The sequence below is a fragment of the Squalius cephalus genome, assembly GCF_949319135.1.
Source record: "Squalius cephalus genome assembly, chromosome: 4".
Lineage (NCBI taxonomy): Eukaryota > Metazoa > Chordata > Actinopteri > Cypriniformes > Leuciscidae > Squalius > Squalius cephalus.
Window position 1 is genome coordinate 32,022,376 of NC_137125.1, and position 72,089 is coordinate 32,094,464.

Here is a 72,089-nt window from a genome sequence, read left to right on the forward strand (position 1 = left end):
ATGTGTTGCGTGATATCTGCGCCCAAGTAGCAGTGCTTCGCCTAAGTAGCTGTGCTTCGCCTGTGCTTCCCCCTAATATAGTCCCACGTCAATATCTGCCTAGGAAATCGCATAGTGTTAATCTGCATTGCTATTTGTACTCGTTGTGAATACGCAGGCCACAAGAAGTAATTACATGGGTTTTTTGGGTTTTTTTTTTATCACTTTTACTCAGGCCATGCTAGCTGACAACAAAGGATTCCATTCATTGTGCTAAGCTAACCTAGCGCCGACCCTGTCAAACTAAAACAATGCATGCACTGAGACAAAAATGCATTTACCCACCTATCTAAATGTATGAAAGAATGTGAATAAGCCCTATTTCAAAAACGGTGGAGTGTTCCTTTAAATAAGGTGATGATGAGTTACAGGTGCGCATATGGAAGGTCAAACAAACCTTTTGACCGTGCCGTGTTGAGCGTCGTTTTTGTACAAGACTGTGCTCATGCCCAACAGTTTGTTTGAATCAAATATTTTGTTTGTTAGTAATAAGTCAAAGTAAAGCGTTGCCGTTGAGTATTTATTTTTGTTTGTTTTATTTGTTGTTTGCAATGCCAAATGGACAATAAATGGATTTGGCATATCGAAATTTATTGAGAAGCTATGGACAATTAATTAATTTTATTTTTCAAGGCAAAGCATGCGTCAGAAACAGACTAATAAAAAACATCTGTGTCCCTACACTACTTTTTGAATATCTAATTAAACATTTCATCTCTAAGCTTGTTAAACAGGACGTATGCTTTTAATTATGGCTATTTGGAAACTAAAAACAAAGCCAACAAATATTAACTTGACTGTGGAGGAATAGGCTTAAATGCATCGCAACAACACCGTGTTTAGTCACAAGCATACCTTTGATATTTGGTGACCTGGTACCAGAGGATGATTTGCACTGGCGCTTGTTACTCTTGTTGTTGAACATCATAAACATTGTGTTCTCTTACTCAATCACTGAGGGGATGACAGTGTATTTAAAGCACCTTATTGTTGAACATCATAAACTCTTCAAAGAACTGTACCCATTAAAAAACTTGCTTCCAAAACATAATTTCATGGTCCACTACCCTAGGTGCATTAGAAAGATTGGACCACTCATTCAAATCTGGACCATGAGATTTGAAGAGAAGCACAATTTTTTTGAAGATTCTGTGAAGAATTTCAAGAATTTGACTGTATCGCTTGCAAATAAACACCAGTTTGCAGTATCTTATCATTGGGAATGCTTTCCCAGCAGTTGAGTCTGGTCCAGTCAAAATTTGTTCACTTGAGAAACTTCATTTTCAGAAGATTTAACTGCATATCTCCATGTTGATTCACAAGCCACTGTCAATCTCACAAAGTGGGTAAAATGTTATGGTGTTGAGTATCGTGTTGGACTCTTTGTTTGCACAGGTTCTGATGAAAACCTGCAACTTTTCAGCAAAATAACCTCAATCATTTTACACAATGGTAAAGTGTTTTTGATTTTTTTATTTTTTTTTAATTGAGCATGAAACGTGTTTCCATGATCACTTCCATGCTTTTCAAGTGAGTGAAACCATACCAAGGAAGATATGGGTTATAGAAACGGAAAGATTAAGGCATTTCAAATCTTTTGATGCCCAAATCATACGGGTTTGATTCACAATTTTATGTTGTATCAGAGAGTTGTATTATCTAATTTCTTATTTAAATGAGTTCACTGTGAAGTTGTTCCTTGTTACTTCATCTGATGTATAAGTCTCTACCTCAGGTTACACAATCCTACTGCACTAAGGTTTTTTTTTTTATAATCCTGCAGGCTTGATTTTATATAATGCAGTGTTGTGTTCACAATGTTTTATACAATTTAAAAAAAATTAGTTGCCACTCTGTTAGCTGCATAAATGTAAATGTTTTGCTGTTAGATTTTACAGTATTTTATGACAGCAATTATTTTAAAGTGTGTCCATACATGGAATTTCTAAACCTAATGTATGAATTTTCTCAAATAAAAGCAATGAGTTGAGACTATGGTGTTCAGTGTATTATTCACATAAATCATTTTGTGTTAAATAAATGTTAACTCTAAGAAGTGTTAAATTCAATATATTTTTTAAGGAGTTCATATTATAAATAACTCAATTTTATAGTTACAATTACTCGCCGTAGGATCAGTATTTTAACTCCAGAAAGAGTTCAATTTGAACTCTGAAAAGGTGTTAATTCAACTCCAAGAGTTATTTTATCTCTGTGCTGGAGTCTATTTGATGGTCACACATATACACTCAGATTGAGTTGATTTTAAGTCTCAGGAAGTTTATTCCAAAGAACAGAATTTGCTGTGTATCACCCCTTTAAAATATAGCAATCCTGCCAAAACTTTTCAGGAAAATAAATTGCTCACTAATTATGTCAGACACTTTTTGAGCCTCCAGTTGTGGCTTTCTTTGAAGGCATTGGACCTTTTGTCTGTGTAGCAGTGTGTTGCCAATGTTGCTCTTCCAAAGACAGCCACCAGGAGGTCTTTTGTTGCTTTTTTGGATCTGTCCATTTCATGTAGACAAACTGTTCGGCACCGATAGCCGTGTTTGGGGCAATTCTAAAGTGATCAAACAATGATGACACAATAACAGAGTTAAAAGGTGAATTTAATAATATTTTGTTTGTTATGATAAAACCTATGAGAATCATAATCATACAATGAGATGAGATGAGATTCAGAATCATATAAGAGAAAAAGTTACTGATGCCATTGTAAAAAGCACAATGTCACGGTTCATGAAGTCACTGACTCTTTCTCGCCTTGTGTTGTTGTGTGAGCATGTGGGCGTGGTCTCTGATCAATACCGCTGATTTACGGCGCCACCTGCATCTGATCAGCGGTGCCAGCTGCATCTGATCAGCGGCTCCTATTTATGCTCACAGTTTTCGTCTTGTGTTGTCAGATCGTTGTGGATGTTTCCCGGTGTGTTCTTGTCTCCTGCCTGTCATCGAGTTTCCCGTGTTTGCACCTGTTTCCGGTAATCCAGTTCTCTTCACTCTGCCTTCTTCCACGGAGGATCTCATCTTCTGGTCCCCGAGTCTTTGCGGCGATCGCATTGGACAACCTTCATCCCTTCACCATCTCGAGAGTCCGGGTTGTTCATCAGCGTCCCTGTCCTACCAAGAGCGATTGTTCCTGGACACATGCACTATCTGACTACTCACTACTTTTCTGCTGACTTCATCTTCAATAAACTGCTTTTACTTGCTATTGAATCCACTGTTTTACTGACCATTACAGAACGATCTGACCATTCATGGATTCAGCAAGTACACCTGAGCTAGGTGAGTTCCTGTCCCGAAGCATTGCTCGAATGGATCAGCAGGAGGATAATCTGGCCATCACGGGACGAGCAGTGCAAGCCTTGATAGTGCAGGTGTCCGAGCTCACCCAACCGCTTCAACAACTAGCAAGTCCTACTGTGCCCACCCCACCGCCTGTTTCCCCCACTCTTCCAGCATCCAGCCATCAGTCGGAGCCACGCTCACACTCCTGAGCCTTATTCTGGTGAGCCGAACTTTTGCAGAGCGTTTTTAACCAAATGCTCAATGTTTTTTTCTCTCCAGCCACAAACCTTCAGTACTGAGCAGTCGAAGGTGGCCTTCGTGCTTACATTGTTGTTGGGGTGTGCGGCTCTGTGGGGAACGGCGGTGTGGGAGAATCAACATTTGTGCTGTTCCTCGTTCCAGGCACTATTGTAGGAAATGAAGAGAGCATTCGATCGGGCAGTCACAGGACGAGAGGCGGCTCGGCAACTCACGGATCTCCGCCTAAGTAACCGATCCATCTCTGATTACTCTATCGAGTTTCGCACCCTTGCGGCCGAGTGCCACTGGAACGAGGAAGCACAGTGAGAGATGTTCCTGCATGGGTTGGCTGACAGTATCCAGAGGGAGATATTCACCTTGGATCTTCCAAAAAGCCTAGTTAGACTGATTGAGCTGGCGCTACGGGTAGATTCTCGTCTACATCGCCTGGAGCAACGGACGAGCACGACCTTGGTCCCCAGAGTTTCGAAAGCCCTCAGCCAGTGGCAGTGATACGGTCAGCCCCGTCTTAGATCACGAACCCATGCAGGTGGGTAGAGCTCGGCTTTCCCAGGAAGAGAGAGAGAGACGGAGATCAAAAGGACTATGCCTCTACTGCGGCGGAGCTGGACATTACCTGAACACCTGTCCCGTAAAAGACCGGGCCTGGCAGTAAGTATGAGGCTACTGTCGGGCGGGATCTCCATGGATAAGACCTCATCTTCAACTCTCCTCCTGGCAAGATTGCTATGGGCAACCCTGTCCTACCACTGCCAAGCACTACTGGACTCGGGGGCTGAAGGTAATTCTATGGACTTAGCCTTGGCTCATAAACTCCAGATACCCATCACATCACTCAAAAACAAGATTTCTGTAAATGCACTTAACGGTCAAGATCTCCTGACATAACTCTCACCACTGACCTCCTTACACTTATCACATCAGGCAATCACACTGAGCAGCTCTCATTCCTTCTTCTGGACTTTCCTCTGATTCCCATTGTCCTCGGTCATCCCTGGCTGGTACAGCACAGTCCGATTGTTGACTGGTGCCACAAGTCCATGTCATCTTGGAGCACTCAATGTTATGCGTCTTGTCAAGTGTCTGGTTGTTCGTCTGTGTCTAGTTCTGTTTTGCAGAAGGAGTCGCTGAATTTGTCAAATGTGCCCGCCGAGTACTTCGACCTGAAGGAAGTGTTCAGTAAGTCCCGTGCTGCTTCTCTTCCTCCGCATCGTCCCTGTGACTGTGCTATAGATTTACTCCCAGGTAAGTCTCTGCCTAAGGGCAAGCTTTACTCACTTTCTGTTCCAGAAAGGGAGGCCATGGAGAAATATTGATATATTGAATATCTGATTCTCTAGCCTCCGGGTTCATCCGTCCTTCTTCTTCTCCAGCAGGGGGCGGGGTTCTTTTTTGTGGGGAAGAAGGATGGCTCTCTGCGACCGTGTATTGATTACCGAGGGTTGAACAACATCACGTTAAAGAATACTTATCCTACTTTAATTGAAAATATAATGTCTCTCCCAAAATCGCATAGCCATATCTCCTCAATTTATGGCTTGTTACGATCCTCGCAATTCCCTCCTCTCTTTGCACTTAAGGGAGCCTGGGAGAGAGAGCTAGGTCTGGAGCTTGACGTGGAGCTGTGGAATAATGCTCTAGCTAAAATTAACTCTGTCTGCATTTGTGCTCGCTTGAATTCACTTCACCAAAGCTAAATTGAAGAAACTTTCTCTAATAGAAGATGATAGGTGCAATAGATGTTCGTTCTCCCCAGCAGATCACACTCATACATTTTATACTTGTCCTAAATTGTATTCATACTGGTCTTCTTTTTTTGATACACTGTCAAAGGCTCTCAATGTCTCTGTGAAACCCTGCCCAATAATTGCAATTTTTGGAATAACACCGGTTGATGGCTTGTACAACAAACGTCATGCTGATATTATTGCTTTTGCTTCATTGGTAGCCAGAAGACGAATACTGTTGCATTGGAAATTTTCATGCCCCCCCCTCTAATTTTTCTTGGCTGAAAGACTTAATGTCCTACTACTACTACTACTATACTATACTACTAATAAAAAAAAAAAGAAAAAAAGAAGAATACTTATCCTTTGCCGTTGATGTCGTCAGCCTTCGAGCAGTTGCAGTGAGCCTCTGTCTTCACAAAACTGGACTTACGTAATGCCTATCATTTGGTTCGCATCAGAAAGGAGGATGAATGGAAAACCGCGTTTAACATCCCCAGGGGCCATTTTGAATATTTGGTTATGCCGTTCGGGCTGTCCAACTCCCCAGCAGTTTTCCAGGCACTCATCAATGACGTGCTGAGAGATATGGTAGACCAGTACATATATGTCTACCTGGGTGACATATTGATTTTTTTTCTTCTTCTCTCCGGGAACACGTTCAACAGGTCAGACGAATGCTTCAGAGGTTGCTAGAGAATGGGCTTTTTGTCAAGGCGGAGAAATGCACTTTTCATGCACAGTCTGTTCCTTTCCTAGGTTACATTATCTCCTCTGAGGGAGTGTGTATGGATCCTGACAAGGTTAAGGTCGTGATAGATTGGCCAAGTCCAGATTCCCGTAAGGCCCTACAGAGGTTTCTGGGGTTCGCCAATTTCTATCGGCGATTCATTCGCAACTTCAGCCAACTAGCCGCTCCTCTGACTGCCTTGAGCCAAGTTAGTGTTGGAAGAGTGGCGTCATTGGTTAGAAGGGTCGGGGGTACCTTTTATCGTTTGGACCGCTCACAAGAACCTGAAATATATTAGATCTGCCAAAAGACTCAACTCCAGACAAGCTCGGTGGGCACTTCTTTACGGCCGTTTTGATTTTTCCCTCTCTTACCGCCCGGGTTCCATAAACCTCAAACCCGATTCACTATCTCGTATTTTTGATCGATCCGAACACCCGTCTACTGCCGACTGCATTTTACCCGAGACATTAGTTATCTCCACACTTACATGGGAGGTCAAATCGAACGTCAAGACGGCCTTAGAAGGGGTAACACCTCCGCCCGGTTGTCCACCGAGTCAATTGTTTGTGCTGGAGGAGTTACGGTCCGACGTTATTCGATGGGGTCATTGTTCCAACGTGGCTTGTCATCCAGGAGTAAACCACACCATTAATAGCTTGTGACATACGCAGTTTTATCTTGGCTTGTTCGGTTTTTTGCCACTGGTAAGACGTCTAATCGACCCCCAGATGGGTTACTCCAACCGCTGTCTGTCCCTTCGAGATCCTGGTATCACATAGTGCTAGATTTTATCACCACCCTCCCGCCCTCTCAAGGCAAGACGATCGTTTTGACCGTAGTGGACCGGTTCTCGAAGGCGGCTCATTTTATTCTCTTGCCCAAATTACCCTCTGCCAAGGAGACAGCGGTGTCTGTCATAGATCACATCTTTTGCTTACATGGCCTCCCGATGGACGTGGTTTCCGACAGGGGGCCCCAATTTGTGTCCAGATTCTGGCAGGAGTTTTGTAGATTACTGGGAGCGACAGTCAGTCTGTCTTCGGGTTATCATCCCCAAAGCAATGGCCAAACCGAGAGAACCAACCAAGATTTGGAGAGAGTGTTACGATGTTTGGTGTCTAAGAATCCTTCCTCCTGGAGCCAGCAACTTTCAATGGTTGAGTACGCACATAACTCGTTACCAGTGTCACCCACGGGCCTCTGTGTAGCTTAGAGTGTAGCTTAGGTTACCAGTCACCAATTTTTCCTTGTCTGGAATCCAAAGTCGCGGTCCCCTCCGCTCACGCTTTCGTCCAGAGGTGTCACCGCACATGGAACAGAGCCTGTGAGACTCTATTCCAGGTGGGGGCGCGCACTAAGGCTAAGGTCAAGGCCTCCCGTACACGTCATTGGTCAAAAAGTGTGGTTTTCAACCAAGAACATTCCGCTTCGCTCCGTTTCTAACAAGATAGTTCCCAAATTCATCCGCCCGTTCCTTCGGCGTACAGGAGAATTCATCCCGTGAATTCATAGCGCTCCTAGGGGGAGGGGTACTGTCACGGTTCATGAATTCACTGACTCTTTCTCACCTTGTGTTGTTGTGTGTGCATGTGGGCGTGGTCTCTGATCACTACCGCTGATTTATGGTGCCACCTGCATCTGATCAGCGGTGCCAGCTGCATGTGATCAGCGGCTCCTAGTTATGCTCACAGTTTTCGTGTTGTGTTGTCAGATCGTTGTGGATGTTTCCCGGTGTGTTCTTGTCTCCTGCCTGTCATCGAGTTTCCTGTATTTGCACCTGTTTCCGGTTTTCCAGTTCTCTTCACTCTGCTTTCTTCCACGGAGCTGATCTTCTGGTCCCCGAGTCTTTGCAGCGATCGCATTGGAGTTCCTTCATCCCTTCACCATCTCGAGAGGCTGGGTTGTTCATCAGTGTCCCTGTGCTACCAAGAGCGATTGTTCCTGGACACTATCTGAATAGAGAATAAGGGAATAAGGGAAATGACCCAGAACCAGATATGATAAATGCAGACCCGGAGTCAGAATTATAATAAATTAAAGATTTTTTTTTTACTGAAGATAGTTTGCAGTTTCATCAGCAGAAGTCAGCTTTAAGACTCGCACAGGAGTTCATAGAACGCCCCGCTTACAGTTTCAAAGATCACAGCAATTATACCCTTCATCAAGGTCTAAGCTACGTCCTTGCTTCAAGTTGCAGTTTCTGATCGGCTAAGAAATCGATAAACATAGTAATTTTCCACACATATACAGATAGACTGAAGCATATCTCCATCGATTATGCAGCTGACACTCGGACCCTGAAGTTAGGCATGTCGTGACCTTCCTGGTCGCAGATTTGGGTTTGCAGGGCGCCAACATGTCCCGAACAACAACTCGGTCAATCTCCAATAATGCCAGTGGTTCCTTAAACTGCAACCAAAAAGACTAACATACACACTGACACACAGCTTTTCCAAGTTTAGATTTGGCCAGGCTCTAACTATAAACAGGAGAGTCCTCTCAAAACATCAAGATAATGCATTCTTTCTTTCAAGGAGAGGACACTTTAATATAACGCATTATAGTAAAGCTTTAACAAAGAAATAGTCCCTTAAACTATAGACTTCAATGACCCCTGTGACCATTGCTGTCAGAGTGCCCTAGAAAAACAGATGAATGTATTGACACATGTTGAAGACATTTCTCAAACACAAAACAAGTCTATATTTTATTTCTGGAAACCGGGCTAAATGAGCAAGCACTGTTACTTCATTCAGATATCAAATACAGACATTAGAGAATACATGAAAAGAACATTTCAGTAATCAAACTGGTAACTTCTATAACAAAGTGAAATCTCACAAGCCTAGAGAAGTAATTCAACTCGTGATATTTAGAAGGAAAAATATTGATTAATACCTTAATTATAATCACTTATAACATATACATTGAAGCAGCAGTTTATTCCAAAATCCACACACTTCATCAGCAAGACAGAATTGTATCTAATATTTTGATACCAAGGTATTAAGCTGAATCAAATACATGAGAGATGCATCCAAACAACTGAATTTAGAGTCAGTCTTCCACAATCACTCAATAGTGGAAGCTATAGCATAGGAGATGGTCAGGCATTCATATGTAAACGACTATTTTTTTAAAAGCCTCAGAAAATCATATTTTCCGCACATTTATCTGTGGCGTGACCGTAGCTTTGATCTCACACAGATACGCATTTTCTGGTGACATTTTAAATTGCCGAGCCATTTAAAACTCTTTCCACACAAGGAACACAAGTAGGGTCTCACATCTGCATGACTTTTGAGGTGTATCTGTAAGTGTGATGGCAAAAGAAACCTTTTATTACACTGTTCACAACTAAATGACCTTCCTTCAGAGTGAATACACAGGTGATTTTTGAAATTGCTCCTTTTTCTAAACCACTTGCCACACTCAGAACACATCAGTTTCTTTCCTGAATGAATTAGTGAATGACGTTTCAGGTCTTTTTGATATGTGAAACTCTTCTTGCACTGAAGACATCTAAAAGGCTTCTCTCCAGTGTGAACTCTCATGTGAACTTCAAGGTTTCCTTTAAATGTGAAACTCTTTCCACACTGAGGGCAGATGAAAGGCTTCTCTCCAGTGTGAATTCTCATGTGACTCTTAAGGTTGCCTTTAAATCTGCAACTCTTTCCACAATGCTGGCAAGTGAAAGGCTGTTCTCCTGTGTGAATTATTGCATGCCTCTTAAGGTTTTTTCTGTCTGGGAAACTCTTTCCACACTGATGACATTTAAAACAGTTCTCTTTTGAATGAATCTTTAGGTGGTAATCAAGGGATTCTTTGCGTGTGAAAGATTTTCCACACTGAACGCATTTGAATGGTTTCTCTCCAGTGTGAACTCTCATGTGAGTCTTAAGATTTCCTTTTAGTGAGAAGCTCTTCCCACACAGTTTGCAGGTGTATGGGTTCTCTCCAGTGTGACTTCTCATATGGGCTTTAAATGTTGCTTTATATTTGAAACTCTTTCCACACTGAGAGCAATTGTAAGGCTTCTCTCCAGTGTGAATTCTCATGTGAGTCTTAAAACTTTCTTTAAATCTGAAAGTCTTTTCACAGTATTGACATGTGTAAGGCGTCTCTCCAGTGTGAATTCTCATGTGAACCTTAAGGCCTACTTTTAATCTAAATCTCTTTTCACAATGTTGGCATTCGAAAGTCTTCTCTTCAGAGTGAATTATTACATGCTTGTTAAGATGTGTTATGTCTGAGAAACTCCTTCCACACTCATGACATATAAAACAGTCCTCTCTTGAGTGAACTCTCATGTGGGAACTAAGGTTTTTCTTGCGTCTGAAACTTTTTCCACACTGATCACATGTGAATGGCTTTACTCCAGTGTGACTGTTTATATGATAGGTAAGGCTTACGCTCCACTTAAAGCTCTTTCCACACAGTTTGCAGATGTAAGGCTTTTCTTCAGTATGAATTCTCATGTGCCTGGTAAGGGTTGATTTTTGTGCAAAACTTTTTCCACACTGTTGGCAGGTAAAAGGCTTCTCTCCGGTATGAACTCTCATGTGGCTTTTAAGGGGTGCGTTTTTAGGGAAATCTTTTCCACAATATTTGCAGGTATAAGGCTTCTCTCCTTTGTGAATTCTGATGTGGACTTTAAGGTCTTCCTGTTGATTGAAACTCTTATCACACCTAAAGCATGTGAAACAACTGTTAAGGTCAGTCTTTGGCTCTCTTTTTTGTGTAGAAGTATTTTCAGTCTGCTTGGAATTTCTGGCAGTCATGAAATCATGTTTCTCATGCTGATCTTTCTCTTTCATTTCATTCAGTACTTCACTCTCCTCTTTCAGTGGAATCAGGCCTAAGGTGAAAAGAGACAAAAACCTCAGTTTAATGGCACAAAGCAACAGATATTAAAACCTTTCAAATCTGCCATTTATGCCTAAAATATTAGAAGTGTCCTCTCAATTTGTCAAGAATTTCAGTCAGAATGTAAGCCTCATCACAGCACATACAATTTGGGTTAAAAAATGCAATTTAAAAATGGACAAATTGCATTTTGGACAAAATCAAAAATGGACAAAAATGCAATTTAAAAATGGACAAATTGCATTGGTTACATTAAAAATGTAAACCAACGGCTGGGTTTGTCCATTTTTAAATTGAATTTTAAAGCCCAAACGATATGCTCGGGTTCTCTTTATAGATTTTTCCTCCGCCTTCAACACCATCAGGCCCCACATTATGATGGAGAGGCTGGGGCAGTTAGGGGTAAATCCTAACATAATCAGGTGGGTTGAGTCCTTTCTGACGGAGAGAACACAGTGTGTTAGGGTAAATGAGGCTGTGTCCTCCCCGATTATGACCAATACAGGATCCCCACAGGGCAGTGTCATCTCACCAGTATTGTTCACTCTTTACACTAATGAGTGTAGAAGTAATACACCTGAGCATCTTACAATAAAATTTGCAGATGACACAGCAATAGTGGGGTTAATACAGAATAGTGATGAGACCAGCTACAGGGCCTGGGTGGATCAATTCACAGACTGGTGTATGTCCAGCTGTCTTCTAAATATAAAGAAAACAAAGGAAATAATAATAGATTACAGAATTGGGAGCCAGCCCCATCAGTGTTTGGTTATAAATGAAGAGGATGTTGCGATTGTAACAGTACAAGTACAAGTACTTAGGCACAATAATAGATAATAAGTTGCAATGGAACAGTAATACCGACACCATCTATAAAAAGGGGCTGCAGAGGTTGCATTTTATGCGGAGACTAAAGCCCTATTCGCACGGGATTAGTATTACCCCTGTACCTCTGTAATTAAGAAATTACCCCCTGACGTCTGTGTTTTTGGTGGCTCATTCACACGGGCAAATAAATGTTCGTAATTCCCTCGAGTTTACACACTTTACAAGCTGAACGTGCTGAAACGAAGATCGCGCTGCAGTATTGCAATAAAAAAACATAACTTATTTAAAACAAATTTATTAGAGAAATATATTATATATATTATATAGAATATCATATTATTGTATAAATATATAATATATCTTCTTTTTCTTTTATTCTTTGTCCATATTTAAAACAACCCTGCCTGAAGAAGGTATTATAAATACTGAAACGTCGCGATAGGCTTGTTTTTCTATTCATTTTATTTGGTTTATTTCATTTTATATCATTTGTACTCTTTCACACTTCGATTTCTTGAGATACTTACAGGATGGACGTCTTTAGAGGCCGTGTGAGACAAAGAAATGCTCCACGATACAGACTACTAAATTATACCACAAAAAGCGTCCAAACTTTCCAAAAGAGCTTCCATGTTGCGCCAAAATGCTTAACTTGACGTTTCCATGACAACGGTCCGAGTTGAGCTTCCAGATCACGTCTTTACTGTAGTTTGTTTTCTATTTTGCAGCACTTCATAGTTTTTATTGGAGAAAAACTATAATCGGATTGGAGTAGGGCATATCGAGAGATTTTATTGTTAATATAGTTGTAATACAAACGTAAAAACTGTTAAACGGCCCATAATGGTTACTACGTTCTTTAGGAAACGATAGGCTCACAAAAAAACAGCCCAAATCACAGACATGGGGATTCGCACGGGACTGGTATTATCAGAGGACCTCTGTGTTGGCCGAAATACGGTAGGTAATTTTCGGGGGAATTTTTACAGACATTTTTACAGACATGGCAGATTCGCACGGGATAAAAATCACAGACGACCTCTGCGATTATTACAAATTACCGGAGGTCCCTAGGTAATACTAATCGCGTGCGAATAGGGCTTAAGACAATTTAGAGTGGATAGTGATATGATGTTACTTTTTTATCACTCATTTGTGGAGAGCATTCTACTTTTTTGTTGTGTTGCCTGGTATTTCGCTTTGTCAGTGACCAATAAAAACAGACTGAGCAAGATAGTTAACTTGGCTAGCAAGGTTGTGGGGCAAAAACTAGACAGTATGGCTATTACCTGTGAAAGAAGGGTGTTGAAGAAAGGTCAAGCAAATTAATAAAGATAGGTCACATCCCCTACACCAGGCATATGAGGTGTTGCCATCAGGGAGGAGGTTTAGGCTACCCTCTTTCAAAACTAATCGAGCCAGTAAGTCATTCATTCCAACTAGCATTACATTTATGAATAAGAAGTTACCTGCGGGACAGCACTTTAAATAGCACCATGCACTTTCTTTCCAGCTTGACTGTTACAGTATGCACAACTTTATTATCCTAGTTATGTGTAGTGGGGTTTGAGTCTTTTGTCCTGATGTTGTGTATGTGTGGGGGTGTGGTAGGGTGGGGGTGTTTGGGGAGAGGGACATTTTTTTGTATTTTTTTTTTTTGTATTCTGTCTTGTCAAACTGTCTTATTGTCTTATGTATAAATGTATCAGATGTACTGTATGGTGCAGAACAATTTTCCGAAAGGATAAATCTCTATCTATCTATCTATCTATCTATCTAACTAAGGTGACTGAAATGACTAACTATGTGACTGAATGAAAACAAAACAAAATGAGCATGACTGTGACAGTAGTTCCCCTTCCGGCAAGGCGCTACCTCACATCGTAATGGAATAACTGAGGGAGGGCTGGAGGGGGCTCTAGAGGTGGACGAGGTGATGGTGAAAGGAAGGTGAGAGGCAGAAGAGGAAGGATGATGGCAGGATGAGGCAAAGGGATGATGATGGGAGGATGACGACAAGACCCCGGCCGCAATGATGAGAGCTTGCCAGTGGCGTCAGCCTACGGTGGAGACAAAGGAGGGAGGAGTCATGATGGTATGGAGGCTGACGACAACCGACGAAGACGAGCTAATGGAATCTAGCAATATTGTTGGCACTGGAGACCCAGGCGATGCCGTGGCAATGAACATCGAAGGCGGAGCCAGACTGTCCGAGGACTGAGGTGATGCCGGTGTGATGGAGGACTGAGGCGTACCCGAAGGGAAGGATGAGGCCGCTGCAGCCATAGGGGTGGAGGAACAGAGCGTTGCGGAAGATTCGCAAAGGTGGGACGAAGGCGGTGTGACGACTGACCAAGGGGGAGCTGGTGGGACGAGGGAACCTGGGAGAGTCGAAAGGCAGAGTGTGTCTGGTGAAGCCGACAGGTCGACGGGCCGAGACGGAGCGAGGTGATCAGAGGCTGGAGGCGGAGCAACAAGATCAACTCACTCAGGCGCTGATGGTGGTTGCATGACCTGCGGCTCGATTTCACAGCATGGCATTCCCGGAGATGGTATGCATGGCATTCCCACACAAGGTTAATAAAGAGTACTAAGAGGACTAATCATATCAGTAACCATGACAACTAATAAGTGGTGGGAAACTAGACAAAGGAAACACATGTAACTGTATGAAAACAAAACAAACTGAACATGACTGTGACAGTCTTATTTTTACATGTATATGCGAACTAAAAACAAAGCATTTTGTTTTGAGTAAAAACATAAAAAATGTTCCAGCATCATATGTATGACCCTTGTGTGTGTCTTGTCATAATAACAGAACCACATTATTTCTTGTACATGAATTGTGATGAGCTGTTCTTTCTATCTTAATTGTATTATTATTATTTTACAGGATTTACAGTTCTTACCTGGCTCTCAATAAACTAAATCAGGTGAGTCTTCCGGGCCTCTGCTTCCCTCACTATGCTGACTAAATAACCAAAAACGTAAACTAATAAACAAATCCACTACCAGTTACTGATTAATGAAAAGAAAATGAACACTAAATATATAAATATAAATATTTGGGATGAACTTACTTTTTTTATTATTAAATAGTGGTTTACTGAACAAATTGTGTCTCTGTCTTTAAATTAATTCAGTTATAATTAAAAGTTTCTTAAGGATAAAAAAACGTATCTCTGCTAATGCTGTTCACTATATAGGGATTGTATGCAAACATGTAAACGGCACATAAGGCAGTTTTTGCATTAACTTCTAAATTTAATTATATGTTTTTACTCTAATTCGTTGTTGAAATATAATCATTTACACACTGGCTGTCATGCCAGATATTACACACAATATCATGCCAGATATTTTAAACATACATTAAATAATAAAGACGTCCACTAACAGGTTAAGTAAAATATAATGAATACAGGGGGGGTTATTTGATCACCTGCTGATTTTGTAAGTTTGCCCACTTACAAAGAAATGAAAGGCCTGTAATTTTTATGGTAGGTTTATTTTAATGGATAGAGACAGAAAAATCCAGAAAAATCATTATATAAAGGTTATAAATTGATTTGCATTTCAGTAAGTGAAATAAGTATTTGATCCCCAAGCAAAACATGCCGTAGTACTTGGTGGAGAAACCCTTGTTGGCAAGCACAGAGGTAAGACATTTCTTGTAGTTGGTCACCAGGTTTGCACACATCTCAAGAGGGATTTTGGTCCACTCCTCTTTACAGATACTCTCAAAATCCTTAAGGTTTCTTGGCTGTCGCTTTGCAACTCGAAGTTTCAGCTCCCTCCACAGATTTTCTATAGGATTATGGTCTGGAGACTGGCTAGGCCAATTCAAGACCTCAATGTGCTTCTTCTTGAGCCACTCCTTTGTTGCCTTGGCGGTATGTTTTGGGTCATTGTCATGCTGGAAGACCCATCCACGACCCATCTTCAGTGTTCTGGCTGAGGTTCTCATCCAAGATTTTACGGTACATGGCCCCGTCCATCACTCCCTCATTGCGGTGAAGTCGTCCTGTACCCTTACCAGAGATACAGCCCAAAAGCATGATGTTTACACCTCCGTGCTTGACCGCAGGGATGGTGTTCATGGGGTCATAGTCAGCATTTCTCTCTCTCTAAACTCCCCTGACATTTGACAGCTCTTTGGTATTGCCCGTGGTGGTGGAGAGGTTGGAATGGAAGATACAGATTCTGTGGACAGGTGTCCACTGACATTAGGACATTAGGAGTACTTTCTTAAAGTGACAGGGCTAATCTGTGTTCCACATGGACACATAACCCATCTGTGGGAGGCAGAATTCTTGCTGGTTGATAGGGGATCAAATACTTATTTCACTCAAATGCTAATCAATTACAACCTTTATATAATATGTTTTTCTGGCTTTTTTGGTTGATATTCTGTCTATGTCCATTAAAATAAAACTACCATAAAAATTATAGACCCTTCATTTCTTTGTAAGTTGGCAAACTTACAAAATCAGCAGGGGATCAAATAATTATTTTCCCAACTGTATATAGGCTAATATAGTGCATATATTTAACAACAATGGGCTATGGCTGGGCAAGTTCGGTACGCCATGAGACTATTGCGATACGAGCAGTTGGTGGTGTATCTCGTTTTTTTCGGTTCGGTTTGAATACCGTTACACCCCTAAAAATATATAAAACATGTTTCCAAATCTCGGCCATTTCCACAATTACTTGTATAAAACATACTATTAAAAACTATTAACAAACTATTAATAAAATCTCACTGCACTTATTTTTTTCATTGGATTAAAAGTTACAAAATCATGTGATTTATTATAATTCACCTTTTTTTAAGCACTTCAAAGCCCCTTGAAAATACTACTCAAATAAATGACTGTAAATATTTTTATTTGATGTGCTAAAGGATTCTGTCATTATTAAGTTGTTTTTGTGTGTCCCTTTAAATGCAAATGAGCTGCTGCTCCCAGTCCCCTTTCTTCAAGAGCTCTATGGCAACAAAACAGGACAATCTCACACACTGAAAATGTCAGAAACTGTCAGCAGTGTTCAATTCGAACTGGAGTCGGATAATGATGCCTACAGAGCCAGAGAATATATGCTGGAGATAGAACAGGTATAGTTTAGTTAAATTACGGTTATAACTTGTTGTCATCTTGGTTTTATCCACTATTTGTACAAGCCTGTTGTAACGGACCCTGTCCAAATGGGGGGTTAGGGGGTGCTTGGTAAACTGGTAAACTTTATGTTCGTAAAACAACTCCTATGAACTCCTATTGAGTAACAACCTCAACCACGGTGTCCTCAGTGGCTCAGATGCCGGGAGTCTATGGAGACTCTTATGTTTGTTGGTACATCCAACAACAGAATGTATTGTTTTTTTGACACAGACTTTGTAAACCTCCAGCTGCTACAGCAAATAAACACAAATGGCGACAGCTGAGGCTCACTCAGGGCGGGATCTATCCTAATAGGGCAGATCGTCACCAGTCATGGGTGGGGCTTACGTAAGAGTAGAGGAAAATGTGAAACCACTCGTTTGGAGAGATTGTTAATTATTTATGGGGATTATAAAAAAGGTACTGGGTGGATTTTTATAATTACAGGCTGGTTGTTTACACACACTGTAGACACATCTGTTCGAACACCTTTTAAAAATAATTTTTGCATAATGCATTTGATTTTCCCTTTAAGATTTGAAAATCATATAGTGTGTCTATTGTGTTGATATTGTGTTTAATGAGAAACTTAAAGGATTAATGTATAATTAGTATAATTAATCTTGTTTTCTGAATGACATGTCATAATAATTATGACCAACTTGGAAGTTTGATTTTCTCAGGTGCACTTGAAGGCAGCATAAGTATTTGTCTGATCATCTCACATGTCTTTCCACATAAGGCGACTCGCTCCATGTCAAATACAACCACTTTAATTAGGACACTGATGACACTCTTCAAAAATATGATTCATTTCTGTAGAGTTTTGAGAATGAAACCAACCTGTTTGTTCCTCATTATCTTCTTGTTTCACTGTGAATGTTTCTTCAATCTTGAAGTCTTCACTCTCCTCTTTAATAAATGCCATCTTTATAACAGTATGTAACGTGGATCTCAGTTGCTTCACCAGGAGTTTTCGGTGTTTGGATTCTGTAACAAAAAAAGAACAAAAAGTACAATAATTCCAAGTTAAATCTCATTCAGCTCCCTAGTTAGTGAGATGTGAGTAAGAGAGCTGATTAGCCAAGCCCTCCTTAAAAACTCTTCAATAGATCCTCTTTCATAAGAACACTTGCAATTGGTTTGTAAAAGTTGTCATTACATGTTTGTGTTCTTGTTGCATGTTCACAGTTTTGACCAATAGGTAATCATACGATTCAATTGAATCATTCTGCGAAGTGGTTGGTTTACTGTTCCTAAAAGTTCAGTTTCTCCCATCACTAATTGCCAGTGACTGAATTAGTGTTTATGATTTACGATATAGGGGACGAACTGAGACATGATGAGACGCAAATACAGTTCATTAATTTTAGATAAAGCATGAAAGTTTGCTTTTCTGAAAAATATGTATTTTTTATTTTAATAGACAAATATTACCACCAAACGTAGCCTTTATTGTTAATCTTTGTTTGATTATGGAGAAATACTATATACATAAACAAAAATGGGATAAAGGAAAACCCAACTTTTTGTTATTTCAGATAGATATGAAAAATTATATTGAGTTACTACTTGGGTTGAAAAATAGTAAAGCAAAACGCACTAGGTCTCTATGTGAAGCTTTTATGCTATTTAAATGATGATCTCATACCTGTTCTTTTTTTCCTGTTTAAATTATTTTCTTTAATTTTTCTTGTATTATTATTTTATATATTACACTGTATATTTACATTTCCTATTTGTTGTAGTCTATATATGTTCAATATTTTATACTATACGTTGGATTTTTGTCATGTTTATTATTTGTAATGTGACTGACATTTAATAAAATAAAGCATGGCTATAGGCATTAATGTAAAATGCAATTCATGCATAGTTACAAATTCTTCCCCGTGTATATAAAAAAACTGTAAAAAAATTCTAAAGATTTGCATTGACTTAAACACTCCGTATACTTTAAAACACAAACCTTTCTTCTGCCGAATCAAGACGAATGAGCGGCGCAGCCTTATGACGTCATATCTCCAAAACCAAAATAAAAGCTCAGTTTTTACATGCTAAAACGATTAGCCTAATGTGCAAATAAAGTCACAGATACAGTACCAGTCAAAAGTTTGTAAACGTTACTATTTTTAATGTTTTTGAAAGAAGTCTCTTATGCTCATCAAGCCTGCAGTAAAAAAAAAAACAAAACAAAAAAAACAGTAATATTATGAAATATTATTACAATTTAAAATAATGGTTCTCTTTTTAAATATACTTTAAAATGTAATTTATTTTTGTTATGCAAAGCTGAATTTTCATCAGCAAGTACTCCAGTCTTTGGTGTCTTATGATCCTTCAGAAATCATTCTAATATGCTGATTTATGATCAATGTTGGAAACAGTTGTGCTGCTTAATATTTTTTTATAACCTGAGATACTTTTTTCAGGATTATTTGATGAATAAAAAGTTAAAAAGAACTGTATTTATTTAGAATATAAATCTTTTGTAACAAGATACACTACCGTTCAAAAGTTCATGTGATCTTTGGGCATATGATAAAATGTGTGCATCTTATTGGTTGCGATTGAAGTGATTGAAATGATAGTAGAACACTGACATGTATTTTTTTTTATTTTTGTTTTAGAATTTATTATTGTTTGTTAAAGTTTTATGCACTGGTTGTAGCGCATGAACAGGACTCTGATTTTGGTCTGGCGACATGACGTCATAATACTGCGCCGCGCCCCTGCGTCAGTGATTCGGCTGAAGAAAGGTTTGTGTTTTTAAGCATTTAGAGTGTTTAAACCGATGCATACTTTTTAGAAAAAAATACAATTTTACAAGAGCTTTTTAATTATTTATTATTAATTGTAATTGTGTAGTGCTTTATCTAACATGAATGAACATGATGTTTGTGAGCAAAATGCGTGCATCCACACAAGTAACTGAAAAACGAGGCAGAATCCAGTAATTCGTTTGTTACTTAAGCTCCGTTTAAATGACTCAACGCTTTCCTAAGCCATTGTTTATGGCGCTGCTCGCAATAAACGCTGTTAGAAATAACTGGCATTGAAGCATTTCTCCGCTAGGGTGTCCGCCTTAAGTGTGCAAAATAAGGGGCACATTTGTTAAAATATGAAAAGAAAAGAAAAAAAAAAAAACTCAGACAGTTTTGTTAAATAGTAGGTCTTCTTAGGTAAATGGAAAACCTTCCTTAAAAAGGTTGTTCCACATTATTAAGCAAGTTACGTTCTCACGCAATATGGGGATGAAAGATCTTTCTGAATATGAAATGGTGCAAGGGTTTTATAATCACAGAGGTCCCAAATTTGAGGTAGTTATGGGCGTTCATGCTCCCCCGATAAATTGTATATTCTTCTGATCTACAAATATGTGCATTTTAATGTTTGAAGGCAAAACAAAGCTTTAAAACCATGTCAGTAGGTAGTAGATTATTTGTCAATACCTGCTCTCTCATCATTTCCATCACTCTTTCTTTTTCTCTCAGTTTTCATATCTTGCCCTGTCTCTTCCCCTCCTTTGACTTAATATTTTTGTCATTTCATTTTCATCTGTGTCAGTGAAGAAAGGAAACATATAGGTCAGCCTAGGCCTATTTGTTTTATTCATCATTTTCTTAGACAAGTTAACTTACTGATGGCTATGAACGCTAAATAAGTTTATTCAATTAATTCACAATATGAACACATTATGAACCAAGTTATGGTTCATAAAGAAAATTAATTGTACAGTAAAAAGTGCTGAATATTTGGATTTCATTAGAACTATAAATATATAGAGCTCTACTATAATGTCCTTATGTCCGCTTTAACGCATTCTCGGACAGTCGAGAAATCCCACCTGATGGCGCAATAGGTGGCTTGGTATACATTGTCCCATATAATTGGTCAATTAAACAATATTGGTACAGTAAAATGTGCTAAAAAAAATTATTTGACAAGATCAATACACCCTTTATTAAATCACTTTGATGGATTTAATGCATCCTAACAGGTGGTGGAGAAATGTTGAATTTATTCTTTCTGTTCTTATTGCGAGCAGAGACATAGACACATCCCTTGCCAGTGCTCTGACTACTGAACTAGGGAGCTGATTGAAATGTACTCAGAGATTTAGTTTGTATTTATTTTTCTCTCTGTTAATTATTCTCATCTTAAACATGACAGAGTGAAGTCAACTCCTGGTGAAGCAACTGAGATCCACGTGACTATTATAAAGATGGCGTTTATCAAAGAGGAGAGTGAAGATATCAAGATTGAAGAAGTATTCAGCTTGAAACAAGAAGATATTGAGGAACAAATTGGTGGGTTTTATTCTCAAAACTGAACTGTCATTTGATCCTTATTATGCCTGCCTAGAGAAATGAATAATTTTGAAGGATTTCATATGAGTGTCTTAATTAAAGTGGCTTTATAGCCTACATAAGCAGAGAGTATAGGCTAGTCGGTTTCTTTTCTTTTCATTTTGAATTGTTTTGTTTAAAAGTAGACAATTCAAGCTTTCTATATGGAATATTGTTAAATTGTTTTCATTCGTCGTGAATCCCAATTCTCCCCCAATATTTCCATGGCTGCGATGTAACAGTTAATTGCTAACCTGTTATTTCTTTTGTAAACAAAGTACTTTGTGCTTCACTCGTGTCATAATATTAATGTAAAACAGCATTCACATACAAAAAATTTGTTTTGGCGGACCATCGGTGGTGCGGTTGTCAAGTTTACCGGCACAGGCCTAATTATATTATTGTTACCTTATAGACTCAAAAATCCATTCCAGACACGGAAGACGCTCTGATTTGAATTTACAACATATTTATTAATTTTTTTTTCCAAATGTCGTTTCTTCTTTTTCTCCCAAAGACGAACCCCGGCTGGCCATCCATCGGTCCTTTTCTCTGTGTCAGACTTAACTTTGTTTGTTGTCGTTTACGCTAACTCACTGCAGCTGCATCTTCTAAATAATGCCGCGAGTGGGGCTTGAGGAAGTGACGTTGCCTGCGTCTGTACATTGCGACCTGATGCAGCCCCTGAAGTGAGACACGGGAAGCAGAAATACTGCAAAATAATAATAATAACGCGACTAAACGAGACGAAATAATGTTATAACATTTCGTCTCGTCTCGTTTTGGTCATCGAAAATGAAGAGACATTTTAGCATAGCTTTTATTTTGTAAACCACATTTAGTCTCGTTTTTATTCATCAATAATATTGCATTATACATTTAATTATAGTCATCGTCACATGACCAGCATTTACGTTGCATCTCGTCACGTTTTCGTCGCGTGATTAAGGTTCGTTGACGACGTTATTTAGTCATAATTTTCGTTGACGAAAGCAACACTAGCTGCGCCTGGAAAAAATGAGGATGCGTGTCGCGACCGTGTCGCTTCCTACATTTGAAATAACGAACTTGAGCATGCAAAAGACACGATATGTGAACTAAGACTACTTTAAAGGCCCCCTGAAATCAAAATGTAATTTTTTTAGCTCTTAGGATGAATATGTTAGCCTTAATGTTATAAATAAGCTGGTGTGTTCCAAAACAATGACAAAATTCGCATTTAGGAGATATAAGCATTCAAAACTTACAGTCTCTCACTTCCGCTAAAATGGATCACGGATTTTTATGACGTCACCGCGGACTTCAGCTTCTCATCACATCTTCTGTCCAATCCAATGCTCTCTAGAATCTGAAGCGTCCCGCCCCATAGGCTATAAACACCACCTGGCCTAAGCGACCGTGGCTGTACCTGACTGTATGTTCGGCAGTAAACGCATGCTCAGTGTCAGCTGCTCGTGCTCATCAGTTCCATTAGTTAACTGTCGGCGTTACTGGAGTAACACATACTCCGGGATATTGTTTATTTCGAGTCGGAGTGACTGTCAGGCATGTCCGAAAGTGTGTTTCCATTGTGCTGTCAAGTACGACTCGCAGTCTGTGAGGGAAACTAAACGCTATTGGCTATTTGAAAAGGCGGAGGAGCCATTCAATATGTCCCGCCTTAGCTTCCTGTTTCAGTGGAAATTACATCAACACATTATACACAGTTGCGCGTATCAAGGCACTTCAGTGGGCCTTTAAAATACATCAGCAGTACGACAGCTATGCACATCCACCTACGATTGAAACATTCAACAACAAAGGCAAATGTTCTTCACACCGCGAAGCAAACAAGCATTGGTGAATTCTGTAAATGCCCGATTACAGAGAGGAGAAGACGGGTAATAACAGATTTACTTGTGGATTTTACAGTGAAGAATATAAGACCCCTCTCTGCAGTTTCAGGAGAATGATTCAGGGGAATTATCAACTTCTTTGAACCCAGTTACACCGTTCCATCGAATCCTACACTCTGGAAAATAATTGGCCACAAATACGACTCTCTAAAAGTGGACATTGCGTCTGAAATAAAAGGCAAGAACGGCTATTTATTTGTCTTTACTCTGGTACATGAAAATTAAAATATGTAATGTCATAATTATAATATTTTGAGTATAATTACTTATGTAATTGTTGCATTAGGCGATGAATTAATAAACATTTATTGATAAGAACTATTTCATGTCTTTTCATTTACAGTAGCATGAACCACGAGTAGTCGAGTAACTCGAGTATTGTTTTGCTAAGAAATTGACAGGTAGCGGAAATCAGTAGTCATGCAACCCCTAATGGCAGTGAAATTAAATACAGTATGTGTTGCACAATAATATTTAGCCATTACTTGCAAATACTCTGGGTTTTTTCGGATGTACTTTTAGTACGATTGTTTTAAATGAGTAAAACTGTGCAGCATTAACCCACCAAATCATTTGACAAATAGTCACATATTAGAAACAGGTTAATATAGCATTACATTTCACGTTCCTGGCAGCTAATTCAACATAGTGTGATCAAACGTACAGGTAATACAAAAAATAATTTATCAGCTGATATATAATTTATATGATTCGTGAATTCTATACATCTCTGGATGGTGAAAACGACATCTCCCATCGTTCCACTCTCCTTTAATAGCGTCATCAAGCTTCGTCTTTGTTATTGTTTTGAAAATGCGACCTCTGGCGTTGAAAAAACTACAGATTGTACCTTTAACATTGTTCTGATGTTAGTGAATTTGGAGTATTCTGAATGAGCAGCCACGTGCACAAGGTTAGTCGTGCATAAAACACACCCAAACCATTTCCATAAGAGCTTTCCACTAGGGCTGCAACTAACGATTATTTTGATAATCGATTAATCGGTCGATTATTTTTACGATTAATCGATTAATCTGTTTATGTACTTATATTTTAGTTTTGCCCATTTTTTCCCAAGTAAATTATTAATAAAGGGTCTTTATCATTCAACATAGACTTTTTAGAGATTTTAACCATTTTGCATTGTCATATCCTCATCAAAAACATACCTGAGTTTTATTATGTGTTACTAATCCTTTGTCAAACTCTTCTGCAATCAAAACACTGACCCATACGTACTCTAGCAAATTTCACAAGGAGATTTCAAATAATATTTTCACCGATGGCTGTCCTTAGGGCTACTAAAGTAGTTTAACATCCCGAACAAAGCTTATTAAGGAATCTTTCAGAACATATTTTCACTAAGGCCGTGTGTCCACCAAAGCGTTATTAGCCAGCTGAAAACGCTAGGCGCTCTGCTAAAAACGCTCAGCTGTGGGCGCTTTCGAGCGTTTTGGCAGCGCAGCGTTTTTTCAGTTGAGACGGTTGAGACCGAGACACTTTGCTTGTTATGATACGGAATATCCGCGAAAGTCAGTATCTCATTTCACACATATTTTGTTTCTGTGTTGATTCTATATTAAAATGTCAATACAATGTAATGTATTTTATCTGGCTCTTGATTTTGTTCCGTTATTATGCTTGTTGTTGTCATCTGTTGACGTTGTACAAGCAGAATCATGTGGCGGACGCGGTTGGTCGGTGTGGTATTAGTCCCGCCCCTCTTCCACTGTGATTGGACGGTTGGGTAAAAAGTGACAGTGATGAGCGCTGCGTTTTACCAAAAGTTGAACATTCTTCAACTCTCGGCGACCAGTAAAAAACGCCGAACGCTCAGCGCTTCAGCGTGAAAAAGACGCTCAGCGCCTCGTTACGCTCATGGCGTTTTAAAAACGCGGCGCTCCCATTGAAAACAATTGAAAAAACACGCCAGCCGCGAGTAAAAACGCTTTGGTGGACACACGGCCTAAGAATAAGAATAAAACAGAATAAAATTGCAGTAAATTGCATTTTATTTTTATTTCCTGTAAACACACAGCTTATACCTGTGAAACAGCTTTATAGCTTATGCTGTGAAATTGTAAACAATCCTTCGAATAAAGTGCCAATGGCATGAAACCTGAATGGAATTCACATTTTAAAATAAAATTTAAAGTAAAATCCATCAGAAGGTTGTCCAGAAAAAAATTGGACACACAAAAAACCTGCTGTATGAAAAAGAGCAGTGCATACTTAGAAAAAAAGTGCATTTCAAATACATTTAAACATTTACCTCTCTCATTCAGTCATAATTAGGCTGCAAGACTGAATTATGAACTGGTAAACGACAAACTGATCACAGAACATGTTTGTAAAGCTTTAAACAGCAATGTTATCAGCTTTTACGACTAAACATTTGCAAACAACATTGTACTGCAGAATCTGCGTATCAAATGATTTTGATTAATATGCGCGAGGGAGAGAGAGAGCAAGACAGCGCTCGGGTGAGTGCGCGCGCGCGCGCGGCCGGGGCTCGCTCGCTCGCTCGCTCTCTCTGCTCGTTCATATGCAAATGATACACTTTCACTCTATGATAGTTAGTTAGACTGTGCAATTAATTATTTTTTCTGAGAGCCAGCTCCCATTGAAAATGAATGACTTCCGGTAACTTTGGAAGCTCAAGTCGGCGGCGGTGTGAACGTACAGTTACTCCACTGCCGCTTGCCTCCGCCATCTCGCTGAATGCTGCAGAGACGCTGTGCGGGACGCACGTGACATAAAACGAGGCCAGCTATTGGCTATTCGCTACTTCTCCTGCTGTACTGGCTGAGTAAAACCTCCGATAGCTCATTACTGCCACACTTTGTTCACCGCAGATTTAAAATATGCACGAAATGAGCCGCTTACGGCAAATAAAAGTTATTTAGCAACTAATCGATGACTAAATTCGTTGACAACTATTTTAATAATCGATTTTAATCGATTAAATCGATTAGTTGTTTCAGCTCTACTTTCCACACAAGCTTTCCTTACAGCCTTTCGTCACTCTTGTCAAACTTGCTGCTGTTTGCAGACGTGCTCTTGCCCTACTTATAACTAATATAAATATAATTAAATAGATAAGAATTAATTGCAAACTTCCTGTTGCTGTGCAGGCTCTTTTATTGTACGACAGTGTAGACAGCTCAATAACCCTTTTATTTTTATAATTAATTCTTATCTATTCAACAATATTTGATTGTTCTTTACTGTTACGGTCAAGTTTCTGTCTGGTGCCCTGCAATTAAAGAAGGAAAGAGTCATCTGACACTCTCACACTCACCTTAGGTGACGTGACCAAACTCACAATATTTAGTGCCACCTATTAGACCCACTAAATTCTGATAAATGTTGTGGGAAATTGCTAAATTATTGGTGCCTGTGTAGACCACAAAACATTTCAGCATGTTTCCCAGAAAGCAAAATAAGTACCGTTTACCCTGATCATTCTGTTCACAAAGTTCACACCCCCTGACTTAAAGCATAATGTTGTATATGGAGATGATGTTGTAGCTGCTCATGACAAACAAGGTACTCATGAACAAATATCTCAAAACATAAAAAGAGTCATTGATCTTTCAGGTAATGACACATTTTTATAAATTCAGTTATTTTGTTTTTAGGACTATATGTAAACATCTTTTATGTGAAATGGCTGGTTCATGGCACTACTTAATAAAAAAAATGCAATGCAATTATGATCTCTCCTATTTTGTTAAAATTAAGTTTTTGCATATTCTACAAGGTGTCAACTGCAACTGTACACTACCAGTCAAAAGTTTTGGATCGGTAGGATTTTTAAAAGAAGTCTCTTCTTCTCACCAAGGCTGCATTTATTTGATTAAAAATACAAAAAAAATAAATAATTATTACAATTTAAACAGCTGTTTTCTATGTGAATATAAGTGTAATGTATTCCTGTGATCAAAGCTGTATTTTCAGCATCATTACTTCTTCAGAAATCACTCTAATATGATGATTTGATGCTAAAGAAAGTTCAAAAGAACATCTGAAATGGAAAGCTTTGTTAACATTAAACACTACCGTTCAAAAGTTTGGGGTCAGTAAGAATTATTTTATTTTTTGTGATAAATAAATAAAAGAAATCAATACTGTTATTCATCAAGGATGAATTAAATTGTTATTATATCAAAAGTTATTATATTAAGACATTTATAAATTTACTAAATATTCAATTTCAAATTAATGCAGTTTTTTTTACTTTCTATTCATTAATGAATACTATAAAAATTGTACATAACTGTTTTCAACATTGTTAATAAGTATTTATTTATTTAAACATCAAATCTGCATATTAGAATGATTTCTGAAGGATCATGTGACACTGAAGACTGGAGTAATGATGATGAAATTCAGCTTTGATCACAGGAAAAAATTACATTTTAGAAATATATATATATCAATTTATTGTTTTTTGGCAGTATTATCAATTAGTTGATGCTGCTCTAATATAAACACACTGATCTGACTTGTCTTGTGCTTTTATCCTGGGTCAAGCTGTTTTTTTTTTTCTGATAAAGGGTTTAACATCTGCCAGCTTGAAAGTTTTGGGACGTGTCCTAAAGAAAACAAAGAGTTAACAATATTGATAAGAGATTGTGATATTACAGAAAACGTCTCTTTTACATATGTAACCCTCGTTCCCTGAAGCAGGGAACAGAGATGTTACGTCAACATCACTGATGTATTGGGATCTCGCCCTAGAGCTCAATCACCTTTGAGTGTAAACTAAATGAGCTAATGGAGATTGGCGTGCTCTGCCCCGCAGCATGGGTATAAATATAGAAGTGGATGCAATGCACATTTGCTTTTCGCTGAGGAGCTGAGCCAGTGACCTGGTCAGCCAGCAGGGTACAGCAATTGTGGCGACGGGACATAACGTCTCCGTTCCCTACTTCAGGGAATGAGGGTTACATACGTAACCAAGTCATTCCCTTTCAATCGGTCACGTTCGACATTATGCCGACGTCACCAAAATTGGGACTTTTGTCCAGTGCTCACTTCCTGCATTAGCTCTGGGTCAGCACTACCCTCGTGCAACTCCTTAAGTGCCTTGGCCTGGTAGACCGGCAGGAGAGCCATGGCATGCAGGGCTTAGGCAGCCTGTCCAGCGGCTTTGTAAGAACCTTTAAGCCCCTGGATTGATGATGCGGAATACCTCTCTAGGAAGCGCTTTTAGGACACAACTGCATCGCTACAGCACACTCCACTGGCGGAATACCCACGTACCCTTTGGCCGCTCTGCCATCAAGGGTAGTGAGGGTGGAGGAGGTACCAGACCGGTTTTGGGCAGAGAATGGTCTCGTCCACGATCTGGTAACCTCACCATGCACCTCCAGGGAGAACGGCACCGGGGCAGGGTGCTGAGAACAAGCATGGGCTGCCCCAAGAAACCAGTTTTCCAACCTTAAGGGTTCGGGACACGGTGGAGACCTCCACTCGAGCCCGACACTCTCGGCGGCCCGGTAAAGCATAGTCGTCAGCTCTGGGTCAGGCTCGGGAAACACTTCCCTCCCCGGAGGACATAAGCTCACCCTCCGATGCAGCAATCGGCATCCGGTCGTTGGGGGGAGCCTAGAATGAAACGGCCGGCCACCCAGTTAGAAGGACCAGCGCTCTCATCTGGAAGCTCCACAGGTTGCAGTGTGTCAGAGGAGTGAGGAGCACACAGATTTTCTCGGCGGGAAAGCCCTCACTGTGATCCTCAAGTCACCCTGGCTATTCGCCGAAGTAGCCCTATTATGAGCTGGCCCAGAAAAGGAATTAGAAAGGCTATATAGGTGAGGGGACCCCACCTCTCTTGAGGTATTGGAGTCTCAACCGTAATACCAAGATGTTCATGTTCACAGGCAAATGTGCATTGCATCTGATTCCGTATTAATACCTGTGGGGCTGAGATACAAATCTCGCATGCCAATCTCCATTGGCTCGGTTAGTTTACACTCGAAGGTGATTGGGCTTTCAGGCGAGATCCCAATACGTCAGTGACGTCGACATAATGTTGAACGTGACCGACTGAAAGGGAACACCTCTTGTCAGTAGCTGTCTGTATAGGATGTAGCATGTTGTTGGTTTTGATGCTTTACATGTCTAAATGTTTTAATGTCTGTTGCTGTGGGTCATTACACTGAGGATAACTTGTCTTTGTCTCTTTTTGCCTTAGACTTGATGCCGCTAAAAGAGGAGAGTGAAGTACTGAATGAAATTGAAGATAAAGTTCAAATTGAGAAGAAACGTATTTTCATAAGTGGAGAAAACTCTTCTAGTTGCTCAAAGACTGTAAAGAATTCCTCACAAAACAGAGCTCAGAAGAAAGCAACTAAAAGTTATTTCTCCTGCTTTGAGTGTGGGAAGAGTTTCAGTCAACACGGTGACCTTAAAGTCCACATGGGAGTTCACAATGGAGAGAGCCCTTTCACCTGCCAACAATGTGGAAAAGGTTTCACTGAAAAAGGAAGTCTGAAAAGGCACATGAGAATACACACTGGAGAGAAGCCTTACACCTGCCAGTTGTGTGGAAGTAGTTTCAATCAAAAAGGAACTCTTAACAGGCACATGATAATTCACTCTAAAAAGAAGCCTTACACCTGCAAACTGTGTGGAAATAGCTTTAAAGCAGAACTAAACCTTAGGCATCACATGGAAATTCATACTGGAGAGAAGCCTTACACATGTGATCAGTGTGGAAAGAGTTTCAGATGTAAAATAACCCTTAATTGCCACATGAGAGTACACTCAAGAGAGGACTGTTTTATATGTCAGCAGTGTAGAATGAGTTTCCCAGATAAGCAATGCCTTAACAGGCACATGAAAATAATTCATGCCGGAGAGAAGCCTTTCAAATGCAATCAGTGTGAAAGAAGTTTCCAATTGAGTAAATACCTTAAGACTCACATGAGAATTCACACTGGAGAGAAGCCTTACTTGTGCTATCAATGTGGAAAGAGTTACACATATAAAGCAACCCTTGATTCCCATATGAGAATTCACACTGGAGATAGCCCTCACACTTGCAAACTGTGTGAAAAGAGCTTTTCACACAAAGGTAATCTAAAGGCTCACTTGAGAATTCACGCTGGAGAGAAGCCGTTCATATGTGGTCAGTGTGGAAAATGTTTCACACGTAAAGAATCCCTTGATTACCACACGAGCATTCACTCAAGAGATAACTGTTTCATTTGTAATCAGTGTGGAAGGAGTTACCCAAACATGAACAACCTTAGGAGCCACGTAATAACTCATGTTGGAGAAAACCCTTTGATGTGTCATCACTGTGGAAAGAATTTCACACATAAAGGAAACCTCAAGACTCACATGAGAGTTCACACTGGAGAGAAGCCATTTACTTGCCAGCAGTGTGGAAAGAGTTTCAGACATAATGTAAGCCTCCAAACTCATATGAGACTTCACACTGGAGAAAGGCCTTTCATGTGCAATCATTGTGGAAAGAGTTTCAGACATCATGTGAGCCTCAAAACTCACATGAGACTTCACACTGGAGAGATTTTCCCATATCAAAGAGACCTGAAACGTAATTTGCAAACTCATTCTGTAAAGAAATTACAGTGTTCTGAGTGTGACAAAATGTTTAGATTAAGGAGCCATTTTAAAAATCACTTGTGCGTTCACTCTGGAGGAAGGCCATTTAATTGTGAACAGTGTAATAAAACATTTATTTTGGCATCACACTTACAGATACACTTGAAAACACATGCGGATTTTAGACCCCATTTGTGTTCCATGTGTGGAAAGAGTTTTAAATGGCTCAAAAATTTAAAATGGCACCAGAAAACACGTATTTGTGTCAAATTAAGGCTACGTTCACACCGCAGCTGAATGTGGGCCAAATCTGATTTTTGGCTCAAATATTGACTTGGTGGGACGAGCAAGACACACACAGTGGGTGTGGCACTAAAATAATAAAAGTGAAAACTGACCAAATAAACAGGAAATCTTGTGCCCTTATTGTGCTGGGGAATTGTAAAGGAGGATCAGTGTTCAGTCAGGATTGGCCCAGCATCCTAGCCCGTCAGCGGCAACACTCATGCTTCCAATCCAGATGCGGGTCTGACGACTCAAGCACTCACAACATTGTCTTTCCCTGCTGGTGTCCTCATGGGTATAGGAGGGTAGTGCAGAGGATTCCTGTGCCTCTGAGTGTTTAAGTCGCCGGATGGGAAGCACACATTTTTCCGCCGACAGGCTAGGATGCCAGACTGCCATTCCCCCTCACACGCTGCAGCCCAAGGGATAAATAAATGCCCCTCTGAGATCTGTGCCACACTGTGTCTATCTTGTTCATCCCCACACAGACCTTAATGTGACTCGTATTCAGTGTTGGGGAAAGTTACTTTGAAAAGTAATGCATTACAATATTGCGTTACTCCCTTAAAAAGTAACTAATTGTGTTACTTAGTTTCTTTTTTTAGAAAAGTAATGTGTTACGTTACTTTTGCGTTACTTTTTTCCACCTGGGCTGGGCTTGTTTTTTTTATAACGTTATATTTTTGGGCAAATGTAAAGACCCATTCAGAAGAAAAGTGAAATAATAAGCCTCAGGCTGAAGGAAATGCAGATTCATTCCTGTACAGTAGAGTGCAGTAGAGGGTGCTGCTCAAACAAACCTTTCAGCTGCTGTTATTCTGGATAACAGAAGAAGAGGATGCAGGAGAGAAAAGTTTAAAGTTTAACACATAGATATCATATAAAGGCTAGATGGCTCCGAGCGGAGTCACTTCCGGCATCACCGGCGGCCATCTTAGGACAGGGCTCTGTGAATTAAGGTGAGTGAGCAGCACGCACACAAATCCTCTTATCTCGCTGAAATCTGGACGGATTTACAAACGGTTTGGTTTCTTACAAACGTTATTAACGTGGCTATAATTCTGAATGCTTAAACATTTTGAACATAATTATTCATATGTATGCAGTATAATAGCTACATCTCTGACGTTTATAACAAACCAAACCGTTTGAAAATCGGTAGAAAATTGAGCAAGTTATGGTTATTTAAAAGTACATGCACCATGTTATGAGTGAGCGAGCACCCTGTCGTAAGATGGCCGCCGTGTGCGGATGTCGAGCTCCATTGGCCAGCAGCGCGGACGAGCCATCTAGCCTTTATATGATATCTATGGTTTAACACTTTACCAACAAATAGAAAAAAAATCTATAGTAATTTCTGCTTATGGTTTAACTGAATCATCAAAGGTCAGAAGATAAAATTTAAAACAATTTATGTTTTATTTAACATATTTAGTTATTGGAGGTTTGCATAGTATTCTGATTCTGCATTTCACTGATTTTATTCATTTTGAGGAATATTGAATATTTTATTTGTGCAAGTGAGATGAGTAAATGCATGCTCTCATTTAGTCTTGAACTACAATAGCCATCATGTTTACACACACACAGCGCCTCTGCACTTCCATTTGTCTCAACATGGCGACGAGAGCTGTCAGTCAATAAATGGGAAAAAAGTAACTTGCGTTACTTATTTGAAAAAGTAACTCAGATATTTTGTTTAAAAGTAATGCGTTACTTTACTAGTTACTTGAATAAGTAATCTGATTACGTAACTCAAGTTACCCCCAACATTGCTCGTATTAGAGCTCGTATTCGTATTAGTCTGAAAAGGTGACACTTCTACAACACTTTTTTCCATGTCTTTTATTTGCATCCTTCACTTTTTACTTTGCCTTGAGGCTGTTTATTTACTTTTGTCATGTACATATGACCTCATATGGCCACACCTGATAATTTCCTTTGCTATACTTTTAAATACTAAGTACTTATGGTAGATGCCCTCTAATTGTGATTATATAGAGGCATCCTTTAAATATTTTATTCAGTTTCAAATATTCTAGATTTAAAAAAAAAAAAAAAACTTCTGTCTTGTGGTGAAATTCCACTGTGTAAATTAAAGATTATCAATAAAATAAACTGAATGAGACAATGAACATTGCTATGCATTATTCAATTCATCTTCAATTAGAGAAAATGTCTACTTTTGGGTTTCATTTGATGACATCTGGAAGCTGGTTCCAGCTGTGGGGGTGTAGCAGCTCCAGTTCCTATGTGTTTGTAGCTTATTCAATTAGTTGTAACGAAATCAGCTCAAATGAGGGGAATGTATAATTAATAATCAATAATTAATCATTAATAATTAATCATACTGGTTATGAGCCATATTACCTACACATTTTAAATCGCCCAAAAGGGAATACATAGCCTGTATATTTGTATCTATATATATATATAGATAATTAACCACAACGAATTACAATCAATTATGAATATACAGATGGGCTATAGATCAAATTTGTGAATGCCTACGAAATTAATGTCACATTGAATAATTCGTTTGTCCGCCAAACGAATCATGCGATTATCTTCTCGACTCTCAAGGAGGATTCTTCTTATAAACTCTCAAGAAATGCTATTCCTTTGGCCATGAGGAATAACTTTCTTGTTTTATAAGATTATTAACTTGTAGGCTGATCACACTTTATAAAGCTTGTAGCTAAGATCGCATATCTAAGAGGCTTTGTTACTATGAGCAGCAAACAGAGACAATCAAGCGTATAATGGGTTTTTAATAAATGAAACTATAAACATACAACTACATCTAACAAAGAATACATATATGAGTAGTATAATGAAAGTAAATAAATAAAGAAAGAGCAGATCACAACATGGCAAACATATCACAACCCATGAACCTTTGAGAACCAGCAAAGAATCAAAAATCACCTTAAGCAGGGGCAGATAACCTTACCGCATTTAAACCTTGAAAAAGATAATATTGCATTGATCTTTTGTTGCTGAGCAGGAATGCGTGTGTGTGAGTGTCTGTTCTCGGTGTGTCCGTTAGTTGGACGCGTTCTTTCGGTTCTTCCGGAGCTCGTGTAGTTCCTGGGAAGTTCAAATGGTTTACTTGTAAGATTTGCCAGAAACTTAGTTTAAAATCCGTTTCTCTGGTAGGAAGAGATGAGTGAACACCAGACTAAAACAAGGCAAGGAGCCGGAGATACGACTAATACAAAAGCTAAGAAGCAAAAGTAAAACACAAAACAAAACGGAGAGCGGATAAACTTAAAGAAAAGGAGACAAGACAAGACCAAAACAAGAAGAAGTAAAAGATAGCAAGAGCACGATGGCGTGTGCGTCCTTCTTTAAGGAGTTCGAAGTCCGCACCTCTTTTGGGTTGTTAGACCAATCGAATCAAGAAATTATGAGCAGGAAAGAGTTTATTTGTCTCAGCTTGACAGCTTAATTTGCATGGTTCATGACGGTGTTAGGATTTTGTCATTTCTACTCCAAATGATGGTAAACACAGTATAATACATTTTATCATAACCTACTACATAGCTTAGGCATACCGAGAGGTTTAATTATATACCTAAGATTGATATATCTGAAAGATACAAACATAGAGATACATTCTTATTCTTTAAAATAGGCACTTAAGAGTACAACTAACACAACTAGGAAGTCGCATTATGCTAATAACAGGGGCTAATCATACATGCATACAGGAATACATCATATACACTTTTGAATCACTTATATTCTGAATTAAATGCAAAGAATGTTGGTGTGTGTGTATTTGGCATCTCAGAGGCTTTTTCTGGCTACCTGGATTTCTTGCTTGCAGAGAGAGAGGGGTTTGAATTGATTCCGATCTCTTTGAAGCCACCTCCTTGAGTTTGGAGGTGGTTCTGTTAAACTTCCACTCGGCCACAAACATGTCAAAAAGGGCAATTTGATTCAGACTCATCGGCGCTAAGCTGTGATTTACATTTATGTGGTTAAAAGCATTTCTGAATCTTAAAATGACAAGTCACTGTGAGTTGTCCATACTAGAGATGCGCGGATGGGCTATTATTTCATCCGCAACCGCATCACAAAACTCATCATCCGTCCGCCATCCATCCGCACCAACGTTTTTGACCAATTTTCAAAACCGCACCCGCCCGCCATCCGCTGATTGTATGTATACATATATTTTTCATTTGATTAGTTCAACTGCCCGCCACCCGCCCGGATTTAATTAAAATATTATTTTTCGTCACGTCATCCGCCCGATCCGTGGTTTATCCGCGGAGTCCGCGGCTGTAACCGCCAACCGCGCATCTCTAGTCCATACGCTACATAGTCCAGTTGATTTCTTTTACACAGTCAAGTGAAGTCAAGTCACCTTTTTATATATAGCTTTTTATACAATACAAATTGTTTCAAAGCAGCTTTACAGGGATAGACATGAAAATAATGATTCAATGATGCAAACATAGTTTGATTCTGCTGTAAAACAGCTCTAAAAAGACAGTAGTGTCATTGTCCAGCTGAGGTCAGTTCAGTTTTGATTCATTGAATGGTGCACACTGTTTCAAAACAACTTTACAGAAAAATAATGGGTAACACTTTATTTCGATATTCCATTTTAGACATTCTACTAACTATAAGTAACTTTGCAACTACATGTCAACTAACTCACATTAGAGTATTGGTAGACTGTATTCTTAATATCTGCTAACACTTTAGTTTGATGCTCCCCAACAGACATTCTACTGACTATACGTAACTTGGCAACTACAAGTCAACTTATTCTACTAACCCGAGCCCTAACACCTAACCATAACCCGACAGTCTACTAATACTCTAATAACAGTTAGTTGACATGTAGTTGCAAAGTTACTTATAGTTATTAGAATGTCTAAAGTGGATTATCAAAATAAAGTGGAACCAAATAATGTTTTGAAATTAAGGTGTAAATATTGAGTAGTCTTTAAATCTTCATGGATCTATATCAGGGATGGGTAACTTCGGTCCTGGAGGGCCACTCACCTGGCTGTAGCTTTCTAGTAATCCTGAAGACATTGATTAGCTTGGTCAGGCGTTTGATTCAGTGGTGTAAGGTATTTGAGTAAATGTAATAAGTTGCTGTACTTAAGTAGCTTTTTGGCTACTTTGTACTATGAGTATCAAAGATATTAGCAACTTTAGGCTTTAATTATAGTTTCACAAATTTCTTTGCCCATATAATTTTTAAACTAATAAGGTTAAGCGTATTTGACTTGCTGTCAACAGTGGAGGGGCTCGAGGAACCAGCTTCAACTTGAGCTTAGATATACCCCCCAGTGGGACTACTAATGCTTGGATGATGAGTATGGTAGCAAGATGCCCAAATTATGTTGGTGGAGTTGGGGATGTGGAGGCATGCCAAAACAGCTGATGCCAGATTAAGGTGAACGGCTGCTTATATGCTCCGGCAGTTAATTGAAAGATTAGATGGGTTCACTCCTCCTGAAATTACATTGTGAACTTCACTAATAGGGCTGTGACAATACACTTAGCTCACAAGACGATACACAATATTTTGTACACGAGACGAAACAATATTTTAAAAGAACATCAAAGCAAACGCACACAATAAATCCTCTACAATAAGAAGATTTCTTTATATCAGCAAGATGCTTATTAAAATCATCTGATCTACTACAAATTCTTTTGAACAGACACATTTGGCTGTAAGGAAGACTGTTCTTTAAGGGTAACGGATGGTAAGAGTCAGCTCTCAGAAGCGTATTGCAAGCGGTAGGTTTCTAAAAAAAAGGCTACATAAATCCGTATATTGATCATTTTCATCCTGAATTATCCACAAATTTAGGAAAGTCATTTTGTAAAAAAGTAAAAGTAAAAAAGTCAGAGAAATTATTTAAATATTGGTAAAAACAGCTAAGTTGTAAAACATCACCCTTAAAAATACCAAAACAATCTTCCAGATATCTCTTCCAAATCAAATCAGATGTTAATGAGCCAATGCCAGCTTCTGTTGGACGACCTGGGGGAGATTCAAGACGCTTATGAATTTTTGTTAAGGTATAAAATGTAGGTGTAATGGGATTTTTTTCAAGTTCCCTTTAAATAAATTGCTAGTCTGAAACGTTAGATCAAGAACAGCATAATTATATTTCTATTTTAAACCTCTGGGTTGGATCCCCTCAGGGCCAGAGTGGGACTCATTTTCAGCCCTGGGCCCGTATCCCTAAAGATTCTGAGAATCCTCTCAGAGAGCTCCTAACTTAACCTAAAAATTCCTTGCCAGGAGTTTTAGCTTAGAAGTGATTCCAGAACATTTTCAGTGAACTCTGAGCAAGGAATGGATGGAAAATCCTATCTTAGTGAGGAGGTGTGGTTGACCCCGTTGCTAGGTATGAGTCATCATTTCAAAAGCCGTGATTGGTTGATCCTACAAGTTTGATGAAAATGAACTTTTGGTGATAATGAGCAAAGGATGTACCCTCAAATCAATAAACATAATTATACACTCTAATCTTATGCAGACTGTAATTGTAAATAAGATTTCACATTCAAGAAAATATCTGGAAAATGAATAGTAAGCTGTAGGGGTTATAGCCTAACATTAGAATCTAAAATATGTGAAAACTTAAGCTCATTACACCCTGTTCAAATAATGATTCGTGTCTTATTTGCTCATATTAATATCCTAGCTGGCATATTTTGTACTTTCACTCCCATATGGACCCCATTGAAAACAAGATGGCCTATCTCAAGGGGCTGTCCTTAATGAAGTAGAAATTGCAACGTTACAACTCAGTGTGGTCTTAACGAGGGTAACACGGCTCAGCTTTTATCAATGTCTGTGATTGCTGGCTGGTCTATTTATGAAGGCTTGTTAACAAATATCCTACAAACACATTTTGTGCAGCTGCTTAGGGGAACTCCTAAGCCACTAAAAGTCCTCTTCCCTGCTCTTAGCAGATCTCGCCTTAGGAGCCCTTTTAAGCGCTAGGAATCTTGAGGAATAGCTTTTATATTAACTGGGATTTTCGTGTCACTTTTAGGGGAAATTCTAAGAAAACGTCATGACTCTGAGAATTTTCTTAGAATTTGGCCGCTAGGAGCCACTTTTTGCACAAAAATTCTTTAGGGATACGGGCCCTGGAAACTTTCTAAGGCATGAAAGTTTCATGCTTAAGACCGGCCCACTTTAGTTCACGGCTGACTATATTAAAATAATGTAATTAAGTCTGCAATAGTGCACTGTTCTCTACAGCCTTGAAATCCATTGTATTTTTTAAATAATATCATCATTTCCGATTCAGTGCAAATATAGTAGCCTAAGTGTTGCTTCACAGTGAAGATTTATTAGAACAGTTAATAACAGTATTCTTTACAACACGTTTAACGTTTAATGTTTAACAGTATCAGAATCTATTTTCTGTAAGAATTAGTGTTTATAAATATCCAAACCTTAAAATGAAAAAAACTAAATAAAATAATAAAATAAAATGTATCATCTCTTTTTCCTTTGCATAAGTCAAGGAAACAGCTGCTTTACAACTTTTCAGAAATATGAGAACATTAGTTAAAGGGTAAATCTCCAACACTATTCTTTAAAATATCACAATGTCATTTTCTGCAATATCTGAAAGAATATATATTCTGTGCAAAATTGTTCACAGATTTCCTGTCCTTAAACACAAATAAAGAATAAAACAAGTATTGCACTGTTATCTGCAAGACTTTTTTTTTTCACAGTATAACTTTCTAATGACGGCTTCATCTCTTTTTCCTCTGCATAAATGTAGCTTCAAGGAAACATGGCCATCCCTAAAACATTAATGAGCGCCTGAGCAGTGCACTGGTCTCTGCGACTTTGTTTATCACAGTGTCATTGTCCAAAGACATGAGAATTTCTTTCTCAGTGCACATGAGCATGAATGCCTCAAGGTTCTGGGTTAAAGTGCTCCTGAGCCTGTTTTTCATGAATTTCACTGTTGAGAAGATCAAGCGTAGCATCAGTTCTGGCAGGTCACGTTAGTCAAGCTCGCATCAGCTGACTCTCAGCTGATCCACGTCTACCTATAGGAATACGACGCCTATCACTGTATACATATATAAGCTCCTTCAGTATTATCAGCATCTATCACGTTTCTCAGGAGCTAAATACCCTCCTCCATCCCCAGCTCCTCCTCTCACCCAGTCAGGATTTGGCATTCTGATTCCCCTTGAATCAGAATAAATTCTCAAATTATGTTGTACTTTAAAATCTTGAATTAATGATATCTGCAATACATTCATGTTGGTTCTGTTCTGCTTACCCTAAGGGGGGTTATTGCTGCTATCCCTGCTCTTATCCATGCTAGTTCTCGCCCAGAACAGAACCATACCGCCAATGCAAACTGTATGCTAATTGTCAATCGTATTTGACGATAATGGTCCTGACAGAACTTCTCTCACAGGCTACTTGCATGAAGGACAGTGTTAATAGTAACTTGTAGGCGAGTCCAATCACATGGTAGGCATCAGTTAAAAGATTGTACTGAGAGAGGATGAGATGAACACAAATTACAGTTTTTACAGGAGGAACAAGTTTTGCTTTCTAGTCCTCGTGGCTTCACTAGCTGTCCTGACAATGTAACCCTCCATAGGGGACATCTTTAGTCTGTCCCACTGAGGTGCATGGCTGTACAGTTCACCGCATAATGTGCCAATTGTAGCCCTGTTGTCAAACTTAAGCAGACATTTGCTTATTTCTTCCAGAGCTGAGCTGGAGAGTCCATTTTCCCTCACATGAGCAAAGTTTCTAGGGTCTAAACAGGCATAATCTGAGAAAAGTTTTGCATTAGCAGAAAACCTCCTATGGATACTGCCTGTTACTGTGTCTACAATTACATTGTGTACTTTTACCTTGAAGTCACTATAAACTAATGCCAGCTGCTCATCTTCTGCAAGCTCTCCTGGCATCCTTTTCTTTTTTCTGATCCTTCTCTCAGAAAGGGCAGCCTGCACTACAAGCTCACACTCTTCCTACTCTTGCAACTTTCCAATAGCCCACTTCTCAAACTCATCAGCTGCACACTTAACTCCTTCAAAGTCCCTAGCACACTTCCTGAGACCCTGCTCTGTCCCCTCAACCAGACGTGTAGCTGTGATGATATCCATTCCCCTTGTCTGTAAGTATTTTGAAAGGGGCGATGTAAGCTCAAAATTGCGAAGGAAGAGTTGAGCAGTAAGCACTGTCTCAAACTTCAAAAGGCCTTCTATGAATCCCTTGCCTTGGCCCTCACAGTTGGCTTTTGTGTACTGTCATCTACAATGGTGTCTAAAGTCATAAGCACTTCAAAAAACAAGCCTCCCTGAGGATTCCCGAAGCACCCAAACACGTTACTTAGTGTCTGATCCTTAGCCCACTACCTAGTTGGCCCTATTGGGCACAGTCGTCTGTGATACTTGTCCTGACTCTTCTCTTCCCACCTCTGCATGCGCTTGTATGACTCTCTTAAAAAAACTATCATTAAGCAGTGAAAACAGAGATGCACTTTCCACAACACTGCCTGTTGTGTCTGCCAGTACAAGATTCAAAAGATTTGCATAACACCAAATATGAACCTGATTGGGCGAATGCTCAGAGAGGATGTAAAAAACAAATCTTGTGTCAATTTGGACTGAAAACATGCCAGCTTGTTTAACTTCTTCTGCTATAGTCACCTTTATAAGTTGGCTGATGACATCCACAACTTTTTTAAATGTTTCTTTTGACAGCAGAGTAACTAGAGCGCCTCTGCCTTTTGCACCAGTTTCATGCTGCTTTTTGCGGCAAGTATTTTGCGGCAAGCAGTGTTTTCAATGTCATATCTACTCAAGAGTAGAATCAACTTCAGGGTGTTACCATGATTAACAGCAATGTTTTATAACATTTTACATTTAGTCATTTAGCAGACGCTTTTATCCAAAGCGACTTACAAAGTAGGACTAGATTAAGCGAGACATCATGAAGAGGCAAAAAACAAGAAGCAGCGCAAGAAGTGCTCAAGATACAACGTTCAGGCATTATTCAGAGTAGCATAAGCCCGATAAGTGAGGGTTAGAGGGAAAGGGGAGGTGGTTTTTTTTTTTTTTTTTTTTTTTTTTTTATGAGGTTAAGTGCTCCCGGAAGAGATGGGTTTTCAGATGTTTTTTGAAGGTTGTCAGGGATTCTGCATTCCGGATGAGGGTGGGGAGAGCGTTCCACCAGCATGGAACTGTGAATGAGAATGTTCTGGAAAGTGATTTTGTGGCTTTCTGGGATGGAACCACGAGACGTCGCTCGTTGGCCGATCGTAGGCTTCTGGCAGGGATGTAGACTCGTAGGAGTGAGTGAAAGTAGGAGGGAGCTGAGCCTGTGATAGATCTGTAAGCAAGCGTCAATGCCTTGAACTTGATGCGAGCAGCGAGAGGTAGCCAGTGCAGTGAGCTGAACAGAGGAGTGACGTGGGCCCTCTTTGGCTCGTTGAAGACAAGACGGGCTGCAGCATTTTGGATCATCTGTAGAGGTTTAGTTGCACATGCTGGAAGTCCGGCCAGAAGAGCATTACAGTAGTCAAGCCTAGAAATGACCAGGGCCTGGACGAGAAGTTGTGTTGCATGCTCAGTTAGGAAAGGCCTGATCTTCCTGATGTTGTGCAGTGCAAACCTGCATGATCGAGCTGTCTTTGAAATGTGATCTGTGAAGGTCAGCTGGTCATCAAACGTTACTCCAAGATTTCTCACCGACTTTGATGGGGTGATTGATGATGACTCTAGCTGGATAGTGAAGTTGTGCTGTAGAGACGGATTGGCAGGGAGGACGAGAAGCTCAGTCTTTGCCAAGTTGAGCTGCAGGTGATGTTCCTTCATCCACGTCGAGTATAAGCTTTTTTCCTATTCCCTTTCAATCGTGGGCTTTGTATAATTACTATATTTTGATCAAAAACATAATGGGTCACTAGTAACACTTGGGCATTGAAAGTTGTTATATGGTACAACAGCTTATCTGTGTCTTCCACAGTGAGAGCATCAGTCTCTTGCATGATACAACTGGGTCCTGACTCTGCTTCTGACACTAAATGAAATTTTAAAAATGGTCATATTTCTCACCTCAAATCTCCCCTTTTAACAAAGCTTTTTGATCTTTTTGACCTTTATTTATATAGCGCTTTTTACAATACAGATTGTTTCAAAGCAGCTTTACAGTGATAATAGGACAATAATGCAACAAAGAGTGTTTCTAGAATAAAATAGCATCATAGTCCAGTTTAAGTAAGTTCAGTGTTGGTTAATTTTTGTTGTACAAAAGTTATTATTTCAGTTCATTTATATATATAGCCGCTCCAGAGAAAACAGTGAATGTCATAGTCAAGCTCAGTTCAGTTTTCATATAATGGTGTCAATGCAGGCAGGTCAATAATATTGTTGAATATTAAATGTCCCCAACTAAGCAAGCCAAAAGCCAAAGGCAACAGTGGCAAGGAACCAAAACTCCATCAGGTGACGGACTGGTTTCTCCCAAGGTTTTTTTCTCCATTCTCAGTCGGGGGGGGGGGGGGGGGGGGGGGGGGGGGGGGGGGGGGCTTCCGTTCTGATGCTTCCAGACTCTTCAGCCAGCTTCAGCACTTCCGGTTCACGTTAACGTTTGCTGTAGCTATGTCGTTTTTTATGCGATCGCTGCAGGACCTGCTGATTATAATGGCAAACAATGTGCATTGGATCATCCAGGCCACATCGAAGACACCAATGTCAAAAAAAGACAAAGGATTTAAATTGTATGTGTCCAGCTATATATACAACTACGAAGGTAAGTTAACAAGCCTCTGTTTTGAGTTTAACAAACGATGATACATGCTAGCTCCTTGGCTCTTTACTAGCCAAAGTTAGCACAGTGAGGAAGCAACATTAATAGCGTTAGCAGAGAGATAGATTAATGTCATGCATATTTTGTGTTTCTGAAATGCAATACCCTAACCTCTATGTTAATCACAGTTTCAAACAAGGAGTCAAGAGAGGTCACAGTTAGGTCTGAGTGCTTCAGATCTATGAGGAAAAGCCAGAAGCCTCACTGTCTGAGTGTAAGGGAAAGTCATCCTGCAGGTTCAGTGCAGGTTTAGTTCAGGTTCAAAAGAAACAGTTGTTTGTCAAAATGAAGTTTCTGTGAGTCATATCATTGCTGTGAATTAGATACAGATAAACACCATCATTGCACTATATGAATCATATGGTACCTGAGATATCATGTGAAATATGAATACAGGGTGTGCCAGAAAGAATGTAAAATTAATGGCTCCCACAGAAGCAAGATTTTGTTAAGAGTTCTTATAATTTCCTCATTACTTATTCTGCACTGCTATTTTAAAATGAGTAAAGTTAGATTAATCATGATCTATTGCATTTGATATGGTCAACTATAGGCTAAATAAATTGTAACACTCCCTGTATCACTTTACAAAATAAAGTGTTGAATTGAATTTACACATTTTAAAGATAGTTTGTGAAAATTTTGTGTGTGAAAGGCTGTCTCTCTTTAATTGCAGTTGTAGCCGATACATTTTCTCTAACAAACATTTGGTGTTGTAACAGATTGTGCTAAGGGATTCAAAGCCGGTGGTGTTACAGAGATGCCAGTGTACCTGTGTGGCAGGTACAGCCTTGTGCAGTCTTGTGGCAGCTCTACTGTACCAGACGGCACACTACTCCCAGCTGAGGCTTACATCAGTTCCCCCAGTGTTCAGCTGCACAGAAACTGAACAAAAGTGGCACAAACCAAGGACCATGGTAGCAAGCCTTTTAATGACTCTTTCATTTTATGTATGGATATCTCTTGAATGTCTCTCAAACATGTTTTTATTTTCTTTTTTATTTCGGTCTATAGTGTACGGTAACCGGGAGGGGACATGTTCGGTTCACTTAGTTTTGTCGTAGCCACAACATATAAACTCATGGGAATGTCATAATATCTCGTGCCTATGTTGAGCGAACGACATCCGTTTCTCACGGCCGCGACTTAATATATTGAGGGAACGACATTCGTTTCTCGTGGCTACCAGTTTTATAACGTGGGAACCAAATCTTCTCACACGATACGGGCTCCTCCTTTTACCCCAGTTACTTTGTTATTTGTTAATTTAAGTTTCTCATAATTTGTTTTTGTTTATTGCCTTTTAAGGAACTTTATTCGTGACCCGAGTATTTCATTCAAGCCAGCAAATTTTCGACGAAAAAGCCCTTTCAACTTAAGAATGCGCTTCAGGGGCCTCATGTATAAAACTTTGTGTAGATTTCATCCTTAAAGTGTGCGTACGCACATAAGGCAGAATTTGCGTACGCACAAAAGTTTTCAGATTTATAAAACCGTGCGTACGCCAGAACCTGCGCAGAATTCACTTTATAAATCCCAGTCAGCGGAAGATTGTGCGCACATGCGTCTCCACCCTGAAATAACCATATATGGAGCTTACAACGCCTAGTTTTACTATGCAGATCCTCATCTGCATATCATTTGCATATGATTATTCATCCACGTGATAACGTTTAACGGTACAAGACACATTACATTAATAAAAATCATGTATTTGCCTATCCTTGTCTTGTTTTTGAATACATAAATCAAATAGTGTAAAATACATTTAATCTTTTCCACTGGCCGAATAGTATTTTTAATTGATTTATATTTTTAATGGAAACAGATAGGCCTTGGGCATTATTTGCACGAAACTATTTTCTCAGACAATCTGGTATTATCATGATAAGCAATTATCTCTGTGGTTAAAACATTTAAACACAGCACGCTACAGGAAACATCATGTATTCAAAAACATCGCATCCACAACAAATATTTCTATTGATTGAATTTGAATATAAAAAATGTTGTAACTTCTCAGTAATGATTTCATGTTTAAGTGTTCTCCATTAATTTGAATGTCATATTTAATCTAAATGTTTATATCATAAGTAAAACATAGTTTATATCAGAAGTATTTTATTTATTTAAACTGTTATTTGCGTCAGTTTCACTAAACGGCCCAACACGCTCGCTGGCGCGGACATTTAAGAAGGGATGGATATTTGCTTCAAGTGACAGGTTGGTGAGCGAAATTATATTTGTATTATCTTGTATTTCTTTAGATTTTCTGTCTAAAAGTGATCTTCTGCAAGACACCAGTGCAGAGCTATAATGAAATAGAGTCCAAATTTTATTAAAATCAATGAATCCATCAAACTCCATCATAATCATTTCATAATGATAATTCAGGTTGATGCAATTTGATTTATTGGGTGATGTAATAGGATAATTTAGAAGTTTTTCATTTTAAATAGTTATTGCTATTTGGGCCAGTTGGTGTCGCCAAAACACATACTCTTCTAAAAGAGTGCGTACGCACGGTCAAGAGCATCCTTACGGTGCGCACTTATTTACGGCAAGTTTATTTTTTATAAATCCCGATGCCCATTTTGTGCGTACGCAACGTTTATACATCAGGCCCCAGGTGTCTCACTTACGTACCCATGTCTTAATGCCAGAGACCGCACTATAAATGATCTTGTGGCCACGATTTATTATCACGTTCCCACGACTTAATATGACGTTCCCACAAATTAATATCTCGTGGCAACAACATATTATCATGTTCCCACGAGTTTATATGTTGTGGCCACAACAAAACTAAGTGAACTGAACGTGTCCCCCCTCCCGGTCACCGTAATAGTGGACAAAAATGTCTGTGTCAAAAAAATTGTCATAAGAATTTGAAGCTTGAAAAGTTTAAAAAGTGAAACCAAAAAAAGTTATAGTAAGTTAAGTTATAGTTTAGGAAATTGATTTATGAACATTATTTTATGTAAAATATATATTTTATACATCCATACCAACCAACCCACAGATAGCTTCATAATTTATCCAATTGGCTCCATAATACACATAAGCAGAAAACAAGAATAAAGCGAGTATTTGCTTTATAGGCCAAACCTGAAAAAATGGTACCATCTGGTAAAAAATATAAATTTTAATTTTGAACCCTTGCCAACAGAATGAAAGCCTATTAACAAAGACTGCATCATTTTATAGTTAAATGGCACATGGATTAAAAATTGTAATGGGTTTCAATGGGGACATAGTAAAATTCCAATAGAAATACACACCTGTGCCAAAATTTATGCAGTTGGCATTAACACAGGCAAAATTATCAAAAAAAAAAAAAAACCTGAAAAAGACAACAACGTCCATACCGATGCACAAGGGTTAAAGAGATAATCCAGTGTACTTACGACCATAGCCCTGTTGGTGGAGATCACTGAGTGCTGGCGGTAGGTAGAAGAAAGAGAGAATTCGGTACAGCATAGACAGAGTTGTGTTTTACATAACAACTGAGTTAGTGTGCGGTTCGTTATTCCGTCTTTGTTGTTCCAAATCTTTTCGTTCTTCTTCCTACCAACAGCACTCAGAGAGCTCCACCAACAGGGCTATGTTTAGAAGTACACTGGAGTATCACTTTAAATGCACACATAACTACACATGCATATGTACCCCCCACACTCACTCACTTACCGTACTTCCGTGGATGTATGCACACACACACTCCCTCCTTCACTTCCTTTAAAGTCTGTGTAGAGAGAATGGTGTCGTCTTAGCGGCCCCTAATTTAATAACAAATGTTCGTTGCGACGGAAGCGAATCAATCAAAACTAACTTTAGCTGGAAAATACCTTTATTAAAGAACCGCTATAAAGCCAAAACAATCTCTGTTACCTTAAATTATATGTCTATCTCTGTAAAGCTGCTTTGAAACAATCTACATTGTTAAAAGTGCTATATAAATGAAGATGACTTGACTTGACTTGACTTCATACAAGCAACCCACGAGTGCGTGCACACACTATCACACGCACAAAACTAATTTAGTTACATTCAGTACATACACTATACACATGCCTTTGCACATGTACTTCTTAATTATAACACATGTGTTTGTCTTTTTTCCACAGAAGCAACTTGTATAAAGGAGTTAGCTGCCCTCTGCCAGACATCTCCACTCTGAAAGTTCAGGAGGCGTACCATGGACTTAGTGCAGACGAAGCTCCCATGATCACAGCAATGGCTATCTCCAGTGATGTACCTCTGGTTGAGTCCATGTTCGGTCCGGTGCAGAAGGGAAGTGTGCTTTCCTATCAGCTACCAGTAAGAAAAGTCCCCAGTACACGTCCACACACAGATGCCCCTTCTCCCCCACAGCTGCCACTCTCGTATTACAGACTGGGACCCTCTACCTGTGTATTTGTCTTTTCTGAACATCAGCACCATCATCTGGCATCCATTGAAAACAGCACGCGAGAGCAGATATTAATATTAATAATAACTCATAACTTGTTGTGATTAATTATTAATATTTGGGTCAGTTAATTGGATTAACATGATGTAGCTAAATTAATATTACAATCAATTAATCAGTTCGTCTAACAAACTCTTTTGATTATTCATTTATTCTAAGAAAAGCGTATCTTTCATGGCCACCGAAAAATAATTATTTCTTAGCATGTACAGCGCTTAGAGCATGTAACAAGATCAAGATCGTAAAATAGACTTTGCTGCAAGCAGAGAATCAGAACCAAATACATATTGTGCATAAGTTTTATTAACTAAATCACAAACATAACTAAACTAAACAAACATACATACATACATGTATGGTTGCCAACTTTGGGACTTTGGCTGGAGTAAGAAAATGTTTGGTAACCCTAATTTTAAAAATCAATGTCAGTCCTTGTTTACTTAGTATAAACCCTGATTTATGCACAACCCCCCCCCCCCCCGAATATAATGGAAACACTTTTTCAAAATGTACAATTAATTTATTGATTGCACTATAAAAAAATAAAGATAGAGGTGATTAAATAACATGTAAAACAACAACATCATAACAATAAGAAATCTCAAAACAAAAGGGACACATAATAGTTACTCCACTTCCCCAGAAAACCACAACACACAAGTTTCACAAATTAGGCGTGTTGTATGCCACAGTGGCAGTTTTGGCCTGCTTCACTTAAATGGCCAATAACTTAAAAGGTTCGCTCAGCATCCGCATTTGAGTGTGGCAGGCTCAACACAATCTGGGCAACCTTTGATAATTTGGGGAATTTTAAAATGCCACTTGCCCGATTCTTCAGGCTTCCAAGGTATCCCCATAGACGGTCCATCCTGTGGTACTCCCCATCCTCGTTTGTCCGGATGACCGCTTCTCCCCAGATGGATGCTGGGATATCCTCCTCCTCCATCATTTGATACTCCAGGAACTCATCATTCAGCTGGTCCTGCTCCCTTGGTTGGTTGTAGGGCAGGAGATGGTTGAATCTAAACAGAGATATATTGCTTTGAGAAAAGTGTCTTTGCAACAGAAACAGAATAAACCACTATCATTCTACAGCCCAGATGGTTGCATACATACCTATGAACAAAGTAGTTCTTGTCCTTGGAGAGTCCTTGGAGACATCACCTGCTTCCACAAGGTGGTTTAATGTCGTCCTTGTTGTGAAGCCAACACCAAGCTGAGAATCTAAAAGGTATGTATGGATAATTTAGTGCTTAGAGTAACAGAAGACCTGCATACAATGCAAACTTTATATAAAACCTTTGTTTTTGTTACTCCTAATATTCACCTGGCAATTGGCTCTCCTCATCCCTGAGGTCCGCTGTGTCCACATTGACCCCTCTAAAAGCTCCTGGTTTCAAGAACTTGGACAGGAGTTTCTTGATGAGAAACCTGATCTTGAATGCACAAATAAAAGTAAAAGTCTTAGGTTATCGAAAATACGGACTCTCACACATTACCCTAAAAAATATACCCCCTTGAAAATTATCCCTATTTGCACAATTACTTAAGGCACAGGGCTAAAATAACTCTAAAATAGTTAAGTGAATAGTATAGTAGACAAATAACTTTGAATATATTTGAGAGTGCAACTACAAATAATAAACTAAATGCAACAATAAGTGTTATGCACTTGTTCATGAAGGAGATAGACACAAGGGTCTTGACGCTGGAAGAGCAGGTTGAAATGTGTAAATATTATCAGTGTCGACTGGTAGAATAGGAGATGGATCTCCGACATTGGGTTCTGAAACACTTCACGCAGCCTGACACACCTGGCTTGCTTCTTATCTAGAGTTAAAGAACAGGCACATCCAAACAAATGAATAATGATTTGAAACATTCTCATATTCCTGTCAACTTGTGACAAACCAAAAACATTTTTTCAAAGAAAATGATACATTGTAACATTAGATGGAAATATCATTCATCAAATAGGTTTCAAAATCATCTAAACTAGGCTTATACTTACGGATGCTTCCAAAATAACTCCTGAGTGCATTATAGAGACGTAGAATCCGACTGACCACCATCTCCAAACTAAGCCATCTTGTGCTCACATGCAGCAGTGTCTCCATGTAGCTTGTGTCACAAAACGTACAGAACTCTGTGATGATGAAAAATATAGATTACAGCAATCAAGCAGTGCAATGATTTAAGAGAAAAAAAACAATGTATTACTATATCTGTATGCAAACTATACAGTATCTTGAGAATTGAAATGGGTGAATTACCATCCAATATGTTCTTGCGTTTGGTGCTAGCCTTGAACTAAAAGCCCACATCTACTGCCAGGTCCTCAACATCGAACCCTGTGATCTGGAAGGATTTATTTTCTTTTTAAAGAAGGAATGCTAACGCAAATGGGACAGGTTTCCTAAGGAATACCAGATTAACATTTTCTTTCATGTAATAGTCTGTGACATTATGTGGTTTCTTATTTGAGCTTGAACTACATCATCTTTATAATGCTATGACTAGACTAACTGAGCAATTTACCTCACTGTACACAGCACCAGCAGCAGAGGCATTGTTGTGCACTATGTGGCATGGGCAACCTAGGATGAACATTGAAGGGTTTTCTTTCATCACCCTCGACTTGATAGAGTTCCTGTCTCCCATGTTGACGCTGGCATTGTCCACAGAAAGAGCAATGCAATTCTGCCATGGTATACTGTGCCCTTTCAACACAGAGTCCATCTTGCTGAATATGGTTGCCGCAGTGCCACAGCCTTCTCCAGTTGTTATTCCCATATCCAAAAATCTATGGGCAACCCCATTGGTCTCCCAGATTTTGACAGTCAAAGGGTTCATCTTTTCCTTTCCTTAAGAACAAGCCACAAGTTTTACACAATCAGACAATAATTGAATCTGCCATCGTCATTGTCTGTAAACAGTAACAGTAAAGCAGCAGTTCAAGCAATGCACAACTTGTCATTCTCTATACCTATTCTATGTTGGATTGATTAGATGTTGGATTCAAGCACCATGTAAAAGCCTAATGGGAGAGGGAAATAATAAAAAGGTCACCTGTATCATTGGACCCATCTGTCGACAGACTAAATGGTTTACTCCTCATGTTGCTCACCAGCTTGTTCAGCAAATAAGGACTAATTGCCTTGTTGATGATGGCTGATGTTTTTGTTCTTGCGGAACAATATTTCTTGGCGATTTTAGAATTAGGAAAGCATTCTTTGAATAGCGGGCTGAGGTGATCTACAAAGGCTAATGGGATATTGTGGCTGACCAGAGTCACTGCCACTTTGACCTCTGCCCTTCTAGCCTGTAAAAAAATTAGTTTACATCTGAGGTAGAATAAGTGCAAATGCATAGCCAAAGTCAAGTAAAGTCAAGTCAAGTATATTTGTATAGCGCTTTTCACAATACAGATTGTATCAAAGCAGCTTCACAGTATTAAATTAAAATAATACAACAAGGTTTGTTTCTAGTGGAATTTATTGATTGATAAAATAAAATTAAATATCCCCAAAATATCCCCAACTGAGCAAGCCAAAGGCAACAGTGGCAAGGAACCGAAAAACTCCATCAAGTGACCTAATGGTGTCCTAAAACTCCATCAGGTGACCTAATGGAGAAAAAAAAACCTTGGGAGAACCCAGGCTCAGTCGGGGGCCAGTTCTCCTCTGGCATTTATGAACTATAGGCCGGATTGTAGTTTGAACTGTAAGATTAAAAATAGTATATGAATGCCTGGCCGAAAAGATGCGTCTTTAATCTAGTTTTAAACTGGGAGAGCGAGTCTGAGCAACGAACAGTATCAGGAAGGCTATTCCAGAGTTTTGGAGCTAAATGTGAAAATGATCTCCCTCCTTTGGTTCATCTGGATATCCTAGGTATGACCAAAAGCCTTGAATTTATTGATCTTAAAGAGCGCGATGGATTATAGGGCGATAGAAGATCCGTTAAATACACTGGAGCTAAGCCGTTTAGGGCTTTATAAGTCAGTAGCAATACCTTGTAAATAATACAGAACTTTATAGGTAACCAATGCAGTGATGATAAAATCGGTGTTACAGTATATGATCATATTTTCTTGATCTAGTAAGAACTCTAGCGGCTGCATTTTGGACTAACTGTAGCTTGTTTATTGAGGATGCAGGACAACCAGCTAATAAAGCATTACAGTAATCTAGTCTCGAGGTCATGAATGCATGAACTAGCTTTTCTGCATCAGAAACTGATAGGATATTACGTAGCTTAGCAATGTTTCTAAGGTGGAAAAAGGCTGTTTTTGTAACATATGAAATATGATTTTCAAAAGACAGGTTACAGTCGAGTATAACACCCAAGTCTTTTACTGTAGAGGATAAAGTAACAGGACATCCTACGATGTTAAAGTTGTATTGTAAGAGGTTTTGTGGGCGGTTTTTTGAACCGATAAGTATTACCTCTGTCTTGTCTGGATTTAATAAAAGAAAATTACGCGTCATCCAATCTTTTATATCTTTAACACACTCTGTCAATTTGGATAATTTAGCGTTTTCATCCGGCCGTGATGAAATATAGATTTGAGTGTCATCAGCATAACAATGGAAACTAATTCCATGTTTCCTTATAATATTTCCAAGTGGCATCATATATATTGAGAATAATAGAGGGCCCAACACAGATCCCTGCGGCACTCCATAGTTTACTGAAGTTATGATCGATTTTTCTCCATTCAAATAGACAAAATGGTAGCGGTCTGATAAGTATGATCTGAACCAGCTTAATGCTTGTCCTTGAACACCAGTATAATTTTGTAGTCGATCTAAGAGTATTGTATGATCTATAGTATCGAACGCAGCACTAAGATCAAGTAGAACTAGTATTGAGATACAGCCTTGGTCAGAAGCTAAAAGTAAATCATTTGTGATTTTAACGAGCGCAGTTTCAGTGCTATGGTGCGGCCTGAATCCAGACTGAAACTTTTCATAGATGTCATTTTCTTGCAAGAAAGAGCCCAGTTGAGCGGACACAACTTTTTCTAGTATTTTAGACATAAATGGAAGATTTGAAATGGGTCTATAATTTGCTAGATTATTATGATCTAATTGTGGTTTCTTAATGAGAGGTTTTATAACTGCCAGTTTAAATGTTCTTGGAACATAACCTAAAGATAAAGACGAGTTAATAATATTGAGGAGAGGCTCTTCCACTACAGGTAACACTTCTTTCAATAGTTCAGTTGGTATAGGATCTAATAAACATGTTGTTGTTTTAGATGAAATGATAAGTTTATTTAACTCTTTTTGTTATATAGTTGTAAAGCACTGTAATTGTTCTTGCAGGGTGATAATTGAGGCTGAATAATAAGGCGCGATTGAAGATTGAACGTTTACAATTGTGGTTCTGATGTTTTCTATTTTCTCAGTGAAGAAGTTCATGAAATCATTACTACTAAACTGTAACGGGATATTTTGTTCGGGTGATTTCTGTTTATTTGTTAGTCTAGCCACGGTGTTAAATAAAAACCTTGGATTATTTTGGTTATTTTCTATTAGTTTGCGGAGGTGCTCAGCCCTGGCCGCTTTTAGGGCCTTTTTATAACGTGACATACTGTCTTTCCACGCGATTCTAAAGACCTCTAAATTAGTTTGTTTCCATTTACGCTCTAAATTACGGGTTTCTCTCTTTAGAACACGCGTAGTATTGTTGTACCATGGTGCTTTAATTTTCTCTCTGACCTTTTTTAATCTAATTGGTGCAACAATATCGAGTGTTCCAGAGAGAATGGAGCTCATAGTGCTAGTTAGTTCTTCTAATTCATCTGTTTGTTTGGGTTCAGGCAGCAGCTGAGACAGATTAGATAAGCAATTTGAGAAATTATCTATGGTGGATGGAAGGATTGTTCTGCCTGGTCGATAACGCGGCGCCGCATGACATATTACAGCAGTACGTAATATGCAAGTTACCATATAATGGTCAGTGACATCATCACTTTGTGGAATGATATCTATATCGGTTGGATCGGTTCCATATGATATAATTAAATCGAGTGTATGATTAAGACGATGAGTTGGTCCGGTGACGTTTTGCTTGATCCCAAAGGAATTTAATAAATCTGTAAATGCAGCCCCTAACACATCATTTGGATTATCTACGTGTATGTTAAAATCTCCAACAATTAATGCTTTATCGACATTGACCAATAGATCTGAGAGAAAATCTGCAAACTCTTTTAGGAAATCAGCGTAAGGCCCAGGCGGTCTATATACGGTAGCCAAGGCTAGAGATAATAGGGATTTTTTTCTAACATCTAAGAGCGTAACATTTAGTACAAGTACTTAAAACGAAATAAACTTATAACCCGTTTTCTGAGTAACATTGAGAATATCTCTATAGATTGTTGCAACACTGCCGCCACGACCAATCAGACGGGGCTCATGCTTATCGGAGTATCCAGATGGAGTAGACTCATTTAGACCGAAATAAACATTTGGTTTAAGCCAGGTTTCAGTAAGGCAAAGTACATCGAAGCTATTATCTGTGACTATTTCATTTACAATAACTGCCTTAGGTGTGAGTGATCTAATGTTTAGAAGACCTAGCTTTAGAAATTGTTTTTGTTTACTAATAGCAACATTTTCTGTTTTAATAACAATTAGATTTTTCCTAGATCCTGCAGTAGATTTATTATTTGATCTCACTAAACGAGGAATAGACACAGTTTCTATGCAATGTTCTACACTAGTATTTATATCAGTTAAATTGGTGCAGCAGAGACTATGATTTGGACTTTTGGTAACTAGTCATCTAACGGTATTTAACATTTTGGAGATGTTATCCGACAGAAGATCCACTCCGAATCTGTTTGGGTGTAAGCCATCGGCACGGAAAAGCCTAGGACGCTCCCAAAACAGATTCCAATTATTTACAAAGAGCAGTTTCTGCTCATTGCACCATGACATTAACCATTCATTTAGCGCGAATAGTCTACAAAACTTTTCATGTCCTAGTCGGTACGTGGGAAGCGGTCCTGACACAATAATCATTGTTTCGGGCGATGTGCTGCGTACCGTATCGATCAGATTCCTAAAGTCTTTCTTCAGAACCTCCGTCTGGCGCAGCCTGATGTCGTTCACACCCGTGTGCAGGACCACAGTTCCGACGCGCTCGTCACTGTTCAGAATCTCGGGAACGCGAGCGGCGATTTCAGAAACACGAGCACCAGGAAAGCAGTGACTGTGCACCTTACTTTTACCTAACGTAGCGTGTACGTGTCGAACGATGGAATCGCTGATGATCATAGCATCGTGTTCTGTTTCGCGAAGAGGGGAGAAGCGGTTTTGTGTGGATAACTCGAAAACCGGGAGGGTCGGAGAGAGTCTTGGTCTAGACCTGACTCGCGTCTTACGCTGCGGAACCATCCAGGCTTCGTGGTGGCGTGTTGGAGCCGGAGTGAACGAGACCATGGCTGATCGCGACCTCGGCGCGCGGGACCGATGCTGAGAAACGCACGGAGTAGACGAGGTTAGTATCAGCGGGTTAGTAACGTTAATCACTGATTTGTGTGCATCGGTGCGTGATGTTTCAAGAGCTAACCGCCGGTCTCTTAGCTCGGCTTGTCTCACTAAAAGGTCGTGGATCTGTTTCTCAACAGCTTCCAGCTCGGACTGCAATGCGTGCAGCTCAAATGTGTCCTCACCTGCACCAAAAGGTAGACTACTTACATCTGATATATTCGCCATTTTAACAGATGGACAGTAAGTTAGCAACGACGCTACCAGTGATGCTATCAATATTAATACTAATTTATGACTAAACTCTTGGATATAATCCGTCTTTTTAGTGGTACGGGTGTAGAGTAGACGCACGATAGACAAAAAAAAAAAAGACAAAAAATTTTTTTTGTTTTTAAGTGAGTGTGGAGAAGACGCGTTCAGCCGTGATCCACGGACGTAACCTATAGGAGTATCCAGCGTTGGATCACTAATAGGCTTGAGACGCGTCTGGTCAACAGTCCGCGTTGTAACTATGAGGTTTGAGCAGTAGTGCTTCTCAGTGAGGAAAAGTGGAAAATGTTCGTTGTAAGTGAGATTAAAGAGAAAATCAAGAATTGTTAAAACAAAACGATAGAGCTCCAAAGACAACAACGTGTTCAGACGCGACGCATGCGCAACAGCAAAGTGTCTACATGTGCTCCAAAGCACATGTATGAAGAGATTGCATTCAAATTATCACCTGAGTGTCCAGATTCATCCCTCCAGTCTTCGAACAAACAAATCTATCTATTTTTTTTGGTACTGTCAAGGATTTTTGTTTTTTGATGTGACTCTCTCTGGTGATATGACAACTCATGCTGGCAGACTTCACACCAAAAATGAAATTCAGTTGTGCCTGGTTTAATGAAAGGCCACTCTTTAGTCCAGGCACTGATAAATTTGGAATTGTAAGCAGCGGCCCCTGATTTTGCCCTTTTTTTCTGCTTGACTGTTGGCTCTGTGCTTGTACCTTCCTTCTCCAGCACCTCATCATTCAACACCACCACTTCTTCATTGTCTTTCTTCACTCTTTCCTCTATCTAAAAGGTAGGCTAGGTTAAAAACCTGCAGCCTTATAATGACATGGTAGCCTAATCATAACATATCTCCATTAAAATTACATGCCTAGATTTTACTGTGCTAACATTGGTAAGACAGGTTCATATTTTGAGTTGTGGTGGGGTATCAGGTGGAGGGCACACTGTCCATCTTTTAATGAATAGGTAGCCTAGTGTAACATTTTTTCTTTTTGCTACAAACAACTGAACATTATTAATTATGTGACTAGCTTACCTGCTGAAGCTCTTCTTGATTCTTCTTCTCTCCATCATGTCCATCTTTCTTCTTTCTTTTGAAATATTTCAGCAAGCTCATCTAACAAAATGTAATTTGTACCATGAGACTATTTTTATTGAGCAATTAGCTAGCCCACATAACGCACGTCTGTACCCTCGGCACACAGACTGATTAGGCAAGGCTACGTCTGTAGTGACAAGGCACACCATTTTATTATTTGCTTACCTTGATTGTCTTCCAAACTTTCAAACGCGCATCAGTGGGCTCCGACTCCGAACCTATGCTCTGAACTCTCTCTGAACTTCTCACACGCAACTGACGTATCAGGTGCAAGGTTTTCAGCCAATCAACGATCAGAGAATACTGCAGTGAGAACGTTGTAGGGAGATGTAACAGCTGTGGGACTTAAACTCCTCTCCTGTCATTCACGCTGTGGTCTAGTCATCAATAGAAAATTAACGGATTGAGAGAGGGGAGAAAAATGGATTTTGGCGTGACATTTCTTGCGTGTGCGTGAGAGCGTGAGATTGATGCTGAAAGCATGAGTGTCACGCCAGATCCGTGAGAGTTGGCAACCCTGTACATGCATAGGTAAAATGGTGAGTGATATGGAACTATGGAAAATATCCATTTAACTATGAAAAGAACCATCAGCTTATCATTTTCAGAGCGCCTCATTAAATTGATATTTGCATGGTCTGTGCAGTGGACACAATTCTTGAAGTGGTTGAAAATTGAAGTTGTTGAAGTTGCAATCGTTTTCTTCTCCCCACAAGATATGATGAAGCATGGTTAGTTCGACTCTGTTCTCATTGCTGGAGTGCAGATCGTGGCCTGCCGGCCCTGGGCCGGAGAGGACACGCAGAGCAAATGATGGGAGTTGCGATGGACTTCTTCTGCATTGAATGAAGACGTGGAACTCCTGAGGTTGTCCTTGATTCTGTTGTGGTTGAGAGAGTCCTCTCTCTCCTGAATGAGCACATGGCTGGTTGTAAGTCGAGGCCTGCTGCCCTGGGGCCTGCTGAGGCCACGCTGAACAGTACGGCACCCTGAACGTACCGAGAAGGCCAGGAGTTGATCGTTGCCCATTCAGTGATGGTAAGGTTGCAGTTTTCTTCTGAGCTGGATTGAAGAAAAGACAGTCTGACTCCTTTGGGAGAGTGAAAGCATAGCAGGCGGTGGTCATGGCAGGGTCCCCACAGACTTCAACCCGAAGAAGCAGCAGTAGAGAGCCAGAAGAAGAGAGAGGAGGGTCACTGTGAATTTGTCTCTAATAAAGCCTGAGAAAGGCCCCACCTCTCCGGGTTTGCTTGACCAATGAGAAGGGTGGAATTTCCAAGCGGGAAAATTCCTCTGTGGTTGATTTATGAATCTTTGTTTTAAGTGTGCTCATTTGCATGTGTAGCTGGATTGGTTTCTGATGAGGACGAAACTAAGAAAGATTCTTGTAATACTAATATGTTGCGCAGCTATCGGCATATCATGTACATAATCATTTCGATCTTCAAAGTACCAATTTATAGAGACCAAACATGGTATAGGTGAGGTTACATTGATCGTTGGTTCTATCATAAAATACACAGTATCAGAAAAATAATAGAATTAAAAACACTACACAAGACAGTAAATCATTCACACAATTTTCTGGGATGCATGTTCATTTATAGATCAGATTAATGCAGCAAAGTCTGTTTTAAAGTCTATTTCTGTCTTCTCCATTGTCTCTGTCTTGACCAGTGAACACCTTTTTAACAGCAATAAAACCAACTTATCTGATCGTGGTCATGATAACTAAGACCTTCTTGCCCTTGTTGTGGGGATGGGACCATAGATCCCAGAGTGAGTTTTAAATATTATTTGTTAAACTATAACAAATACTTGTGTATTATTATACACCAACTAAGGAGGTGCCGCATCACCTCTACCAAATTCAGAGAAGTTTGCCACACCAGGGGGTAAAGCTCTGCTGAAAACCTTGCAAAAAGGCTTCTGGGATCTTGCCATCAGACTGCTGACATGTGGCGGGGTCTTGTCTTGGAGCCTATAGAAGTAGAGGAGTACTGCAAGGTGAGGGAAGTCAACCACTACCCATGTGGGTTCCTGATCCACCCTGAGGCACCATGGATGGGGTCAACACCTGATGGGATTGTGTATGATCCTGAGGGGCAGCCAGTGTTTGGCCTGTTAGAAATGAAATGTCCAAATGTAACTATAGCTATGTGGACTGCCCTTACGTTATGATAAAGGAGGGTACACATACACTGAGGCGATCCCATCCTTATTACTGGCAGGTCCAGGGACAAATGTTGATTTCTGGGTGTGACTGGTGTGACTTTGGCATTTACACAGAAGATGACATGTTCATTCAGAGAATTCCCTGTGACATGAAAGTCATACAAACCATTAAAGAAAAAGTTGACTATTTCTTTTTTTATTTCTACCTCAATACCTTCATGGACAATTAATGACTTGATTGCAGTGTAAATGTATTTGAAGTTACTGTGTAGGAAATTAATTTCAATCTCATCAGTGAAATGTTGCTGCATTGTGTTTTTGATTGTGATGTAATGTTTAGGGTAAATAAGTAATAAATGACTTAGATCTAAGCATTTAGGTGTTTTGTATGGCTTAAGTTTAGTTTTAAAACATAAGAGACAGGAATTAAAAATGAGACCAAACAAAAGCAGATTTCTAATTGAATTGACCAAAGAAGTATTTTAACAAGGTAGCTGTGATGAAACAGAGAGGTCCAGAGACGAAAAGCAGGTACAGTTCTTTTAATAGAAACAAGGAAAACGCCGTACAGGCTGATAACAGACAGTCACTTCTCAAATAATCAAACAAAGGTTTTGTTCGCTGCTTCTCTCAATGTATGTAGAAACTGAAGAGAAAACTGTCGATCTGGACCACTCCTGAGTAGCGAGGACTGGGAAGCAGGTGAGCAGTGGAACCCTCTGCTATTCTCCACGGAGAACACTGGGTACAGTACAGAAGAGGTAACTCACAGCAGTTGATAACAGTAGCACAGTATTCAGCAGGACCAGACAGGACAGGATTAGACAAGGTATTCCTTCAGAGCAATAACAGCCGACGTGCATCACAGAGAAACAATAATCCGACAATACAGACACGAAAGAGAGAACTAGATATAGCGAAGACAAAAGTGAAAGATAGAGAACAGGTGTGTAGATGGGATGCGAATGAGAACCAGCTGATGGTGATGGGATGAGAATGAGAACCAGCTGATGGAGATGAGGTGAAGCGTTAATGAGTGTGTGCGTAAGTGTGTGAGAAAGGAGGTAGTAAGGCGTAAAACAGCCAAGCAGAGGGAGACAAAGGAAAGAAAAAGAGAAGGAAAGAGCCAGGATCATGACAGGTAGCATTCAAAGGCCTAAACTGTATACAAACAGATTTCAAACAAATATAAACTCTGATAAGATTAAGGAATTGAAAGGGGCTTAAGAAATAATTCTAGAACAAAATTAAAATTTTGGGAATTTACAAACAAAAACTGGTTTTAGGGACACTTGGATCCATGCAATTATTTTTAATATCACTAAGCTTTCATAAAGGCACTGCATATCAAGCTTTCACTCAGATGTCCCTCATCAGGGGACTGCACATATCATACATAGTTTGTATGTATGTTATGTGCAATGCCTTGTTGAGGGTCGTCTGGCTGAAAGCCTGATATGCAGTGCCTTTATGAAAGTGTATCAATATACAGTGTGGTTGCCCTTTACATGTTGGAAATCCTCAGACCTCAGGCTTCTTTGCCCAGGCCTTTTCCAGTGGCCCATTTTCATAGTTTGCAAGGAGACAAGCTACCATGTACAGTTGATTGATGCTCCTAAAAACCCGTAGGGGAATCACAGAATCAAAAAATGTGTGCTTTTTGACCTAGCGAATGGTTCGGTGTATCCTCCCTGTCATCCTCTGGCAGCGGTCTTTCGCTTCTCTCCCAAAACCCCTGTCTTGTAGGAGAGTTGTTCTTGTAGAAGTTGTTCCACTCAAATAACACAGGAACAGCACCCTTTTTTAACAGCCGTCGACCTGTTTCTGATGCTGGTTCACGGATGTCTTCCGTTTTGAAGTGCCGGCTACACACCCGGGTGTAAATAAGTTGTAAATCTGTTTTGTACCTGATCGCATACAGGTAATACGCATTTCCGTGATGAAGGCATAGCTAGCTAGCAAACTGTAGGCTGTAGAAACTAATAGTACTGACAGTAACTCGCGATTAAGCAGCAAACTGATGCGAATAATGTGCTCTAGTTATATTGTTAGGGGAGGGGCCAGCCTCATTGGCTCCAGTGCGTAATCAACAGTAGGGTTTTTTTTCCCCAAAAATCCTGAACACAGCATTGGTGAAAAACTGTTTAACGGTCTAACTCCACAATTCAGTACTTCACAGTTCACAGTCTTTGTAATGTGTTTTAGCAATACATTTCTAACATTTATAATGTGTTTAGAATTTTTTTTAGAATTGCCTTTACAGGGACTTTAATTTCAGTATGTACTTACTTAGCGAGCGCTAAAAGAGTAGGTACTATAAAGCCTGATCACATTAAATAGGAATGCGATCCGGATCCGATCTGTTGCCGTTATCATGTGACCTACAAAATTATCACCATCGCAACAACTTAAAAGATATGAGCAACTGTCACATTCACGTTAGTTTGGACTCGTTATGTTTTGTATTCACCTGCCTTCGTCACTCATCTGTTATCATGGACACTAATGTGCACTTATCAGTCACCTTTAGTGTGTGTGCCATTCTGTTGGAACTATTGTAAATAAACCTTTGTAATTAATCGTATCTGTCTTCCTCATCTGTCTGCCAGCAACCACCCGTGACAGCAACAGGTTTAATTAATATATCTGTAAATATCTTAAAATTGATGAAACCTGCTCATTTTGCGGTCTTGTTGAAGAGTGTCCATTAAGTGCCCAATTATTTTGTAAGTGTAGTATAACCAATAAATATAGGGTTGATTTAATATTTTTAACCCTACTAATGTGACCCACAGTTTTATCCTTAAAAATATTATTTTTTATTACAAAAACCCAAAATCGTCATCTCTTGAATATGTTGTAAATTTCTTTATTTTATATGCAAAATGTTTCACCCACAAGTAAAAGTGGTTTAAATCTTCTTTATTTTTCTTTATCGTTTCATCCCTCATTAATAAATAACAAGAAAAGCATGTTTCTTGATGTATTATGATGAATTATTCAAAGATATTTAACCCCTTCATTGTGCTTTTTTTCCTGTGTATATAATCTCATATTATGATGTATGCAAACCCCTGATATTTATGTTTTCTGCTTTTTTTTTTGTTTCTGTTGTCATTATGATTGTTTATTGTTACAGATACAACCATGGTATCTTTCCCTGATCTTGTATGTAATTATAATTTCTGCAATAACAAAATGATATAAGTGACAGGTGTGCCAACACTTCATAGCATCAGTAACTCGACAGCCCTACCTAGAATGGTTTTCCTCAGTGTTTGTAATGTCTGCACAAAGGAGACGGGAAGCTGCACAAAGATCTCGCCTTTGGAGAAGACTGTTGATATTATACTCGAAAAATGTAAGTGTCACTACTTAAAAATAGAGATTACCCCAGAATTAACTGCATTGCTAACCCACCCCAACACTTACACACAATAATAATGATAAATGCTGATCAATACTTAATTATATTACTTTTTTTTTACTGAAAATTATATTTTTGTAAAACAAGCTAAATGTTATTTGTTTTGTCATGACATAGTCATAACACAATCATCACTACATGAAAAGAGGTTAATCTGGAACACTTTTCCTGTTAGTTTTAGTATTATCACACAGTGTTCGTTTGTTGGCCAGAGGAGAACTGGCCCCCCGACTGAGCCTGGTTTCTCCCAAGGTTTTTTTCTCCATTCTGTCACCTGATGGATTTTTGGTTCATTGCCACTGTCGCCTCTGGCTTGCTTAGTTGGGCACACTTAATATTCAACAATATTATTGATATGACTGCACTGATGCTGTTAAACTGAACTGAGCTGTTTTCTGCAGAACTGCTTTATAGATTAAATTAACTAAATTAATAACGGATCATCTTTACAATGGAACTGAATAAACACTGAACTGACTTCAGATGAACAGCAGCAGAAATGCACAATTGTCCTGTTGTCACTGTAAAGCTGCTTTGAAACAATCTGTATTGTATAAAACGCTATATAAATAAATGTGACTTGACACTGAAGTGGACTGTGGCTAACGTATTCTGGCTGTGTGGGAGTTGCGACACGCATGAACTGACTTTTCTGCATCTGTCGTAATTTAGATACTTTTAAGATGGAAAAGAGATAATAGAGAGAGGAGGTTTTTTTCTTCAGACTGTATCATTTTAGTGTGGTGATCTGGGCAGATATTGTGTAATATTGGCATGACTTGCTTGGTCTATGAAACTTAACCATCCCAGTCCAGACTGTAAAGTCATTGTTGGCTGTAAAGTTGACAGTTTCATTATTTTTGCTGTTGGCTGGCCAGATAGCGTGTGTGGTCCTGGTATTAGGGCAGGGGTTCTTAACCTTTTGCAACTCATGGCCCACCAATGACTGTTTAAAAACATTCCGAGGACCACCTTTCCAAATAGGATAGTATTAACACGGAATAACAGAAAATTAAAAAAGTACAATGATATACTCTGCTGTTAATCTGTTATGTCACTGTAGCAGACTAGGTCAAGTTAGGGGATAGAATATACAGTTTGTACAAAATAAAAATCATAATAAAAAGTAAAAAAATAAATAAAATTTAAATAATGTCTATGGAAAGTCCCATAAAACATGAAAACCCAACACGTGTATAGGTTTGGCTATACTTATAAGGGCCAAATGTCCTAACTTATCTAGTGAAATATTATGACAACGACTAGTGGGGACATTTTACTGGTCCTCGCTAGTTAAACAGGCTTATTAATCATCCAAAACATGTTTTTATTTAAATTGAGTGTTTTCCACCTGTTTCTGTGATGGGTAGATTTAGGGAAAGGGGTTGGGTTGGCTGCCTGATATAGGTAAGGGCCCCTCCGGGACTCAGGCTTTTACCCAGTACTGCAGGGGTCGCATGTGGAACAGGCCCACTGGTACCACAGCGGTGGCGGCTGCCATCAGGCCCAGCAAGCTATGGAAAACTATGAGAGGAAGGAAATCCTGTACTTTGAAAGACATCGCTAGCCGCTGAATACTTATTGAGTGTACCGGCGTGAGCCAGGCCCGCATCTGTGCAAAGTCGATTACTCCCCCCAGGAAAGCGACTCTGCTGGAAGACAGGGAGCTCTTGGCTGAGTTGATTCTGTGCACAAGACGCTAACAGAGCTCATGCTCCGACCGGGCTAACAACAGCCAGTGGTCGAGGTAATTAATGAAGCGGATTCCCATCTGTCTCAGAGAAGATAGAGCAGCAAGCAGTGTCCTTGCACTTTGTAAAAGTGTGTGGAGCCAGAGAGAGTCCGAATGGGAGTACTTTAGCTTGGTAAGCCAACCCCTCGAACGCAAATCTCAAGAACGGTCTGTAATGAGGGGCTATTTGGATATGAAAGTAAGCATACACTGTAAGTACACTGATTTAAAAATGCATTCAAGATTTAATCACAATATTTTATTTATTTCCACATTTATACCTTGACAATAAGAAATTATAATATTACAATTACAAAAAATACATCCACATTTCATCCAACATTTCCCAATTGTTGGTTGCAAATTATGCATGCAATTAAACAATTAAATTGCTTCCACCGAAGATCATCAGTTCACCCAACTATCTAAATATGAACTAAATTTGGCCGCTATATGAAATTAACACAAAAATTCTATGGGTTCGAAAATGAACTTCAAAATCACCATGTAACTAAAAGCAATCCCACAACACGATTTTATTTCCCCTATTTAAGCATTATTTGTATACCCTAGTCTTCAGTGGTGTTAGGGGCTCGGGGCAACTTTAAATGCTGAAATCATGAGCACCTGCACACTGATCCAATTGAAAAGAGCATCCACAGGTGATCTAAAGCATACCCCCACTCAAAATAACCACTAAAAATAAAAAAGACAGAATAACAAAGTAGCAGATCCAAACCTACTCGAAGACTACAAAAAACAAAACAAAAGTGTAAATTCTCACATGTGACCACAGTAGTTACTTCCACGGGAAAAATATTCCAAACAATCACTTACAACAACGGGACGACCACATACCATTCCTCCCACACAAAACAGTTGAAGATTATAAACGTAATAGTTTTGGACGAGCCCCCAATTATGTTATGGTCAAAGCCACAACACAAAAGAGGGTCAGCACAAAATGCTCGGTTCATTAGGATAATTTATTTAAGGACAATAATCATTACATAAAAGTGGGAGAACAGTAATCGGGAAAGCCAAACAGCCTAAATGTATAATTTTCCTGTTATCACTGTAAAGCTGCTTTGAAACAATCAGTATTTTATAAAGCACTATATAAATAAAGGTGACTCGACTTGATAACGGACTCTGGCTGTGTGGGAGCTGTGACGAGCATGGACTAACTTGTCTGCATCTTTCGTAATTTAAATATATATTTTTAAGATGGAAAAGAGATAATAGAGGGAGTTTTTTTTTCTTCTTCAGACTGTCTCATTTTTTAGTGTGGTGATCAGGGCAGATATTGAGTAATATTGGCATGACTTGCTTGGTCTATGAACCATAACAATACCGGTCCAGACTGTAAAGTCATTGTTGACTAAAGTTAACAGTTTCATATTTTTTTCGGTTGGCTGGCCAGATAGCGTGTGTGAGGTTCTGGTATTAGGGGATAGAATATACAGTTTGTACAAAATAAAAATCATTATGTCTATGGAAAGTCCCATAAAACATGAAAACCCAACGTGTACATGTACAGGTTTGGCTATGCTTGTGAGGACATTTTACTCGTTTAACCTAATAACCAATTACCACAACATACTGGGAATTTATTAGTGAATTTATAAAAATGAAAATGTTATGGTTTCCATGTTGTAGATGTTATCCACAATTTCTCTCTCCTCAGCTTTAGTTGGAGGTTCTTTCTTTGGCTTCTTTAATTCAATTCACAATTATTTGTAAAGCGCTTTTCACAATACACACCGTTCAAAGCAGCTTTACAGAAAATGCATGCGCCTACATTACAATTTAGAGTCTTAAGTTATGTCAAAAATGTACATATACAAATCACACAGTTAGCTAAAAATTTATTTATTTAAACAATGTAATAATTTAAGACATAAACAATGAGTTCATTAGATTGATATCACTTCCTAGTTGTCGCATTTTTACAAGCTGCCAGTAGAATATTACAAAGATATCCATTATTGGTCCTCATCTTCATAGGGAAGATGCCCAGGTACACTGGTTTTAAAATGCATTCAATACTTAATGACAAAGTTTTATTTATTTCTACATTTATATATTGCCAGTAAGAAAGGATAATATTGCAATCACGAAAAATATATCCAAATTTCCTCCAACATCTCCCAATTGCTGGCTGCCTGATTACAGATGTCTTATTTTGGGAGTAATAAAAAACCTTTTGTTTTCCCAAACAAATTCCCTTCAACTGTCTGAACTTCGTAGTTCCTCATGTTTGTCTAGGTTATACTTGATGAACAGTTTTTGGAAGTTATCAAGTCCTTTCTCAGTATAGATGAAGTAATATGAAGTTAACCCATTGTTTAAATCATCCATCAAACTGTACTGGTTTAAATCGTATATCATGTGATGTCCATCTTAAGTAGCATCCATTGTCTCTCAAATTTAGGATTTCTAAGTTTCCTAAACAAACCTTCAAGGGAAGTTTTGCCCAACAATTCAGTTTTTCTAATTATGTATGTTCAAAACTTGAACTTGAAAATGTCATCAAAACAAGAGCTTGTTGTTTGAATTGCCATGAATTCCGGATGACCACTAGGGGTCATTGTTTGTTTCATGTCCACACTCTCTATATCAGGGGTGGGGAACGTTGATCCTGGAGGGCCGCTGTCCTGCAGAGTTTAGCTCCAACCCTGAAAAAAACATTCGGCTGCCTGCAACTTCAGTAATCCTGAAGACATTGATTAGCTTCAGGTGTGTTTGATTAGGGTTGGAGCTAAACTCTGCAGGACAATGGCCCTCCAGGATCAACGTTCCCCACTCCTGCTCTATATAGTGAAGCTATATATAGTCCTTTATTTAGTTTTTAAACCTTGCCATCCTCTTCTTCTTCTTGTCATGTGATTCATTAGCTTTAGTATAAATAGCCCAGTGTTGGTTCTAGACTTTGTCTGGTTTTGTACCTGAATGATCGTGTTTTCTGGTGAGTTATTCTGGTGTTTTTTTTTTCTCTCTCTTGTATCTCATCAATATCATTCTTTTTCCTTAAATTATTGATTACTCAAAGCTTTTCAGCACCATGTATGTAGCAGCAATCTGGTAGTGGTCTGGTAGCTCTAGTTTTTACATCTGGTCTTTTGACAAAATTTGAATGTACTTGATTTTATAGACATTAAGTATTTGCCCATACAGAGATGGGTGGAGTATCCAAAAACTAGAGGTGGGCATAGATTCATTTTTTTAATCTAGATTAATCTAGATTAATTTTGAAATTAATCTAGATTAATCTAGATTAAAATGGCTCATTTGAATTCTGCCGAAGGCATTCAGAGTAAGTGTGTGCTACCCAAATAATGACTATAAAAGTAAGTCTTTGAGAACGGGTTTCTGGGCGATGGGCGATATGGCCTAAAATCCATATTGTGATATACATTGCAGCCTCTTGTGATAACGATATATATTATAATTTTTCATTTCATTTCGTTTATTTGGTTTATCACTAACAAATATACAATAACAAATATTCAACTCATCATATACATAACTTTTGATTAAACCAAAGGGTATAGGCTGAAGCTCAAGGCTTATTAACGCCTATCCCTCTCAATTTTCACAAACAGTCAAACAGTGCTCAATTCTCTTCTTGCAAACACTTGAAACAACAAAGTCATAGAAATTGATTACCCAAAACTTATCTATATGAAAGTATCATCTTGTTTCTTAGGAGCCTTTTAAATCCACTTATTGTTTGTGTCAATTTAAGGTCTATATGCAAACAATTCCATAAATTCACTCCTTTTACAGAGATAGTTCTGCATCTAATATTTGTTCGTACCTTCAGTTTTTTAAACAAACATGTTCCTTTTAACTCATACTTACAATAACGTTTCTCAAACATACTCAAAATTTTATCAGGCAGCATTTTATAATATGCTTTATACATTGTCAATGTAACCTTGTAATCCACTAAATCATAGAATTTTAAAATGTTTAATTTAAAAAATAAATCGTTTGTATGATCCCTATATTGTGATCTTGTGATGATAATAAAACCATTTCAGAACAGGTTACACAGACCCTGCTAAACAACTGCTAAATGTATTATTATTATTATTTTTTAAAGGGTGTATGTAGTTTTGAGAACATATATTGCGCAAAACTGTAAGTATACAACATAATTTTGCAGATAAATAAAATGTAAGTACACTAGCTGCAGAGACTTAAGTAGGTCTAATGTTTATTATGGCTTGAAGCTTATGAAACCCCAAATTTAAAATTAGAATATTGTCTAACTGATGTCTTTTCAGTTAAAAAGAAACACAACAACGATTCTTAAAATCGGGCGCAGACAGAGATTATGTTCTACACCACTCAGATATATTGGGAATAATACGCGCGCGCTGGTATTCAGTGATATGTTTCGTTTTAAATTTGAGGTGGTAGAACGGATTAGTCGTGTGTTAACTTACCGAACTGTTACCCCACACACTCTGTCTATAAAGTTTGCTGCTGCTCGTTGGACGGCTTAAATCCAAACCTTTCTTTCACTTTCAAAACCAAAGCTTTCACTTTCAGCAGTTTACTTAAGATGACGACGAATTATGATGCGTTGCAGCCGGGTTTACCTCGCGGCTGCGGGTAGATTGCGTCATCATAGCTTGTGTAGTATAGAGGCAGCTCCCAACCCAACTTTGCTCAAGTATAAGTACAAGTAATAATCTTATTAGATGCTTGAGTCATTTTTTCATTGGATACTTTTTTTACTCTTACTCAAGTATAAACAGATATCTAATTTAAATGATTATTTTATTATCATAATTATATATCTTTGCAACAAACACAGGAGAGAGAAGCATTATTTCTGTAATAATAACAAACACAGCTACATTTTGATTATTAGACAATGTCAAAATGAAGTAAACCTGCAGAGTTTTGTGTTCAAACATACTGTATGTAAAGGGAACCATGCACTGACACTGAGAAAAAAACGAGTGAAAACTCTTATTAATAATAATAATAATAATAATAATAATAATAATAATAACAACTGAACACAAACAACAATCTTTTTGCATCTGTTCTCCAAAATGTAATCAAATATTTCTGCATTAACCGTGTAAACTGGTTTACTTTGTCTAAGCAAAGGCATTCGTTTTCAAGACAAACAGGTCGCCGCCACCGCACAATACCCACAAATTACAATGGGTTGATGGGTGTTAATTTCATACTCTGTGAACAATGGTAGCTTTTGTAATGTATAAATTAAGGTATATGTCCAAAAAACTGGTAATGTCATAATCTGTAGCAGTGGTATCGTGAGTCAAGCCAGTTAATTTACATGTTACCACATGTAATTTGCTTTATATGATGAACAGATTTGATTTAGGAATTAAGCTCAACTGAACTTGCTTGATGCGCGAGAACAAACCTCTTGCGCAGGCCAAAGAGTTGATGAATGTTTATGTGAATAAAAGCCAATAATATCTGTCTGCAGAGCCACAGAGTCACAGTTTTGCCCCAGCAGTTTCACCTGTTGCTCACAGGTCTTCAGGCTCCTTTACTGAAATAAAACAATGCTTGTGTCATGAACACTTTAATCTTTTACGTTTTCCCCTCCAAAAACAGAACAGCCTGGTATAATAAACACACTTTATTTTTCAAAGCCTGGCATTACAAACAAACTTTCGAATAGACATTCAAAGGGTAATTATTAGTCTAAAGTCAAGATAACTCTAATTCCTTAATTTCAAACAGGCTGAAAGTGTGAGCATATTATTAATTTGTTGGAGACATAACCAAAAATACAATTTCATGTACCTTTTAGTATGGACATACCATTATTTTGCCATTACCATATTACCATTGATCATTTACTATAAAATTATACAAGCGCAATTACACCAAGAAGTAAAAACATTTTTTTTTTTAAATAATCAAATTTCAGGGTTGTAAAAGGATGACACTCTAGCGTTTTTGTTGTCCCTAACCTCTGACATGAATTGAAGTGCATGTCCTCTTTGTTTTTGAACGTGAAATAAAATGGGGCCCTTATTTCGTCATATTCATCCAGAAGTTTGTCACGATGTGCACGCAGTTGAGCGAGGGCATTCAGTGCATCTTCATCCTCCATGCAGACAATACGTGGTTCGCAAGTATTTAAAGGAAGTAAAATAATGCCAAATTAAAAAAATATGCATCGCATTAACCATGCTTGCATTTTAATGCATTGTATTTTTAGGGCTTGCATTTTTATGCAATGTAAGTGTATTTGTGATTATACTGTTTTATGTTAAATTCAGTGTCTTCACGGTTACTTTTCCTGTGTAGCCTACATGCATCTTTCTCTACCGTGAACGAGATTATAATGTTATTCCCCCGATGCGGATGTACAGATCCAATGTGACATTTGAGGTTGACATATATTTATCTTGGTTGTTTAGTTGCCTTAAATTTATATTGCAGCGATGTGCTGCATGCAGTAGGCTGCTAGGATTTCCCTCAATACTTCAGGACATATAAAACGCTTAACATAGCTTAATGGACTAATAGAGTGATATAAAAGACCAAACTCGCACCTTATTGGGGATGTAGGATGTACTATATAGGCTACAGGCAAGCAGATGGACTCAGAATATGAACTTAACACGCAAAGTTTAATGCTGAGCGTTTCACAGTGATATACTGGCATAAAGTTGGCTTGACATTGGACATTCGCACATTTATGGACCGTACAAGTTACATATGACATTGGTATACACGTTTCTAACTTCAATAGCATTTGAATAGAACAACTTACAGTCATAAAACCAACTGTAAAGTGTTAATGTAGGTGTCAGGCATAATGCGCACCTTTTAGATTTTTTGATATTTATTGAAATATAATGAAGTTTGCTAATGAAGTTAGAAAAGTATATGCCAATGTTGTATGCAACTTTAGAGATGGTTGCAAAGAGACGGTGCAAATGTCCAATGTCAAGCCAATTTTAAATTTACATTTAGCAGACGCTTTTATCCAAAGCAGCTTACAGTTAAACTAACAATAGGACAACAATATGCAAGTCCTATGACCCTTCCCAGTTTAATCTAATGCAGTAGCCTATATATATATATATATAGAAAGAAGAGATGAGAAAGTGTTAGTATTAATTGATCAAGTCTTGATTTTATGGCACTATATCACTGGGACACGCTCAGCATCAAACTTTGCGCGTTAAATTCATATTCTGAGTCCATCTGCTTGCCTGTAGCATATATAGTACAGCCTACATCCCCAATAAGGTGCGAGTTTGGTCTTTTATATCACTGTATTAGTCCATTAAGCTACATTAAGTGTTTTCTCCCGACAGAAGGGGAATCCTTGAGTATGATGAGGTATTGAGGTAAATCGATTACAATCCCGTTCATGGTAGAGAAAGCTGATAATGTAGGCTACTACACAGGGAAAATAACAATGAAGTTATTGAATGAAACATAAACACTGCTTTTATGTCTTTATCATCTTTTCCGCATATATACTGACTGAGATAATCATCACAAAAACTTAATGCATGCTCAATTGCTATAAATGAGTTTTAATGAATGAATGGTGCTCTAACTGTCAACAACACGCGCCTTTGCACCACCTGCTGGTGAGGTCGGCTAACAGCAGATGGAGAGTATACTTGGTAATCTACTGCTTTTCCTGCAGTTCCTGGATGTCATTGTTGAATTTACTGTCGAATTTGAACCACTGAATTTGTGGAAGCGAATTTGCAAAGCGAAATAATATGGACCTGTTGAATATTATAGGTTGTATTTTTAAACACTTTGAATATTTTGGAAGTGAAATATGAAAGGTGAATATGGATTATATAATTTTTAATAATGAAAATGTGTTTGAAATGTTTTGAACTGAAATATTCACAGCTTAAATATTCAACCATGCTGAATTTCATCCATAAAAATGCAAGCCCTAAAAATACAATGCATTAAATGCAAGCATGCATTTTTTTTAAGTAGAGCAATTCAACAAGCTTTTTTGTTTCAAAAACATTTGGCATTATTTTACTTCCATAGTATTTGCTCTTCAGCATCTGGTGATTTTCCTTTAACCATTCAACACCTTCTCTGATGCTGCTCATCACATCACACATGTGCACAATGTGATGTACTGTATTTCAATTGTCCACAAGACTACAATCATGTTAACAAAATGTTTCATTTAAAGAAGTGTATTATTTTATGCATATGCCATGCAGACCCAAACTAAGTGTTGATATACTTCTAATTCACACATGAGAGAATTCAAGTATTTGTATCAGTCCACTTTACAGAAACAAACAAAAATAACAAAGGTCAAGGTCCCTACCCTATTACAGGGTGTCTACAAGTGAAATGTAAGACTTTTAAGCCCTTTTTAATACCGCATCATAAAACTACAACATACATTTAGCAAGAACATACATTTAAAGCAGTACATGCCTGTAATGATCAGACTAGCTCTAGACCATTTGGCTTGGGGCATATTTAGCCATCTAAGTATAGGATATTGTCGACTGAAAATCAGATAA

The 72,089-nt window shown here is 38.8% G+C and overlaps 2 long non-coding RNA genes across 2 annotated transcripts; one reads left to right on the plus strand and one right to left on the minus strand.

Annotated features, from left to right (window-relative positions):
• Positions 1–8,081: 8,081 nt before the first annotated feature.
• Positions 8,082–18,939, minus strand: LOC307157903. Its single transcript, XR_013821118.1, has 3 exons — positions 18,883–18,939; positions 17,757–17,903; positions 8,082–10,912 (listed from the first exon to the last, which is right to left on the minus strand). It is a non-coding gene; the product is annotated as an uncharacterized lncRNA (long non-coding RNA).
• A 615-nt stretch (positions 18,940–19,554) lies between these two features.
• Positions 19,555–33,153, plus strand: LOC307156761. The gene is made up of 3 exons (XR_013820798.1): positions 19,555–19,672; positions 21,087–21,223; positions 29,360–33,153. It is a non-coding gene; the product is annotated as an uncharacterized lncRNA (long non-coding RNA).
• Positions 33,154–72,089: the final 38,936 nt, after the last annotated feature.